At 40.2% G+C, this 72,089-nt stretch overlaps 2 protein-coding genes across 7 annotated transcripts in view; one reads left to right on the forward strand and one right to left on the reverse strand.

Moving 5' to 3' along the window:
- The first annotated feature begins 2,056 nt into the window (after window positions 1-2,056).
- mpdz (multiple PDZ domain crumbs cell polarity complex component) lies at window positions 2,057-51,660 on the forward strand. 6 transcript variants are annotated; one of them, XM_028606176.1, is made up of 48 exons: window positions 2,057-2,253; window positions 4,993-5,078; window positions 6,747-6,913; window positions 10,416-10,577; window positions 10,958-11,097; window positions 11,645-11,858; window positions 13,161-13,283; window positions 13,568-13,765; window positions 14,368-14,470; window positions 14,935-15,023; window positions 15,622-15,856; window positions 18,197-18,286; window positions 18,618-18,697; window positions 18,900-19,046; window positions 19,947-20,117; window positions 20,815-21,000; window positions 21,321-21,530; window positions 22,633-22,791; window positions 23,110-23,262; window positions 27,257-27,601; window positions 27,909-28,023; window positions 28,879-29,077; window positions 30,009-30,050; window positions 31,377-31,478; window positions 32,264-32,344; window positions 32,608-32,785; window positions 33,025-33,135; window positions 37,049-37,111; window positions 37,346-37,414; window positions 38,211-38,376; window positions 39,391-39,587; window positions 39,784-39,875; window positions 40,481-40,559; window positions 40,757-40,825; window positions 41,864-41,959; window positions 42,042-42,116; window positions 42,295-42,490; window positions 42,578-42,723; window positions 43,438-43,521; window positions 44,699-44,892; window positions 47,468-47,615; window positions 47,724-47,810; window positions 47,914-48,010; window positions 48,112-48,275; window positions 49,116-49,220; window positions 49,592-49,686; window positions 49,871-49,994; window positions 50,084-51,660. In XM_028606176.1, exons 2-48 carry the CDS (start codon window positions 5,063-5,065, stop codon window positions 50,330-50,332), a joined length of 6,411 nt encoding a protein of 2,136 aa, XP_028461977.1. In that variant the 5' UTR covers window positions 2,057-2,253; window positions 4,993-5,062; the 3' UTR covers window positions 50,333-51,660. The 6 variants fall into 6 exon arrangements, with proteins under 6 accessions (XP_028461977.1, XP_028461981.1, XP_028461978.1 ...); XM_028606180.1 differs by having other exon boundaries at window positions 42,382-42,490; XM_028606177.1 differs by having other exon boundaries at window positions 18,200-18,286.
- Window positions 51,661-70,375: 18,715 nt separating this feature from the next.
- The window catches only part of lurap1l (leucine rich adaptor protein 1 like), a 5,503-nt gene continuing 3,789 nt past the window's right edge, over window positions 70,376-72,089 (reverse strand). The window contains exon 2 of the mRNA XM_028564207.1: window positions 70,376-71,104. Coding sequence (XP_028420008.1) covers window positions 70,715-71,104 — 390 coding nt within the window. The 3' untranslated portion in view covers window positions 70,376-70,714. The remainder of the gene's footprint in view (window positions 71,105-72,089) is intronic.

Genomic DNA, 72,089 nt, shown 5'->3' on the forward strand with positions numbered 1-72,089 from the left:
ACTGGCACAAAGTACTGTATCTCAGCTATCTACAGACCATTCATTTTGACCTATCAAACACAGGCGTTTCTAATAGCATTAATCATGGCAGCATGCCATTTATGTGTGCTATACTTGTCTAATTGGGGCAGTGCCTTCGATAATGTTATTAGTTACACCTGTAGTCATGGACAACAGTGCACACTGGCCCCCACGTAAAACAAATGAAATGAACGTCTGGCTCTGAAGTAGGAGCAAAGTTGAGATAAAAACACTGGAGATATGAATCCAGTTACCACAGATTTGGAGTCTCAAACAATGTCTACTGCTGAGAGCCCATAATAGGCAGGTATAAAAAATACAAACTGCTGAAGCTGCCTAGCACCGAGCTGAGATTTTTTTTCTTCCACTCTTTCTTGTTTCAATCTCTTGTCTTTTTCAGCATTTGGCTGAGTCAGACCTCCCACATAAAAGTGGCTTATTGTCAAAGTAAGAGGGGAGTTATAGGGTGGATAAGAGGGAGGTAGAATTGAAAATATAAATGGTGAAGGGATTTAGTCAGTATCAGCTCTCTGAAAGCAGCTCCCTTTCACCCCTGTTGAAATGACTTCTTCTTACACAGTGATCTTGCTCCTTTCTGCTCTCCTCTGGGGTCGTGATTCATGAAAACTAAAAGTTCTGAAGTTAGGGTCATAGGGCAAATCAACAGCTTGGTGGCATCTACCTGAACAGCCAGTACCTAAGACACAGTCCTTCTCTTTCCCTTGCAATTAAGGGGAAAACGATGCAAATATAATCAGAGCGTTGCTATTTTGGTGCTGTTAGATCGGAGTCATGAGTTAATAGGCAACAGCTTCTAACCCAGTGGGTATTTGATGCATTTCATTTTGAGTAACTGCTTAATATGAAATTTGATAAGCATGGCACATTGCCACCTGAAAAGATGAGTGCATAATCCTGTAAACACAGAATTTCTGGTTTTATCAGCAGGCTGTGTCCTTTTCCAAGGTGCCTCCTGGGCCTAAGAATATTTTACTTTCTACTTGTAATCAAAATCACACCAGTTGATTGATTACACTGGAATTCTTAGTAGTCTAAAACATGTAGCTTTTACATGTACTTGTGTGGGAGTATTATTGATATCTTACTTGTTCAGTATTACACTATGTCTGCATGTGGCTGACAGATAAACTAAATGTGTATTGGAGTTGGCTCGCTCATGTTTTATTAAAAGAATGAACCACACAATTCTTGAATTAACAATGTGAATGATTGACCAAAAATGGTCAAGAATCATTACAAACATTTGTGTCAATTCTGCCAAGAATATTTCCCTTGAAGCAATGTTGGTAATAGGCCTACATTAGGAATTCAGGTCTGCTTTCTTACTTATTTGCCCTACAATTACTCCAATATGTCTAAAAAAGAATGACAGCATTATTTCTCCGTATGAATGTTAGATACGGAGCTCGGCATTTTGCTCAAGGGCATGTAAACAGTGCACTGCTGCATCTGTGACCCGTATGGGTCACTCAGGCCAGGTACTCTCATATGTTATCATTTTAAGGAATTAACTCAGCGGCTTTAGACTAAACAGCATGATGCTAAGAAGTTATCCTTCAAAGTATCTCTAATGTAATTCACAATTGTTGCCCTTTAAAAACTGTATGAGTGGTTTTCTAGGGCTGAAATATTCCGTGATAAGAAGGGTTGATTAACAAAATATGGGGGCCCTCAGCAAAAATAACATGTTAGGCCCCTGTTGACCCTGCTATCTGTGCATTGTGTACAAGCTTGACTCTAAATACCCCTTAGGTGCACACTGCTGACTACAGCATTTCATCTACAGACACACTAAACTAGGGGCCCTGGGTGTCTGGGACAGTTACCCAGTTGGTAAACCATCAGTCTTAGTGAGTATTAGTGATAGTATAAAAGTTAGAGGTAGCCTACATGTCTTAGTTTTCTCCTTCAATGTATCAAGTGGACCTCTAATTCTAGAGATTTTATTTAATTTTTTATATATTTGACAACAGCCCTGACCCTGGAGCTGGGAGTCAGGCCTGACGTCTCAGGCCTAGGTGGAAGGGCAACCAGCAAGCGGCGCTTCAGCCCCAGCTCAGCTCTCGGTGCCGCTGTCGCTGAAAATGTCCATAGAGGATCGAGTTACACTACGCCCCATCTTTAAGCCCCAGTCAGTGCGCCGTTAGCCGCAGGACAACAGAGGATAGGATAGGATACTGGCCGCCGGGAAAGCAAAGGCTCCACACCCATGTAAGTGATTATTTTTGACAGGTTTCGTCTGAGGACTTATTACTGAAGATTTGGGAAAATATTACCAACTTTCGCTTTTGCGAGACGTGCCTTTGTTAGCTACATTGTCGCTAATGAGAGGAAAATATCTGAGACGCCTGTTGTCGCGGTGGGTCACTCAGCAAGAAAGGCGGGATTTAAATTGCTTTTAGTGTCTCTTTTCAAGTATAAAGTATTATCTTTGTACTGTAAGTAGCCCCCGGGTGGCGTTTTCTGACCCAAACTAGCGACACTATCTAACTTCTTTACAGTCTCTCTTTCGGAAGCCTGTTGCTTTCTTGCTCCATGGATGAGATGGTGGAGGAGGAGGAGGAGTTGAGAAAAGCGGATTGTCCCAAGTGCCTTGGCGACTTTATTCAAAATACTAGCAAACCTGACTGGATTTACAAACAATACGCATACTTCTATTGTAGCAAACGCTTTAATAAGATAAGAAAGTGTTAAATGGGGACGTACTCGACCGACATTTGCCAATTATTTTGGCGAAGAACTGCACGATGAAACGACAACCCGTTATCATTAGCTATTTGTGGTCACGGCAAAGCTCACACATGACTTCAACTGTTATTTTCGGAGGTAAATGCCACCTTAAAGCTCCCGTGTTTTGGGTTGAAGTCCACTGTGTCACAGTAGCTAATGAATTCCTTAAGCCTCCTGTGAATCATTCCAAGCAACTGGATGTGCTACTTAAATAGTGAATCACTTCTGCTCTTGCTTAAGAATATGTAAGAATATGAACCATAATACATGCTTTACATTTAAACGGGCACTCTGCTATACGTCCCTGAAAGCAACACGAAGGCTATATTATTTATGTTAATATAGCCATATTATTGTAATAGCATCAGATTTTTTTTTTTTTGTATTACACCACTACTGGGCAGCCTACAGAGACAAACCAACTGCTAAAGCCCAAGGCCATATTGGAATATAATATACATATGTATTTGTTAAGTCTTATTCTTAGTCTAGTATTAGTTTGTGTAGGCTATATTCTTCTCTGGAACTGGGTGCCACTAAGTCATTTTAATCATTGTTTGAGGGGTCATACAGGATCAGTAGCAATAATAAAGTAGTAAAGATAATCAGATTTATGCTGCACTAATATATTTTCCTGCAGCAATGTATTATGTAGCCTATACTAGTACAGATAACACCAATCAAAACTAAAATAAACCCAATAATATACAAGTCTAAGATGAAGAAAACGGCCACATACAGTATTTAGGAAGCTCAGTCAGGTGGCAAGTTATTAGCATTTGATAACTCAAATGATATGGACATAAACAAACCAGTGCTGTGGTGATCCTGTTGCCACATGTACTGTAGCTATTCTAAGCGTCTGTGTAGGGCTTTTAACGGTCTTACCAATCTCCTTTAATCGTGTAATGTCTCCCTGTGTCATGCCATGCTTCCAAAGTCAAGTGTGATATTCCTAAGATGGGAGTTGACAGCCATGACACCATTGATAACAGCATTAGTCAAATCTAAAACACATAACTACCTATTTATGTTATTTCAAGCATGTGACATATACATGTATGTAATTTAATGGCAACATGTTTATGTTTTACTGGAGTCAAATTCCTTGTTTGTTTGCGCAAACCTGGCCAATTAAGCTGATTCTGATGTAGTCTACTTACTGTCAATCATATAAATCAGATGTATAAAGAGCTATGGTGGGCTGGGAAAGAATGACCTTCAATATACCTTAATATATATTTTCATCCAAAGAAGCACAACAAATAACAGTATATGCAACCTTTGATTTGAAGAAAAAAAGCAAAAATCTACATTACAACTGGCTAGTGAAATTATGACTTAGAGCTGCAACGATTCAAGGATTAGTCAATCGACAAAATGAATCTGCAACTATCTAACTGAGGATTTTTTCTTTTCTTTGTCATATGTGATAGTAAACTGAATTTCTTTGGGTTTTGGACTGTTAAATAAAATATTGCAATAGATCACCTTGGGCTGTGAAAAATTCTGATGGCCATTTTCACTATTTTCTGACATTTTAAATACAACAATTAGTAGATTAATTGAGAAAATAATTTGCAGATTAATATATGATAAAAATAATTGTTGTAGCCCTATTATGATGCAAGCAGGGTCTTACACTAGTTTTAAAATAACTGATAAGACTGTTTACCTGAATATGATTATTAATCATCAGAATGTTGTTTCAGGAAGAAATATGGCTATATTTATCTGATAGGATTAAAATGGATAATCATATTTAATGCGGGCTGCAGACATGTCTGGCCTATTACAAAACTACTGCCAAAGTGCTCTGAATGAAGTCCCAGGAATCTGAATTGCCAGGTGTTAATCCATCAATCAGAGCATTAGTCAAATATAAGGGAACTAACAACCTACAGTGGATGTGTGCTCAGACAGACACGCAGCACCATTGCGCTGGGGACTCAGTAAATAGCCTACAGTTCTTCAGTACAATGGTTACTCTGTGATGTTAAGCATGTGAAGCATTCTTAAGAGATAAATATGGCCCGACGGAATTGAAATATATCCATTTTCTCTTTCATGTTGACCTTTCGAATAGAGAAGAATGAGCCTTTCCAAGCTCTTATTTCCTGTTTGCATCCAGTGTGCTGTGGAAGTTAAAAAATATCAGCTGATATTCAGTTCTCTGATTGTTGAGAAAAATACATAACACCAATGTGTTGTTCTTTGCAGCCCTTGAAAAAGGAAAGAGTTTGAAATTGCTGTTAATGGGGAGAAATCACATTCACATGGAGTTCTAAAAATGATAGAAACAATGGGTAAGTCATCTTTTATTTTTATTTTATTGTTTTATGGCAGCCAGAGACACCTAATTGAGTCAGTGTGTTATTTATTATGATTACATATATACATGTTAGGGAAATGATAGTTACTTGTGCATATGGCTACAGTATGTATTCATTGTATCTATCAAATGTTATTTTCTCTCGTTCCTCTATCGCTAATTTAGCAGGCCCAAGCTTTAATGTCTCTAATAGTTAACATTCAATTCTATCATGATAAGACAAAACATGAAATATTGTCTCCATCTCCATCCAATCTCCATATCTAAAATGAGCGTTTTTTGCAGAGGGGTTCGGTCTAGTCAGTTGGGTGTCCGTCTTTGCTGGCTCTGCAGCCGTATTTGGCTCCTGCCGTGAGTTTTTCTCAACCAGTGTAAGAGGCACTGGATTCAGTTCAAGGCGTGTGGGCTGCCAATGTTGTCATATCTGAAAATGTTGCCATATACTTGATTGTTTGTTTGTCCCCATAGAGGTTTATTTGTCCAACTGTCAAGAACGGAGCCAAATTGGGGCTGCCAGCTTCTTTCTTTAAAGCCGCAATCTGTGGTCACTGTCAAGACTGGCATGTTGACCATGTACTTATGTACTATCAACCGCGTCTTGGTAGCATGAGAATTGAGGCTTAAATCATTTCAATTTATGTTTTACCTCATACTTAGAGAAACTGTATTCATATTGTATTTATTTTTTGAATGGATCAAACTAGGCCTGCAATTTTGACAATTTTAATAGTATCATCCTGATGCTATGCTCCAGAGCCCATCTTTTGGAACACACCCAAATGCAAACAGAGCGACGCACACGTACATGCCACACTCTGGTGGGTTATGCTCACTGAGGCAGGGCCAATGAAAATGATCCAGTTACCTGCACAGGACCAGTGGCGAACAGAAAAGAACCTGCTGAGACCCCAATGTCATTGGCTTGTTTACAACCTCTGTTCCAACAACAAAGCTTGTAAGTGCAAAATGTGCTTTTGGACATTGTGCACGCCCTATTAGGTGTTAGTCACAGTTGGTGAGCTTCGGAAATTGCTTCATTTTTGTCCAGATGACGTTGGGCCGGCCCATCCTTACTAACAAGCCACTCTGGAGTTTGACTGTGGAGCTTATGCAGGGTCCAGCAAGCAAACTGTGGAGGGCCTGGTTCCTTTATCCCACCTGATACCCATTCAATGCTCCTGCGCCACCCACCATTAGCCCTAAAGGCAAAAAAGGAACCATTGCAATTTTGAAAACATACAGAGCATGTTTTCTTTCCTCTAATACAAAACCTGATGCTACGTGATTTCAATATATTGTTAGGTCTGTTGAGAACCAGTCAGCGTAAGGCTATGAGATGTGTGGCTCTCTCCAACATTCCTCAATGCTTATTTACATGCCATTGTAGACATAAAGAAATAAGTTAAAGGCAGTCTGGAATACTGTATATTTAACAGGAAGCGTATTATTAAAAGTAAAATGAAATAAGGATACTCAAATGAAAAAATTAAGCCATGTCTAAACACCCTTCCCTGTCTCACTATCCCTGCCCATGCACTGATAAAGCCTCTGTCCTCATCACCTTTCTCCACCTCTATCTCTCCCACGCCTGCTCTCCTTCACTCTGGCCAACGCTGTCACTGAAATATGCGGCGGCTTGCAGATACGCAGCGTGCCTTGCAGGCTGTGGAGCGTCTCCAGGCCAAGCTGAAGGAGCGGGGGGAGGTGCCCACTGAAGAGAAGCTCAGCCTGCTCAAATCAGTGCTCCAGAGCCCCCTCTTCCACCAGATCCTCGCCTTGCAGAAGTCTGTCCAGCATGTCAGAGATCAGGTAAACTCAAAATTATTTCATGGTGTCCACTTTTTGTCCCTGTACCTTGTAGGCCCAGGTATCCATAATAATGCAATACACATAACTACAGTATAGGACGTTTTTATCTATTAAAAGTTGTTTTTATTTACATGTAAACAATGCAGTATTGATTATTGTAAGCCTACCTGGGCCTGCGAGACTGTAAACATGTTAGATTAGAATGACAATGCTGAATACAAACGAGTGATGCTTGGTTCCCAGGCTGTGAAAGCTCCATGGAAGGGCATCAAAAGGTTATGGTTATTTAGAGCTCTGCATTATTAGTGTATGACTATAAAATGCCAAAATGCCAGATGGCAGCGCCACACTTTGTTAGCACAGAAGTAATATAAACAGAAGTAGTCATTAAGTGGGGTGGTGGGGGCTACTCCCATGGCTTAGTTATGGTGACATTTTGATGTTAATACATTAACCCTTGTGTTGTCCTTCGGGTCACCAGGACCCGTCCAGTTTATTTGACGTTTTGTATTGGCCTGGCGTTGAGCTTCGGGGTCCCCCCCCCACCTTCCCCTCCTCCCCCCGGTGACCCTCGTATACTACGTGATGTCATTTCACATGAACCCCGAAGCTCAACGCCAGGCCAATACAAAACGTCAAATAAACGTATAGTTAACCCTTCTGTTGTCCTTTGGGTCATGGTGACCCAAAGGACAACAAGGGCTATCTAGCCTTTAGGCCCAAGCATTATTCCAACCACAATGCATTTTCCTAGGTTACAATGGATTCGGAAGAATAGGTTCACTTTTTTCATCTTAATAATGAATGCCAGGCCACGTACATTGAAAGAGTTCCCATCCTGAAGCAAAATCAATGTAGGTGATGGGGGACAAAAACCTTGGTCGTCTTGTGCACAAATGCATTCTACAATTCAGCTGAAGCAAATATGGGGGGTGGCAGTTGTTCAGTCTGTAGGGAGTTGGGTTGGGAACCGGAGGCTCGCTGGTTCAAGTCCCCATACGGACCAAAGTATCGTGGTGGAGTGGTAGCTGGAGAGGTGCCAGTTCACCTTCTAGGCACTGCCAAGGTGCCCTTGAGCAAGGCACCGGACCCCCAATTGCTTGGAGCACCTTTCCATTAGTGCATGTATAGGTACTGAGCATGTTTGTGTAATTCAGACATGTGTGTAATAACAACAGAGTGAAAACATTGGAATTTCCCCTTGCGGCATTAATAAAGTATACATTATTATTATGAGGCTGCCAAATTAGTTGTTGGTCTTTCAAAGTCTTGCCTTTTAGTTTTTTTTCACGAACAGTTAACTGTGGAGGAACAGATAACACATTATCAGACACAAGATCCCCACAAACTAAAGTGACTGTGACCTTGGGAGGATATCCACTTAATCAGACTAACTCAGACAGTTAAAGCCTTATATTAACTTTAGAATGGAGTTTTGCACAGAAAGAGGACTGTGGAATCACATTAGGAAGGCTCTTAACAGCTGCTAAGGACAAGAGAAACAACTGCAGCGGCTACAATGTTTTTGATATACATATGGGCATGTAAGTACTGGTTTAAGACTGACATGAAGTCTTATGTCAATGGTTACATGTTAAACATAACATCACCAAGAAGAAGGTCAAATTGAAACTCCTTCGTTACCCGTATCACACATTAAGGTTAGAATATTTTCCATATCCATATTCCCCACAATTGCTACTGCCTTTATCTTTCCTGTTTCCTGGGCGACCTAACTGATTCTGTTTTTGGATCACACACTCCCCCACCCCTTTAAATCCCCATCCCCAATAGTGTTGCTGCTATGGCCAAATTGCTGTCAGGGTTCACAAGAGCCAGACATAATATGGGTACATGAGCAGAGATAGTTGGTCTAAGTCAGGAACTCTTTTTCAAGCTGATTCTCTCCATTGAGAATAGAACATTTGAGTGGAAGGAAAGAGCTCTTAAGTCGCTGTGGAAAGGGGCCAGGGTAAGCATTTGAGAAATAGAGATGAAAATATGTGAGCTATGCAGTGGGAGGCAGGGATGCTAGAGTTTTTTTTACTTTTTACCCCTTGTGGAATTTAGATTATAAAAGCCCTGCTGGCATTTTTGTGTGCAGGAGAGTTTGCTTATTTCAAAAGAGCTACATTCCTACTGCGTGTGTTCATGTATGTGTTTGTTTTACTGAGCAAAATTTATCAAGCAGCCATTCATCATAAATTCCCCTCTGGATCTTGAAATGGATCCATTCTACGTTGTAAACACTGTAAAGAGACGTATATCAGAAACTGCAACAAGTCGTAGTTATGTTTTTATAGAGCTTCCAAACAACTGCCTTTGTTTGTCCCGCTTAAGCAGAATCAATTTGGAGAGAGGGTGTGTTTTGTGTTTTTTTTTTGTGAGACAAGAGCCAGACACATAAACACACACACTGTCCATCTTTTGGCTCTGCTAGTTAGGCCTTGCTCAGGCCATGTCGCTATAGCGACAAGGCCCTACTCGCCAATGAGAATGAGGCCGCCGTGTGAAGTGGGGCAGAAATAATTTCTTAAATGTGCAAGAACCAAACTGGAACTTTAATCCTCTTAGCCAGGCCCCAGCTAACAAAGCTCATGCATGAGGACAGCAACTTAGCAGCATGCTATGCTAAGTTAGCCCGGCCCATAGGGTTTTGTTTGCAGTGTGCAGCACTGTCCGATTGAGTTTTGTTTCTCAAGACTAATCTGGGACTATATTTATTAAAGGAGGCATCATTTACAGTACACATTTCCTAAACTGAAAGTTGTGCAGTCAACTTTCAAGTTCAAGTTCAGGTTCACAAGGCCATCTTTAGCAATGCCATATGCCGAATGGAGTGTTTATGAAAATACTGCTGTGTATTATGCCCATCCTTTTGAATCCAATTCAGATGGTCATAAACATTATGCCCTTTGGCTAATGAAATTGGAAAAACACCATTTTATGTAGTTGTCTCATTCATGTAATTCATCTGTCACACAAGTAAAGTCATTGCACTAATTAAAACCCAAGCATATTAAGGCATCCAGATGGCCAGTGATGCTTCCCCCCCCACCATGATAGAAATATTGTATTTGGAGCATAGTCATTGTTAGAACATCAGCTAAGAGCCATTATACCCTGAAGGATTAGGCTGCCATAGATCCAGCTAATCATGGTGGGATAACAAACTGTCTGGCATCCCAATGGTTTCAGACTTTGGGGTTTTGGTGTCTAAAATTAAACTTGCTTAATGTTTACGTTCACAGTAGGAATGAGTCATGTTTCTTGTTTGAACTTTTAATTGTCTTTGGTTGGATTGTCGCTAGTAACTACTGCAGGATCATGTTGCAGAAAGTCAAATCTGTTATCTAGCTGCAAACTGGAAACCTATCAGACAATATCACATTTACAGTAAATTTAGGTATTTAGTTGAAAATGCATATCAGATTAATTCTTCAGTGTAACATCTGTGGTTTTCCACATCACTCACTCCATGTGTATTTCTTTATTTTTCCAGGGGAGTGTCCCAGCGTCACGTGGGAGTGACCTTAGCGATCACGTAGCAGAAGTCAAGCCCAATGGCGGCCATGTTTCCTACTCAGACATATCAGCTTCTACACTCATCAATGGCAAGACAGCATCTGGAGAATTTGAACACCTTATTCACACCATGGCACAGGTATAGACAACTGTAAAGCCAAATCAATCATTGTACTGTGTGTACACTACTTTTGAGTTTAATGTCAGTGTAATAACTTAAGCTTATATGTGACATTCTGCTGTTGGCCTGTCTGATTTATCACCACATTATTTTATGTTTTGGTCATTTTAACACAAGCACAAAAATCAGCACCTCATCTGTAAACAGGTAGATTACCTTGATTATGTCTTTCATAACTCCAACCAAATACCCAAAGACAATCAAAGACGAGAGCTACAGGCTGCTCACTGCGTTCTTTTCTCTTGAGACACTTCAAATAGACTTCTAAAGATTGCCTGCAGCTTTGATGCTATAGTGAATCAGCCTTGAGCCAAATTGCATATGTGTGTATAACCCAGGGGCGCTACGTGACACATGTGGACCTGCAGAAGCCAGAGTCAGGAGGTCTTGGCTTCAGCGTGGTGGGCCTAAAGACCGAGAACCGTGGAGAGCTCGGCATCTTCATCCAGGAAATTCAACCAGGAAGTGTGGCTGACTGGTATGTAAGAATCAGCATGGCATGCAATGACTGATAAAACATATCTTTGAACGAAGTCCACTTTCCAGAAAGTGTTTCAATATTTGGTGAAGAATGAAGGAGTTAGAGAAGTCCTTTTCAGACAGTCACGGACGTTCAGGGAGATTTTGTGGAATCTTACAAATTGGGCCTTTTAGAAATAAGTTTTTACAACTGGTTTCAAATATTTTTTTTGCCTAGACTGTGGCTTTAGATGTTTTCTTCAAATTAAAACTATACATTTAGTGCCTTCATACAAAACAAAAACAGGAACTAAATGTGTACAATTATTACCTGTCAATTTCTGTCAGAGAGACATTTGACATAAATTGTAAGAACAAATGACACAGTAACACTGTCAGTGAGTAGACAGTGAATATCCTATATCTGAAATGAGGAAACAGATGAAGAATAATTACTTGATCAGAGGCAGATTTAGTTCAAATATCAGAGGCTCTGACACCATTTACTGCATTATTTCCCCCTCTCTCCCTCTCACTATGACACTCCATGCTTCTTTCCCCTACAGTGATGGGAAGCTCAAAGAAGCTGACCAGATCTTAGCCATCAATGGCCAGCTCCTGGACCAGACAGTGACCCACCAGCAGGCTATAGGCATCCTGCAGAGTGCTTCAGAGAGGGTGCAGCTCACGGTGGCTCGAGGACCAATACCTCAACTGACCAGTCCCGCGGTGTCCCGCACGCCCTCTGCTGCCAGTACACTGTCAGCCAACTCCAGCGCGGTATAGATACATTCTCATTCATGTCACACATGAAAACTTAAAGGGGAACTATGCAGTTTTTTTTTTTTTTTTTTTTTAGCTTAATTCACCTTAACTGAACGGCTTCGGAGTCATTCGGTTATTTGACTTTTTTCGGGTTGAATGGTGGTCGTCTCGCTCCCCCCTAGCGCCTGTGAGCAGAAAAAACACCCTTGCAACTTTCGGCCGGCTAGCCGCCGGCCACAGTGTCAGGAAATATCGCGTGATATCAGGTCTCGCGATGTAACGAATTGCTTCACGGCACTGCACACATAAACGCTGCTACTTTCTTCACTGTCTATGACCGCTACACACCCCCATCCAGGAACCAGCTAGCTATAAGAACAAGGTAGTGATGGAGTTTTTCACATTATCATCATGGCTGAGCCGGCAAAAAAGAAGCAGAAAGCTAGGAAAGCATTGTCTGAGGAACAGAGAAAGAGGAAACGGCAGGCTGACCTAGCGAGGAGTCAGACACGAGTAAATATCGGACCTGCGTTTTCAGAATGGCGAGAACTGAGACAAACACAGGCCTGCAAATCCGATGCTGCACTTGTAAGTATCTTTGATCAGAAACTTTATCTGCCACAGAGTTTCTTGTCAGCTTGATGTTGGCAAACAGCGTTTGACGGCTTTCTGAGGCCATTGTAGGAAAAAAGAATAATGTTACGGACCCGGGAGAGAAGGGTAATATTTCGAGAAAAACCTCAGTGGACATGGCTCCATGCGTTCGCCGGCTTCATTGAAAACAAATGCACATGACCAGAGGGAGAAGATGGGAGGGGGGAGAGTTACCAACGAGTTTTTACAACATCGTTGCCAAATATCTATTCTAAAGCTTTAGGTGGAGCTCTATAGAGAAACCTGCGAGCAAAAAGCGAAATTGCCAAAACTGCATAGCACCCCTTTAAACTTGCACGCCCACTTGCTAATTTTGGAACAAGTATTGTGCAAACTGATCTGACATGATACAAAAACCTACACACACGCTTGCCTTGACATAAGAGTGTAACACACATGCAACACAGTTACACACTGACATGTATACACAATTGAGTCAACATCAATCCAACATGGCAGTAAAATGTGACAACGGCAGACACAATTTCTTATAGGAAAAAATAAAACTTTGCTACAACTACTGATTAAAAGTTATTCTTATATGACAATGGAGAACACTATATTTTCGGTGAAAACACCAATGTTTATGGTTGATTAAAGAAAGTTTTTTGTTCAAAAGTACATTTAGTAGCTTTATTGTTTCTTGTCTTTTACAATGCCTAGTGGCAGCACGTGGAAACAATTGAGCTGGTCAACGACGGCACCGGTCTTGGCTTCGGTATTGTGGGAGGAAAGACCACTGGGGTTATCGTCAAAACCATCCTTCCTGGAGGCATAGCTGATCAGGTGATTGCAATAATGCATCCCTACTTTATTTGGGAATTTGCTTTAGCATTGTTAATAGTTGTTTATACAGTGTTTACCATGAAAAGGCAATTTGTTTGTATTTTATGACACTTTCAATGTTCTAAAGAGATGGCTCTTTTCAGTTAGGTATAATGAGAATTGCAAGCAAGCACATAATTAACTGTCACTCTTGTCTTTTGTTTGGTACCGATAGTGTCATTATGGGTTTGAATTCTACTGAAGCTACACAGACTTAGTCAGAAAACCTACTTTTTCTACCTCAGGATGGCCGCCTGCGCAGTGGGGACCACATCCTGAGAATCGGAGACACTGACCTGTACGGCATGGGCAGCGAACAGGTAGCCCAGGTGCTCAGGCAGTGTGGCAACACGGTGAAGCTGGTGGTTACCAGGGGTCCTGTGGAGGAGAATCCCTCCGTCTCTGCTGTCATGCCTGTGGTGCTCCCCACTGTCAATGAACAGGTAAGAGGGGCTGTTTCACTCAGAAATGTGATACACATTCTTACAATATGAAAATGTGTCACATTCAAATGGATTTCATTATTTGGAGTGTCAGTATAGCAAAGCAGTTTCTCTATAATAATTGATTGAGATGATGATTGATGACCATACACGGCACACTCTTAAGAGTCGTACACTTATATCAGAAACACTTCAGACTTAAAGTTCAGGTCTTTAATCTCCAGTTTTATCAGTTCTAACTCTTTAAATAAACACAATTTATAGAAAAGAGCAGGTTACATTTCCTGTGACTCACTTTTTAGAGAGCAAATGTTCCTTAACTACTCTCAGAAACAGCACTTAAAACAGCAATTTCATGACTATTATCAACACTCATTCGTATTTAAACATGAATGAAATGCAGTGACTCACTATGTGACATCATATCCTTTTGAATGCAAACATTAGCTGTGTTTTTATAGCTACGAGGTATTTTGGTGCCCATGTGGTTCAGTCGGATGACTGAAGTGCCATGACTTGCTTTTCTGCTGTTGTCAAATGAATCATCTTATACTTTTATTTTGTTATCAGTGGATGTTGACCTGCCATTCATCTTTTCACAGGGCTATGAGGAAGAAGAGGATGAAGCATTTGATGTGAGCCTTACCAAGAACACGCAGGGACTGGGCATTACTATTGCTGGCTATGTTGGAGATAAAAATGCAGGTGAGAAATGGCAGAATAGATGACCATTTAATTTAAAGTGTCATATTGATGCTTAATTACTTCCGTGCTTCCCTAAATGCACATTTAATCTGCAGTGATTAATATTTTTCTATCGTATGAACAATAAATTAAATGTGTAATGTGAAAGGGGTTGCTCATATTGATTACCGGTATTAACATCCAACTCTACAGAGTGTTTTAGCATCTTTTAGCTTATTGTTTTGGATGTACTGTATGTTAGACTTACAGTCGTAATATTGAATGGCCTTGGCATAAAAGTCTTTATTTTTCAAGGCTAGCATAAGTGCATCTTGTTCGTGACTTATACAATATTGAAACATGCTCACTAAACCTGACTTTTAACATCAAACTAAAACATCTGTTTGCTTTTCTCCTTGGGTCCTATTTAATGTCACGATTCATGGCTGTTCCTCATCTCTTACATTTTTTGTACTTGTCCTCAGAGCCCTCTGGCATTTTTGTTAAGAGCATAACAAAAGGCAGCGCCGTAGATCAAGATGGCCGAATTCTCGTTGGAGACCAGATAATAGCTGTAAGTAGCCCAATTATGCTCTTTGTAGCTATTACTATTTTCTCTGTCTTCAGTGGCATGATGTAAAATATGCAGTGCATGTTTAATATAATCTAATATAGTGATCACATTTAGTCAATGCAAGGCCATTTTGAGATAATGAATAATTCACAATGAACTGATAGTTCATAAAGTGTTTTTTTTCTTTAGCACACTGAGCAATTAAGTTAATGTTGCCTTGTGTTTTATACAGTTCTTACAAAATCATTTGTTCTGGTGTATTGGTGTGAATGTGTGCTTGATTAAGTTTTTGTTCTTAACGCATAAATGGTGACATGTTTTGGGGCCCAACTTAAAAACTTAGTAAAACACTTAATTGTCTGATTTTTTTCAACTTGAAATGATCCAAATAAATAAAGTGAATGGCTATAAATAGATGGGAATAGTTATGTGCAACACTCTCTATGTCTGCTGGTATTTATAACCACTGTAATTCATGTTTCAATCTCACCTCTATCAAACAATAATGTAGATGGCAATTTAGCACACTCACAATGTCAGCACAAGCTGTTCTGGCCCTCGTCTAATCAATGGGCTCACAAATGATGGCCCTCTGCAGGTTGACGGTGTAAACATCCAGGGATACACCAATCAGCAGGCAGTGGAAGTGCTCAGACACACGAGCCAGACAGTCCACCTTAAGCTGATCCGGCGGGACTTCAGGCCTGATGAGATCCCCCTTGCTGTGGCCCCTGGTGTCAGCGCCTTGTCCCCTTGCACCGCCATCCCCACCACCACCGCTGTCATGATGGAGCTGGAGCTAGAGAGAAAGAAGGCTGAGGAGGCTGCTGAAGGTACGAAGGATGAAGCGTGGGAAATTTAATGAGGATAGACAAAAACACATTCCTTATCACCCTGTCAAAAAAATGTGTCATTTGATGTGTAAATGTGGCGCAGAGAGAAGCTATCACGATGTAGTAATGAGTGACTCCAAATGGAAATTTCTGTCACTTTTATCAATATAGTTAAAATACAGAACCAGGACTTTCTCCAGCCGCAAATAAAAACACTTACATGAGTTATACTCCAATAATACAGTCCAAATTGATGTCAACATTGTGATTTATTATAGAATGAGAATGGTGGCCCTCTATTTAATATGTAGCAGGTGTCTTTATTCTGCTACTTAAGGATTTATTTGTTAATAGTTTGAGTATATTATACACCATTTAACACTTTGCTTAATGCTGAAAAATTAATTACATTTTCCTCTCAGAGGGTTCCTCCTAATACCAGCAATAAAATGAGTACGCCCACGTTACTGGCCATTTTCACCTAAAAAGAGAGAAATGCACATTAATAATCACTGACAGAGGCCAATAGGACACAGCTATTTTCTCAGACATGAAAAACACATGGAAAAGACATGTAAACACTTCTGTCAAGTCCTACCCTTCTCATTCATTACTGTATTGCACTGGCAGAATAATGCACTGCATGGACTGACCCAACAACCACAATTCTAAAGCAATAACCCACAACCCTTCCTACCATGTTGTTTAGACCCTAATATATCCAGTAATGAATCAGCATATGACGCCCAACATCATCTAAGACAGAGATCTTCAACAGGGGGTCCGGGAACCCTAGGGGGTCCTCAGAGTCATTGCAGGGGGGCCTCCAAATTATCTTAAAAAAAAATTGAAATGCCTTAACATAATTCCAACATATTATTAGCAAATATAAATTCCCACTGATGATAGGCTTACTGGTCTATAGGTAAGGTAGTCACTAAGATATCAGCTCACAGATATAGTTAATCCTAGATTCACTGTGCCACATGTGTAACATTAAAATATGATTTATAAAATCATGCCAACAATTAATATTTTAATAGCTTATGCAAAAAGGGTATGTAAGAAGGAAGTTATTGTAGGCACAGTTTAATATGCAACTTAATTTGATACAATATGTAGTAGGGGGTCCCTGCTACATCTCACTTTCAGTTAAGGGGTCTTTGGCTTAAAAAACGTTGAAGAACCCTGATCTAAGACATTGACAGTTGGGTTACAGCTGAGGTCTGTATGTGTGTGCAAGTACCTATAATAATTTTGTAATTACTTTTTGCATTTTTAAAATGTTAACATCAAAACAAGATAGACAGAGAGTAAACAGAAAGATTCTTGTCCCCAGCTGTTCCGACAGGACCTCCAGGCTAATACAGAAGCAAGAGAAGCAACTTGCAAAAGTTGTCAATAGTGATAGATGGAGCTTGAAAGTGATTCGATCTGGCAACAGGAAGTTCTAGCCCAAAACACCTGCAGGAAAACTAGCAGCAGGCAGTCAACAGACAGGCTCTTGGCTGCTTTGCAACCTGTTAGAAAAAATAGAGTTTGCACAGTATTTACAGATAATAAAAAAGGACTACATCAGTGCATCCCCATATTATATGAGGTTATGTCCCTAGAGCTCCCTTGATAAAAACACGCGTTTGCAGAGTAAGAATATATTTTAGCTAACTTACTGGGCATGAGCTCATAGGTCTGATTTACAGAGTTGTAATAGGCCATTAAAAGGTTGGGATTAACAAAAGAAAATTAACAACTCACTTAAATTGTTGTCAAGTCAGTGTTAAGGTTGTCAAGCTCCTTTTCACATAGTAGACTAGCTAGTATTAATTTATGTTAGCACTTAAAAGGTGCTGATGTACAGCGTAGACCCATGGCTTGCCTGTGCGCATGGGTAGTAATTTCATGGGTGACTTCAGTGCCCTGTGGAACTCCAAAGACATAAACAGTGGTATTAAGTCGTAAAAAAGTACCAGGGTCATTAAACAGATATTTGAAGTCCTGGAATGTTTAAGTCTGTCATTATGGATAACATCATCAAGGGTATGTATATCCGTTTTCGGGCTAATAAAGAAATGAGATAGGTGGGTCCTTCTTCTAAAGTAAGCGTCATTATTAAAGAGTAGGAAATGCTCAAACTATTTTTGAAGAGTGAAGTAGTAGTGTGTCAAATAAAAAAGACACTATTTCAAATAAATTCAGCATTGGTATAGGTTTGTGTTTTTTTGTCTGTTGGTGTGCTGTTAGTGGAAAGTAAATGACTTTTTCCAGTGGCTGTGTGCCTACACTGTCATGTGTCTGTGCCGCTGCCTGCTTTGGTCTGTCTCACTCTTCATTGTGTGTTAGCAGTCACCACAGATGAAAAGCCACTCCAGACAAAGAGTGGAGGATCTGATGTCAGCCCAGCAACGGATCAGCTAACAAAAGACACACATGGTACGAGGCTGGGATTCTTCTCTAAGTGCACCAGCAGAGATAATGGCCACACATCTGACAGATAAGGGGTTATTGTTGTCAGTAACACACTGACTAGCGACACACACGCTGAGGAAATACTGAGATGGGTGTTGGGTAGTTTTTTTAATAAGCAAAGATAAAGATATATATATATTTTTTTTAAGAGGGTCTTATCTCTGATCTTAAAGAAAACATTAGTACTTTGCAAATAGTTAGAAACGTATGTTGCATTCCTGGCTGTGAATGATTTATAACAATTTTCCTTAAATGTTTTCTTGTATATTAATATTGTTGTATTGTGTTTATCAAGGGATAAAGCTAACACCCGTTGAAGAGGAAGATCTAATGAAGAAGTGGCTCGAGATTCTGGGTCCAAGTAATGAAGTTGTAGTAAGTTTCTTTCATGCATCAAATTGTATTTACCAGAACTTTCTTCCTGCTTGAATTGACTTATAATGGTAAATAACTCAAAACTGGTACCTTAAAAGGAAGAATGACCTTAGTTGGCAAACACAAGGGACTGAGTCACTAATAGATTTAAAGTGAATTACTACCATGCTAACTGAGATGTGATTTCTTGTTTCCGTAACAGGTGGCTCAGGTGGAGAAGTTTAGTGAGAACAGCGGCCTGGGCATCAGTTTAGAAGCCAACAGTGGGCATCATTACATCCGCTCTGTCCTACCTGAGGGACCCGTAGGTCGCTGTGGCAAGCTGTTCAGTGGAGATGAACTGCTTGAGGTGTGTGGGCTGTTAATATTTGCAGAGGCTTAACGGTAACACTTTACTTGATGGTATCGACATAATCGTGACATGACACTGTCATAACTATGACATGATGACAATGTCATGAACGTGTCATAAACATTATAAACAAGTCAAACGTTTATGACTTCTGTCATTAAGTGTCATTCGGTTTTTGTCATGACAAGTTGGCCATTGTTTGGGTTGTCTTGATTATGTCAACTTGACATTAATCAAAGTGACATTACCAGAAGTTGTCTTGGTCATTACATTTGTTTGGGATGTCTTTGTAATGACAACTTGACATTAACCAGAATGACATTACCAGAAGATGTCTTTGTCATGACAACTTGACATAATGTCATCCTGTTTAATGTTAAGTTGTCTAAATAAGGACACTCCAAAGAAATTGAATGTCAACTTGTCGTGACAAAAACTGAATGACACTTAATGACAGAAGTCAAACGTTTATGACTTGTTTGTAACGTTTGACACGTTCATGACAGTGTCAAGTCATAGTTATGACAGTGTCATGTCACGATTATGTCGATACCTTCAAGTAAAGTGTTACCGGCTTAACTACCTACATGTATTTAAAGCTAGTTTGTTTATGGAGCAGTAATGAACAAGTTATTTTGATATACAGTATACTGTATACACATACCAGAGCTAAAAGGTGGCCAGAGACATGAGTCCACTTGAATGCTAATGTTGCTCTGTGTCTGCTGGATGTGTGAATAGGAAACTGTTTCCACATGTTTGCCACAACAAGTTGAAATTTGTTCTGCTGCCCTCAAATCACCCAACAAAAGAAAACACAATCAAATAATGCTGCTTTAAATCTTAGCTACTGCATTTAGTTTTGAATGAAGCTAATGCTGACCTCTCTTTTCTTAGGTCAATGGTATATCCCTGATTGGTGAAACCCACAAGGAAGTAGTCAGGATCTTGAAGGAGCTTCCACTCTGTGTATACATGACATGCTGTAGGCCCGCCCCTTACCTGCAGACTGTTATGGATGCTGTCCAACCAGAATCAGAGACTTTGTCCAAAACGTCTATATTAAAGGTACTGTGTGAACCATCACAAATTTACTCATATGTATTGTTTTTAAAATGTACATTTTTCAACTTTCATAACTCCTCGATATTTGTCAAGTATTGTTATGTTTAGGAGTAAAAAAACGTGTACAAAGTGATGGAATCTTTGCTTGCTCAAGGCTAAAAACACGCAGCTTTTTGAAGCGGCCGATGCATATACGAGATGGAAACTCCCTGCATCACCTCGACATGCAGCAATGCATCATGAAAAATATTCCCCTCCCTCTGCATATGAGCAAGGAGATATGATTGGAGAGAAATACTCCTAAAGTTCTCCTCCTCCTTTAACCCATCAACTGTTATTAGTTTAGCTCAAGCTGCCAATTGCTCCATTGGCTTCCCACATTGTCAACCATGACAGATTAAGACTAAGCAATAAGCAGGGGAGGCTGAAAGTTTATTAAGACCAATTCTAGTAATACCTCAGCAGCAGCCAACAACAACAACATTTGTTAGAGATATGAGACATCAAAAGCAGCTTCCCTTTGGGGAAGGGCTTTTCATCTCTTCAGCTTTATCTGTGATAATGTACTAAGGCCCTAGCATCCCAAAGATATTTCCCTTTTATCTGCTGCCAGAAACAGGACTAGAGGGTAGCAGCCTATGGGGTTGGGAGTAAAAGTGAGGAAGCTGTTACATAGAGATTTGGGGCTTTTCCTCTGCAGAAACAAATAGACCTTAGCAGCGTTCTGGTTGCTGAAGACTCAGAGGTGAATGCAGCAGCAGCGGCAGAGGATAATGTGACACAGGAGGCGATAGGATCTCCTTTGGCTATGTGGGAGTTGGAGATCCAGAATATCGAGCTTGAAAAGGCCAAAGGGGGATTAGGATTCAGCATTCTGGACTACCAGGTGGGAAATCTTCCTGGGACTTATAGGTTTTTATCAAAAAAATTGGGTTATTGTTATTATTTTAGACCATATTTGTACTTTTATAGATGTTGTATTTTTCTATCATATATGTGTGGAGCAGTAGGATGAAATGTTTGATAGTCTTTTTTTCATCCACATTGAATTGCTTCATACAAGTATTTCCACTGGAAAAAAGGACACAATGCACAATGCTAACGAAATACATTAATTTTCCTGTGATTTCCATGTAAGTTTAAGGCTGTGATAGTTTACCTGTTGACCTCTTGTCACTGAACTTTTCTGGGCTGGCTCCGCCACAGGACCCACTGGACCCCGCCAAGACGGTGATCGTGATTCGCTCTCTGGTTCCTTGCGGTGTGGCCGAGCAGGATGGCAGACTGTTGCCAGGAGACCGACTCATGTATGTTAACACCACCAACTTGGAGAACGCCAGTCTGGAGGATGCTGTCCTGGCCCTGAAGGGAGCCGGACTTGGAAAGGTCCAGATAGGAGTTGCTAAACCACTGCCTGTAAGCATTAGAATTAGTATTGTTTCGTTTTTCTTTGCTTTAAACATGTCTGAAAATTGAAGGTAAAATATGACTTGTGTGTCGGGGGATAAAGGGACAAGTGTATCCATATCTGTTGGGGTTAGAGTTTTTAAACATATTGCTTTTTGTCAAATTTGTTCAGCATGTCAGGGGATTTATCACTGCGTGTGTGTGTGAGGTTGTGAGTCCGGTTGTCTTTATATCATATATCTTTGTATCCATTCATGAGGGTTCAGCTTACAAGGGCTTGAATATTTCATGCAGGAAATAGAGAGGAAGTTGGCCGCAAGGTTTAGCATTCCACCCACTGTTTCATTCAGAGGAGGCAACCAGCTTAAAATGGCCTGCGCCCTTTGTGTCATGTATTATGTTATTGAATTTTCCAAAAGCACAGACCGTCTTGTACATTTAAACACATAGAGGCACCTGTCAAAATATTGGGTCCGTCCAACGGCATGTTCGTCGTACCAGGCAACCGTACTCTTTGTACGGGATGGTTCTCTCTGCGAAACCACTTGCATTCTTTCTGCCTCAGTGCTGCATTTCTCTTGTATTGAATCTGCCGTTAGATTACACAGTGAGACCTCTGAGTGGCCAAGGTTAGCTGGATTACAGAGCTGTAGGAAGCCTTTGTGGAGTTGTCCAACTCTCCTGCAAGACGTGGAATGTACTTCTGTGGGGTATTTTGTTGTATTGCCTCTCAAAATTGAGTCTGACAAGTGTAATCCTCCAGTATGCCTTCGTGGTTTTCTTCTATCTGTCTAGGCTGCATGCAACAACAAAATATCAATATCAAGAGCTATTACGAAAGAATACATCTGAAATGTTCTTGAGCTTTTCTGTTCAAATAATTCAAAGAGAGTCATGAATGTGCAGTTTTGAGCAATTTCTCTGCTTGAACGCTTGTGCACCAAGATCAATATTTAACTCTTTAATTAGCATTGGAAAAATCTTAACTTCTAACATCTTTTTTGATTCCATACTAATTTATTTGTACTTGATTTGGTCACATAAAAAAAAAAATAATCAAATCAAATTACATGAAACTGGAGACACTGAAAGAATTTCTCCACTTTCCTAGGGAATATGTGGATATTCCCACTCTCCACACCCATATGGTGAGCAGGAAATTACTTCATCATCCATCATCCATTCATTTGACTTCAACAATATTTTGGTTGAAGAAGGAGAGGAAGAAGGACTGACTGAGGGCATCGTTTACCGAGCAGAGCCTGCATTGGTTAGTTAGCTTTTGGGAAAAACTGATAAATTAATCAGAACATCCTGAAAAATGGAAAACAAATTGTACTAAACATGTGATATTTGCTTCAGCCTAATGTTTTACCAAGAGAGGTGTGTTTGTTTGTAATAGTGCATACAGTTAGCCTATATAATGTATTATTCTGACAAATAGATGCCATTAATTAAGGGATACATATATGTTGTCTCAACAGTATTTTTTTTGTAGTTCAATGTGATTGGATAGTTCACCAAATTGATTATTACTAAAGGCCAGTTTTGTGTCAGTTGGTTACACTTCTTCCATTCCTTATCACAGATCGACACCAGCGAAGCAGACCTGTCTGATGAAAAGGTGTTAGATCACACTTACTCTGGGATGGAGGACGACACTTTCCAGGCGTCCATGATTGCTCTTCATGGTAGCAGCTGTAGCGCAGACCTGGATTACCTGCACGCATCTACGCCCAAGGTAAGCGTCCATTAGACAGCACGACCGAGGAAATCCACTACTGAAACCAAAAGCACAACTTGAAATTATTCCCTTATTTCATTAGATGTTACTGCAATAGTAGTCTATATCCACGACGCTCCACTTCCGCGGTTGCTACGTTGCCGCCGGAAATTCCGCTGGATTTCACTCTCTTCGGCTGGATGCCTGTTACCTCACGCTTTCTTTGTGTTGGAATTTTAAACTCTGGTTGATTTAGGACTATGGTTAACTGCTCCTCAGATCTCTGAAGGGTAAATCCAGACAGCTAGCTAGACTATCTGTCCAATCTGAGTTTTCTCTTGCACGACTAAAACAACCTTTGAACGTACACGTTCTGCCCGGTGCCCATGACAATTGTGATTGGTTTAAAGAAATGCCAATAAACCAGAGCACATTTTTCTGGAATGCTGTGTGGACTAGCCAGACCCCCCTCGGCAGCATATGGAGGAAGGTCTGGCAGACTACTGCAATAGTTACGGTCCTTTGTTACAATGAGCTATGCAGCATGTAGTCATTATTCTTGGTTTGTTTTTTTTTTGCTATGAAGAGCCAAAATATCATGAGAGATGTTTTATTGTTTTGTTTGTTAAGGCAGTAACAACATTATTGACTTTTTTTGTTATGTGAGGGCTGTAGCTGTGGCTGCTCCTGTTGCTCTGGGTGCACAAGAGCAGCAAGTCCCCAAATGGATATTCAATTATAAGGAAAATAAACAAAGAAGAGCAAGGGGTACACAAACTGTTTCCCCAAAGGTCACAGCTGAACTTATTTGTAGGCCTTCCACAGAAATGTACCCTATAACAGGGGAGCCTAGAGGGACAGCTATGGGCCAGGACAACATGGGGAATTTTATATTACTGGGGGATTTCACAAAACAGATTTCAAATGTTTGTATGAGGTCAGACAGCTCAGTCTTCTTGTGATGATGAAATGTTTTTTTCCCTAAAGTTTGAGAGAGAGGCAACAAGTCTGTTGATAAAGCTCAGATCTTCTTCAGTAACAGTAAATGGTGGACCAGCTTTTTTCACACTTGCTGACACTATCTAAGGTGATATTCTTTTAGGAATATAAATGTTTTTTTTCTTTCTGGCCCATACATGTGAAGGTCAACTGGGCGTGAAAGATCAGATGAGTGAGTCCACAAAGTCAGCCTCCAAACCACTGTCAATAAAACAGTGACAGCTCTTTTCCTCATGAGTGCATTGATAGATTGCAACTGTACTTCTTGCTTTTCTGGTATCTAGCTTTGAAGAGTCATTCATGTCCACATGCATTAGTTGTTCTGTCCAAGACCATAGAAAAATATACTTAGTATAAGTATTCTAGTCTTTTCTCTTCCTATATTTAAAATAATGCAGCCAATTTGAATAATTTAACAGACCAAACCAATATTATTTCTTGCTATGAAATAGATTAATTTTAAAAAGTTATGTAAAAAATGATGAGTATTGGCATCCTCAGCTTTATCTGGGTACGCCAGAGGGCTATTTCACAAAACCAAGATAAGGGATTAAGCCGGGATTTCCCAGTTGTCCTGGATGACTAGCCTTGACTCGGTTTCACAAAAGCAGAGGCACCTAAATTACCACGGAGAGTTATTCTGTGCAGCTAGCCTGCTCCCGACCAGGCTAACAGCCAGGATTTATTAATCCTCAGCAGTGGTTTTAACTTATTATCAGCCTGCATTAAAATACAACATGCATATTGCTGTTCATTTAAGTACTGTTATTATTTAAAGTTGTAATTATTCATGTGACAGTCATTGTTACTGTCATATGTATGAAGACTGCTGTTCATATGGTTAGAAGTTTGATTAATATATTATGGCAGTTGTTAAAATAATTAGAAAAGGCTGATCAAGTTGTGTTTTAAATGAAGTCAGTTACTAAACGAAATATATAAAGTTCTGTACATGTGTGTTTCTATAGTGGACCAATGCACCTTAAATTATTTTAGTAGATTTTTTTTTTTGTATTCTTTAACAATAAAGGATTCAATAAACTGGCATTCTTATCACACAATTTGTGTTGTGATAGTACTAGGACTATAATTTGGGAGGATTGCACAATTATAAAAACTATCCTAATTGTCCAATCCTCCTTAATTATAGTCTTAGTTCACTGAACCTGTAACTATATAGTGTAGACTACTGTACATTCATGTAACAACAGGGAGACGACACCTCAGTGGTTTTTGAACTTATATTTTGGTGGGGGGAAATAACTGATGAATATACTCTGTTCCATTCATGTTTAGGCCTACAGTGTGCATGGCATTTATCACTTAATTATCTTTATAGTTTCTAGATTTTAGAGACCAATTTCTTCAGTGTCTTTCTTTTCTATGTCCACATATACGAGGGAGCAAAGCATATACTGTAATATGTAAAGAAGGAAACTCGTCCACTATGATAAAAAAAAAAAGGAACAAATATCGTGGCAGATAATAGCGGACCGACTGAATGATAGGCTAGTCTAAAAATATGCATTTACGAACTACTGCTCTTAACTGAAACCATTCAATGAGCCACTTGTCATTTGCAAATATGAACAGTTGTACACTTTGCATTAAAAGCGAGCAGTGGAAGTTAATATGACTTAGGAAATTTATATTTTAGCCCATTAGAGAGAGAGGGAGAAACCGAGTGAGAGAGATATTTATGCATCATATTCTAGCATTGTAGAAAATGGAGATTTATGGTAAATTTCCTGAGTAACTATCTTCTGCTTACTTTTAAGGCAAAGAGTAGGTACGGTTAACGGTTAATTTGTGCAAATGTTTAGTAGCCTAATTCTTGAATGGTATGATTATGACGGTTTCAATTCAGAGCAGTGATCAGTTAATGTATATATTTAGGCTACTTACGCATTCAGTCGGGCCGCGATCGTCTGCCAGGCTTTCTCTCGCTGTTTCACTACAGCGCCCGTGTTTCTTTTTTTTATTTTATTTTTTCTGCTGCTGCTCACTCTGTATGAAGTATGAACAATGCGTATTCTCCATTTTGGCATCAGTAAATCTGTGATCGACCTCGCGGTCTGTTAAGGAAAGCCGTGAACACTCATCTATCTGAATTACTTCAGCCCGGCTCGACCTAGTCGCTCCTCGTCAGCCTGGCTCGGCCTTCGTGAAACGCACCAAACCAGGCTGCACAGATTATACTAGGTCAAGTCTCGCTTTATCAGTTATCCTGGATTTATAAATTCTACTTTTGTGAAACAGCCCCCTGGAGCATGACAGTCAAAGTTTGATGTTTTAATTGTTTTTATAATGATACATTTTTAGAGATGTCTGACTTATTCTGCCCTTAGATATTTGCAAAAATGTCTATGTATCACCCTCCTCTCTGGTAATCTCTGCATACCATTAATCGACCCATTACATGTAAAGATGGACACTTTTTAATGGTGTGAATTTACTATAGACATACCATATACTATATACACTATATTATAATACAGCAATTCCAAAAACGTTTGGCTAAAAACTATACATTTTTCACTGATGCCTGTAAATGTCTTTTCTATTTTTATAATTGCAGTATAGGAATACTTATACAGCCCAGTTCACCCCAAATTTATAGCACTACCATATTAAAATGAAACCTATTTCTTGTTCTCATGTCTGCTTATTGAGCCCCACTTGTAATACATATTTGCATATTTCATCTTTTTTCTAAAGATTTATACTTCTGTTCTGGCTCCCTGAGAGAAGTGCTTATTGAGAGTCATCACTACTTAGTCTGGTTCTAATAAAGTCTTAAATGCTGTTACAATAAAACTAAATTTTTTTTGCACGGCAAGCTCAAGATCACCAGTAGTTCCTGTTGCTCTCTATTGGCCACTGATGGCTTTTCTATGGCTCATTACAAGGAGGGTGGGATAGCGACTGAGCAAGACAAATTCCCCCTGTTGGGCAAGTGTCTAACTATCAGAGTGGAACGTTCATTCTGCTGCTATACTTTGTTTTACCCTAGCTGACAGCTCGCCTGGACTTGTTGGATGAGCATCCCTGCTTTGCAACACCATCCGGCCTTGCAGACAACACTCAAGCGTTCTCCCCGGAGAAGTCCGCCTCTTTCTCTCCTCCGAGTTTGAGAGGTCATGTCCCAAATTTTAATGCCATACTAAGCAGTTCTGATCAGTTTCTGGCACAGCACTCGACCAAAGAAGAACCTGTGGAGTGCTCAAAGTCATACAGCCCGTTTGCTGAAATAGGGACCAGATCATCAGTCCCAGATGAACCTGTGGAGTCTCTTCCCTATCAGAAGGAGCTGCCCATGGCTTTTGAAGACATTAAAGATATAAAGATGTTCATTAAGGTAAATTAATCTAATTACAAACTATAGATTTGGAGGATTTACCGTATAATAAGTTTGTAGGAAAAAATAAGATGAACAATGAATATTCTGTTTGATGAATGAGTATTAGTGATTGGCATGTCGTGAACATCACAGATATGTCGAGGTGCATTATAAAAAGTAAATAGAAGTTATACGTATTTTTTTTACCTTCACTTCATTCTTACAGCCAATTGGCTGCACATATCTCGTCTCTTAAGACCCCTGTTTTGTATGGCCTGATATTTTCATTTACTTTCACGAAGTGTGTTGAATTATCACCCTCAAGGACGAGGAGGCTGGTGTGAAAGAATTAGCAGAAGACGGTGACGAAGAAGAAGTACTGACCACAGGGAGCAATTTTGAAAGGACTATCACAGTCGTCAAGGGCAACTCCAGCCTTGGTTTGTGTAATTTTTTTTTTTACATTCTTTTATTTGTTTTTTTTTTTTATTTTCTCCTTATTCTTCACATAAGTGTAAATGAGGTTGCAGGACTGAAAGTATTGGTCTTTTACTTTTGTGGCATTTTTCATGAATGCCAGATTTGAAGCAAAATGATTGAAAAGATTTTTTGTCAGTCTGAAAGGGTAATTTCTTTGCTATACGGGGTATTTGCATTTCAAAACCTACCCACGGGGCTGCTACTGGCTCAGAGAATACTAAGTCTCAGCTTCTAAAACAAATAGGTGTTATGAAGACACTGTTTATCCTCAGTGCCTCATTGAAAACAGTACCTCGTTTTGCTTTTTAGTACTCTTAAATTGTTTCTATTTCATGCTCAATCCAAAATGTTTTACAAAATACATTTGGGTTTTGTATTTTTTATCTGTTTCCCACATTGAATATGAAACCGAAATCCACTCCTAAATAGAACATACTGATGTTATTTTTATGATCTTTGCAGAAGAACTCTTGTACACTGCGCTAAAAGTAAAGAGTTTAAAAGTTTAAGATAGACTCGTCTCCAAATCCACACTCTGAAGTAACTCCGTTGAGAATGAACAAACCAAGTGTGTGAATACTCTGACAGTTTCTAGGATACATTGCTGGGAGTTTTTCTATTTTTCAGACCTGATACCGCTGCCATGAATCCGATTTATTTTGAGTAAAAATGCTCAATGAAACTATATAGTTTTCTATATTAGGGGACTTTTTCATTTAAAATGGAGTTAGTCCTGACTATTAAACTATTTGTTATCAATTCAGATCAACGTGCAAACTTATGGTTTTAAAAGTTTCTTCTAATCTACCTCAAAGGGATGACCGTGAGCGCCTTGAAAGATGGTTTGGGAATGCTGATCCGCAGTATTATCAACGGTGGATCCATTAGCAGAGACGGGCGGCTGGGCGTTGGCGATCTCATCCTCGCCATAAACGGGGAGCTTACAGCCAACCTGACTAACGCTCAGGCTCGCGCCATGCTCAGACGACACTCTCTCATTGGACCAGACATGGGGTAAGAGTATGATTAGACAGCGGTGGCCACACATGTTTACACATATTGAAACTCTGCAAAGGAAGTAGTTGATTGTGCCACAAATGCAATTGTTGAAATTGTTCAATACAAGTACCAATATGTTGGTAAGTTTTAGAACCAATAGCAAACATTTTTTAACTACTTTGCTTGGTAAAATATAACAAACTTGTTTTGGGCTAAATGAATAGTGGGAGGGCACAACATAGACACAATTGTGATTTAAATAAGGAAATATCCAAAATGTTTGAAACTTATCAGTCAGTAACTGATCCCTCAACTCTGCTGACCTGGCATTTGTTCATTGTTTTCTGATTCACAGTAAATTACATAATGGATTCCTCTTCACAGTGCAGTTGTTTAACACACTTGTAAGGATACAATGTGGTTGGCCATTTACATACTGTACCAGTTTGCAAAGCGATTACAAATTTGAAAAGAAAATCTTAAGCATTCTGTGCCAACTTTTAGTGCCTGTTAATTCTCTGTGCAAATGCAAGCCTTACAAACAATATATGTTGATGTAATTAATGTGCAAAATAAATATATAAACATATTTACTTTTTAAGCATTTAATATTTGTACTTGATTATGCACATCATTGTTATTTGTTTCTATAAACTGGGTGATGTAAAAGAGGTATTTTTAAGTTGCAACTTAAGTCAACTTTGAAAGCTTTTCCATATATTGCTGGGAATGCAGTCAAAAGTGGTATTCAGTGATTCTAAAAGCAAAATAAGAAAAAGTAAATCCTCTTACATAACTGGACTTTGCTGTTCCTGCAAAAGCCATATGTTGCATTAAAGGAGTTACCGTTCCACAAGAAAATTGGTTGTGGTGTTTCACAAGTTCTGCTAAAAAACTTGGCAGTTTGTCAGCTCCGGTGCATAAAAGCCAACTCTTCACATTCTAGATCTGCTTGTGCACCTGAGGAAGATCTGTGCCCATTTTATGTGTGAGTATGACTAACTTCCACGCTGGTGGCGTTTCGGCAAGAAGCTACCATTTTTGGTTTCCTTCCTCTCATTCACTCCATCTGCTGTCAGGCTTCATTGCGGTCTGTTAAAAAGCTTTATCCAGACACAGAAATAGAATAGTTTCATTTAGCGGAGTGTCAAGAACAATGAAAACAACAAACTATAATGGTTAAATGTTTTGGAATCTACTTGGTGAAGATGCTGTTTTTAATTCATATTTTAATTATGCTGAGACACTGCACTGTGTATTAACTAACATTTGACATTTGTCTCAACAAAACATAAATAGTGTCAGCGCACACATTGTCAAAACACTATCTGGATAAATCTTAATTGACTGCATCACTTACTTACTGCATAAACTCCTTTTCTTTCGTTTCTTTCAGATATTACCGCTATCTGCTCTGGGTATTTTTGTACCATTTTATTAACCCACTTCTTTTTAACTCCCTGTTTTTTTTTTTATTAACCATTGGTATTTAAGCTCCACGTCGTCTCTCACTGCATGCTGTGATGCTCTCAAATGACTCATCCATTTCATTATTTTACTAGAATTCATTTCCCAATCTGTCAGCATGCCATCATGTTTAAAAACCTAATCAACCCGTCTGTTGAAGATCTTTCAGCTTCACTTAAATGTGTTAATGTGCCCTTCGGAATCAACTTCACTCTGAATTGTTTGGAAATGGGACTTTTGAGTGGGTGTCAGATTTTGTCAGCTAGCATTTGGTTCATTTCTTAACATAAATTAGTAACCTGCTCATGAATTATTGATGGATACGCCCTGGAGATTTGTCACACAGTAGGTGATAGAAGACAATTTGCTCAAACATTTATAAAAGGTATCTGTTTTGAACAGTCAGATGTCATGGGCCTATATAGAAGTCATTGCATCTCACGTTGGGCTGCTTATAGAGAGAATGCTTTTAAAGAAATAGACAGTTCAGTGTTACTGCTCTTTTTGCTTACAGGTATATTTGCTGGAGTTGAGAAAAAAAAAGTTTCTGAATGTAAAAATGCAGATTTGAAAGAAGATCCTCTGTTTAGTTAAAAAATGGGCAGTTTTAGTGCTTTCATACCTGATTGCGCTTGAATGCCAGCTCTTCTCTATTTTTCGTTAAATTACTATGTGAGTTCATAGTGAACAGAGGCATAATTGCCACTAAGGAGGTAATGGAGTGTCTAAAAGTGGGGGATGCCAAGTTGTTTGCTGCAAGAAATGTTTGACTCATTTGCGTGCATGTGTTTGTCTGTGCTTATGCGTGCGTGTGTGTGTGTGTGTGTGTGTGTGTGTGTGTTTTCAGCATTACATATGTTCCAGCAGAGTATCTGGAGGAGTACAAGACCAGCCTAGCGCAGGCTAAAGATGATCTCTTTTCTGAACCAGCTCCAGTCCCAGATCCAAAGTATGTTCTCATTCTCTACCCCAGTAACATGTGTCTTATGATTACACTTAGAAACAGGTACTTAAAATGTGCTCTGTTGAAAAACGAAGTTGGCTTGCATAGAAGTCTATAGGAAAATGTTCTACTTCTCACTTGATTTATTACCTGCTAGATTCAAGTCTTCTTCACTACAGCATGATGTTCATTTTGTAAATTATGGTCCTATTGTTTTTGTAAATAAATAGTTTACCCGCCGGTAAATCTCTGCCGGTTGAAAATTGCCAACTTTGCCTCTTTAGCCATCGAAACCATAATCAAGACTGGTTTGGCCGCGTTCTCCTCCCCAGCTCCACCCTCTTGTCCTAAAATTGTCACGTCTAGTTTCAAGAAACCGAGATGGCAACTGCCAAAATGCCAAACTCAAGGATTTAAAACGGTAGTACAAAAACCAATGGGTGACATCACTGCTGTTACGACCTTTTTTTTCTTTTTTCTTTTTACAGTCTATGGTGTGAATCCATGAGATCTAACAAACATGTTTCATCTTTTTCCTTTATTCAAAAAACATATTTTTTATGTATGTTTGCTAGCCAGCAGTCTTATTTAGCACATTGATACACTTCAAAAACAAAACCGGGACCCACTCGTGAAAAATTGCTTCATAGCACTACTAGTGGTCACAAACTCCACAGGTTATATAACAAAACAGAGTTTTTTTGTTTTTTTGTCCCTAGAGCTTCAATGGACTTCTGATAATAGGTTTCTGAATTTTACCAAATTATTTCCTTCCACTTTTCTCTATTCAGAGATATTCCTAACCTCCCTGAACGGGAAGATGGAGAGGGAGAGGAGAGTGCCTCTTACAGCAACTGGAACCAACCTAGAAAGTGAGTACACACTGTATTTACGCATCTAATCTGATTTTGTGAACATGACCATGACAGATATGGTTTGGATAACTTGTACAACAGAATGATGGCACAAGCTTGAAGCATTGAAACACAAAGACACACTTTGGAAAAAGAAGATTTCCGAGATAAAAATCTTTTTTTCTGTCTAGCATACAATTAAGGTTACTGTATCAAATCAGTAACACAGTCGCAGCTTTGAAGGGATAAATGTTAAAATCTAGCATGCGTACCTTCATCAGGGTGGAGCTCTTTCGAGCACCAGGCAAATCCCTGGGTATCAGTATCGTCGGGGGCCGAGGGATGGGCAGCCGGCTGAACAATGGTGAGGTGATGAGAGGCATTTTTATCAAGCACATCCTGGAGGACAGTCCTGCTGGACAGAATGGGACCCTAAAGACTGGAGACAGAATCGTGGAGGTAAAGAAATATTTCAGGTCACAGGCTAAATAAAGGTTGTTTTTGACCTTTTTTTTTTTTTGTTGAAGATTTTAATCAATCAAAATGCTTGTTTTGGACTTATTACGTCATCCAGTGTTATTTTATTTAGGTGCAGTAATTCGAGAGAACCAAAAAACCCTTAGGAGAGTTTGAAATCCTCATGTGGAGCGGAGATTGTGGGTACCTGACAGAGTCATTACCCTGATATTTTTTGTCAGGTGGATGGAGCAGATCTAAGAGATGCCAGTCACGAGGAGGCAGTGGAGGCCATTCGCAGGGCAGGCAACACGGTCTCTTTCTTGGTGCAGAGTATTATCCACAGGCCCAGGGTAAGTCTGTATAATAGTGTCAAACCAATTGCTAGTAACTACCTCATAATCTATAAAGGTCACAATTTCCTTTTCCATTTTCATGGACATTCTCATGTCAGGGCACTTTCAAAAACTACAACATACAATATACAACTCCTGAAGTATCAGGTTTGCTTTTGATTGTTGAAAGAAAGCCAAGATGAAATCTTTTCTGAGAGCAACAACAAACCCTGTGTGGCATATTAAATAGTTTAGCAAGTTTTAACCTTTAACTGCGACGCTCATTGAAAATCACCATATCAACAACATTGTGTGTTGTTCGAAAGTGCCCTCAGGCTTCTAAAGCATGACTAAGTAGTTTCCTGCTGGGACTGCAACTGGTTTGGCTCCAGTGTCAGATCTCTCATAGTCAATCACTTTGAGTGTCATCTATGAGATATTCCCACTTGCTTTCCTAAACATTCTGGTTACCCATTGCCTTGTAGCAACTCATAATGTGCTGTGGCACACATAGAGGGATCAATAATTAATGTTAATGGAGAATCATACTCAACTTTAGTGACTTGAAAAAAAGATCTTAAAGCAGCTATAATGAATATTGTTTAATAACAATAGAGGGTGTTACTCTGTTAACATTCTTTTGGGACCTAGCAGCCAGCGGTTTTGAGTGGAAAATGCCCTAAAACCCACTGTATGCTAAATGCCCAGCACCAAACAGCAGACAGACAATGTTAGCAACCAGCTGGTAACAACAATGGAGTATTTAGCAGCTAGCTTAACTTAGCAGTCAGATATTTCCCTCAGGAGAGTGAATATTGGACTTGCATTTGCCAGGTGACAGAAAAAAATTAATGCTAATGTTGCTATGTGTCGATGTGTATAAAAGAAAAAGTCAGTGGTATGTTTACAGCTTTTTTCCACTCTCCCAAGTGGACCAATAACTAGATAATGCAATCGTTATAACAATCTATAGTACAGGAGAATAGCTTCATATCTTACCCTTGAAGCAATAGTTCAAGATTTTGGCAAAATATACTTAGTCACTTTTTTGCTGGAAGTTGGATGAGAAGATTGACACCACTCTCATCTGTCTGCTAGCTAAACATGCAGACGCTTAGCACAAAGACTGGAAAAGGGTAAACAGCAAGCTGGGAGGCAAAATTGGCCTACCAGCACCTCTAAAGATAACTAATTTACACAACTTTTGGACAGAGCCAGGCTAAAATTAGCCATTTCCCCCTGTTTCCAGTCTTTATGATAAGTTAAGCTAACTGTCTGCTGGCTGTATCTTCATATTTAGCATACCGACATGAGAATGGCATCTCGTGTAATTCGCAGCAAGAAAGCAGATAACTATATTTCCCAAAATGTCAAACAATTCCTTTAAAGGTTAATGTTAATACCTTGATTTTAAGTGTTTATCCTTCATTTTTAACCTTGCTACATTATGAGTTGCCTCAAATCTGCATGTTACTCCGCACTGCTTTCTCAGCCTGAGTCAATATATAAGCCAGCTCCATCGCCTGCTGTAGAGAAACACACCACCTCTTTGACATGCATGCCACACCGCACATGTCAGGTAATCTGTCTCTCTCATTTATGTTGCATCAGCTATCCATCACAGTTCATCTTTGTTGCATTCTCTCTCCTGCCTCTTTCTTTCCGTCTCGCACACTGTTAGCAGAGTCTTTCTTTTTACTGCATCTTTGACTTTGATATACACATAACGTGTATTGATGGAAATAAAGACAAACTAGAATTGGAGGTTTCTTCTGGGAGAAAAAAAGAAACAGGGTTTTATTTGAATATGCAGACATCCTATTCTATTTTTTAATCACAAAGTGATCTGACCATAAACAAATGACCCACAATTATGTTTTTAATCAAAAGGTTGAGCAAATGGTAAATCTATTTTGTCACTGGCAATAGTATTTTAGTAAAACTTCTGTGCTGAAGGTGTGTGATGCTGACATTCAGTACACATTCAGACTAGATTCTTAATGCAGTTTCAGCATGGGGGTTATTGAAATTGCATTGCTATATATTATAAAGGAACTCATCAAGTAAACAATAGAAAAGCAAAAAAGGAAATCATTCATACCTGTGTGGCTAGGCGGCTGTCAAAACATGCTTCGACCCAACAAATTCAAGAAAAAGACATTTTTCAATTTACTATAAAGTCACTGATATTGAGTTACTGAAATTCTCAACAATGGACTGAACAGTTTGAAATATATTATTTTGATTGGATGATAGGCTACCTGTAGGCAGATATTGCTGTAGGCAGGTCAGTAAAGCCGTTTTTAAATGCAGCCACTGGGATCCACCTAGAGAGTATAATAGAATATCCATGCTGTCTCCCTTTAACTTTCAAATCCTTCTCTTGTAAGCAGTGAATAATCTCAAGGTAGCCTGGAGGAATCTTTGAAACATTTTGTTAAAGTATTTCAGAGAAAGAGGCATAGCTCTGATTTTCTTTTTTGATGTAGAAGAATGGCTGTCCTCAAGGAAGCCGCAAACTTTAATGGTTACTCATTTAAATAAAACCTGAGGTGCCTCTGTCTTCCACACACTCCCGTTTTTTTTTTCTCCCGGATGGCCTCTGATTAAATTTTGTCAGGAAGGCTTGGCCGTCATAATACATATTTGTCATGTTGTCAGCTTGTCGGCCCTGTGTGTTGCTTTTAGAGGCCGCCGCTGCCCTTTCTGCAGCTTAATAGCCACCGCGGGTCGAGCCTTTGCTGCACTAATCAAACCTACTTAGCACCTGCCCTCCCTCAGGTTAGAAAGCTACCCCATGTCTGTGTCTGCCTGCTTTTGTATTGGTGTGTCTTTAACTTGACATGTACTGCTTTGACTTGTGATAATTGTGTTAACAATTGCATGGTATGAGTAGAAGAAAGAAAAAAGAAGAAAATGAAAGAAAGACTGCAAGTGTTTGTGTGGAGTCATGCGATAAACATTAGAAATTATTTGGTTTCAGTCTGCAAGTTTACCACATAATTTAATTTAGTGTCAAGATAGCCATTCAAATTTGTATTGTTCGGAAAAAACAAACTTTTATTTTCCTTTACGGGGAACCTCTGCTGACAGACATGAAAATGATTATCCTAAAACTTTTTTTTCCTACTTCTGCTTCTGTATATACATGTGTGTATGCCTATTTTGAATCTATATTTTTTCTCTCATCTGTTAGCATATGTTGCCTTATTTATAGCTCTCCTTCAGTGCTTTGCTGCGTCTGTCTGTTGCATCAAACACAATCATAGAGGCTTTTGCTATAAGTGCATTTTATTTTCCTCCTGTCCCCAGCTTTGGAGGCTAAATTTCTCCCACTTATCCCTCAAACGTTGTGCCAAGCGTCTCGGTGCCACTGTAAAGACGACAACTTGATAATTCAGTCGGCACTCGACACAAATACTATTACGTGAAGAACTGTAAACCGCAATATCTTTTTTTCAAAATGTCGGACTTTCTGGATAAAACCTTTTAAGCTCAGTCATTGAGGAGAAATGGTCAAGCTTGGATCGACATGCAGTGCTGGAAAAGCTTTCATCAGTGTTTTGGCGTAACGAGAGTCTGGTTTTGCCAAGCTTCAAGATCGCTGAAGAAAACAAGTGAAAGTTTTTCTTTATTTAATAGATGTGGATTTTTCTTCAGTAGTGCCATTTCTAAACAGATGGCTTTTCATGATACAGCATATGGTCCTGGTATCAGTCGTTCAGAACACTTATGACTTTATATATGAACGTTATTAATATTTATGGGATTACAATATGAGTCAGTATCTTGTACTGTATGGTCCCACTGAAGCGAATATAATGAATTTGCTCTCCATACGTGGCGGGGCAAATTCATTTAAAATTCCTTATTGTGAGTGTCTGATGTAGAGTAGAGTGATTTACCTTCATGTCTGTCTTATACGCCGCAGACATCCGTAACAGACTCCAGTGAGGAGAGAGCTGCAGCTATGACAAGGGACAACAAGGACAAGGTTGGTGTTTCCAATTACCCTCCTCTGACAACTTGTATCAGTGTTTTGCGTTTGTCGTCATTCCACAGTCCACAGAACCAAATCTGAAATATAAGAAGTAGTTGTGTTCAACTTTTCACCATGCACTCAATATGTTGTCAAACGCAACACTGGCATATGTCTGTCAATAGATGTAGGTATCTGTCAGCGATGTGTCGTCATCTAAAGTTGTTGCCCTTTGTCTCTTCTCCGTAGGAGGGTTACAGTCACAGTAGACTTTTCCGCCTCTCCCCAATTAACCCTTTCACTCCTACCCCGTTTAAGGTTTGTGGGTCTCTGTGTTGTGCTTTCCTCTTTCCCTCTCTGTGTATGCTCGTACAGATATGTTGATACACCACATTACAGTTCGTGTACTGAATATACTCGTGCTGTACATGCATACACTCGTATGTGTCCTAACCTCTCCTCCATCTGTCTGACTTCCTTTGTACATTTTTGTGGAATCAGAACATGTTATGTCCTTTTTGTTTAGTCTTTTGCTTTTGGTTAATTTTTATTTTTTTTATCTTGAGCTGTACTTCAGTGGATGACATAAGCAAATTTTAGATTGTTTGGCATGATATCTTCTTTGTACTCAGCTTTTGTATTTAAACAACCATTAAGTAATCAAAAGTGTGATTTGTTGCTCTTGGTTTTCAGGTAAGTGCACACATGATGGTTGAATGTGTAATTGTAATTACCGATTTAATGATAAGCAATTACATCAGTAATAATTAAGCAATTAAATGTCTCATTTATGACTCCGTAAGCATAATGTTATTAAAAATTGAGCTATTTCTTATTAACCTCATTCTGATTTGAGCCTCTGACATCTATATGGAATAATCACATCATTATTCCTCAGGCTAAAACTAACCTATCCTGCTAAAACTGATGAAGCTGTTAATGTGAACCAGGCACATGGCTACTGTCGATTACATCAACAGCGCTCACGTGTTTTCCTATCTCTGTAAACCTCATATCAAGTTAATTCAAACTTAAGTACAAAGATAAAACATTCCTCCTTTTCTTTACCTATCACTAAATAAACTATTTTCAAACTCCATCTGTGGCGTGACAGCTGGCGAAGCGTGAAGCGGCGAAGACATCTCCCACCAGCACTGTCCTCCTGCCAGTGGTGCCCCATGTGGGAGAGACCGATACAGACACGCTGACAGAGATTCCTGGCAGACCTGCTGAGACAGAGGAGGAGGAGGTGGTGGAGGATGAGTTTGGATACAGCTGGAGTGAGTTCACTTTATCTTTTTCTAAGGGTGCAATGATATATTCTGTTAGAACCAGCAGTAAAAAGGTGTAATTTGTTCCATTGTTTTTCATTGGTTTATTTCCTTTCACACTGGCCTATCATAAGTAAATTCTGTGTGAATGTGACTCGTGAGGATGGTGTGGGTCTAGAGACTTGCATCATATACTCCTGGAAGTTTCAGCTAAAAAGAATAACTTAAAGGAGACAGACAGTATATTGATTTACTAGCTGTAGCATGCTTTATCACCTATCTGCCACTAGAGGTCCTCAAAGGTACATTTAGTTTCCCACCTGCTCATAAAGCCATCCAGAGTCTGCAATAAAAAGAGCAGTGATTCACATGCTTGAGGTGGCTGTACTTTAGCAAAACCTAAAAGGACTCAATGTCCCAATTAAACTGTTAGCATCCTGCAGACGCTCTAATGTAGGATGCACTCACCGCTTCAAGGAGAACGGGTCACAGTCAGCCACAGTCAACTCAGGCAACCAGCATAAAGGACAGACTTCCAGCCTCCAAACACTTGGGACAGTTGTGAATGTGTGTGTGCAGGAGTGTGTTCCCATCCTGCGGGGATAAGATTGATGAGGTTAGGGCCCGGGGAGGTGAGTTGTGGAGATTAGTACAGGACTGATGGTCCAACAGTGGCAGGGAGCCCAGAACAACAGGAGCCCATTGGTCTGAACAGTGGCTATCTAACACACCAGAGACAGCAGAGGTGGAGGGAGAAAGAGAGGAGACTGGAGTAAGAAAGGAAAGGATAACAATGGACACAACATTGAGACAAAGAGATAGAAACCCAGCACTCTGACATTTAAAACTGTTACCATTTTTACTTTTGGTGCCTATGCATCTCATCCAATCCAAACACCTTGCCCGTTTTTGAGCAACATGACATAAACTGGTATGGAAACCCAGATTCAAGACAAATCTGGCCCTATTCAGCAGTACTGTCAGCTTACATCTGTCTGTAACGACTTTACCTGCTTCTTTCAGAGAACATAATCCAGCGCTATGGCAGCCTCCCCGGTGTCATACACATGATCGAGCTGGAGAAAGGCAAGGCAGGCCTGGGCCTCAGCCTGGCGGGGAACAGGGACCGCTCTCGCATGAGTGTGTTTGTGGTGGGAATAGACCCCAACGGGGCAGCCGGCCTGGACAAACGTATGGTAGTGGGGGATGAGCTGCTGGAGGTAAGATGTGTATTGATGTGGTTCTCAACTCTCGTGGGTTTGAAAACAGTTGGCCGGATATGTGACTCCTTATTATCTTTTATCTAGAATTTAAGCATGCTTTTCTGTGCATGTCATTTGGCGTCACTGTTTTGCATTACACATTTACTCTTGGAGAAAAGGTGTGTTTAATTCTATATTTTTTGTATCCTGTCAGATCAATGGGCAAGTCCTTTATGGCCACAGTCACCAGAATGCATCCTCCATAATAAAGAGCTCTCCATCCAAAGTCAAAATCATCTTTGTCAGGTAAAAGACAACATTTTTCTTCCTATTATAAAGCCTCGATGAATACATTTCCATGGCAACAGCAACTGCATTTCATTCTTAGACTGCTTATGATGAAAACAGACCTGAAAAAGTTCAAGTCTATTGTAATGTTATTCAAAATTCAATAGAGGGAGCTATTGTAATTCAACAGAAGGATGCGCTTGAAGGTGAAGTGATCCACATTCAGTGGTGACTAACAGATTCTCTCTCATGCACTTCAAAAAAGAAGAAGCATATTTATTAGCTAGCATAAAACAGTGAACTGTCATTTCTTATACACTAACTACAAAAAACAATATACTATAAAGATTAGTATGTAGTATAAACTGTATACAGTTAGTATGCAGTATGTAATTGGGACATACTGTAGCAGCTGACATATCAGCACAGAGTCAGACACGTTTGATCCTTGACCCTTGCCTCAAACAGTCCTTGCCAAAATCACACTACTTAACCTTCTACTTAACTCGTATCCCTTTTCTGAACCCTGGAAGAGACACTGTGATCAGCCCGCGTAAATCATGGCTCCGCTGTCACAAAGCAGAGGAGCGATGATTTACGTGAATTATGACTCTTTGGAACAGGAACACGGAGGCGCTGAACCAGATGGCTGTGGGACCTGTGAGAGAACACGAAGGAGACAAAGTGGAGCCCCACACTGAGGTATAACTCACACACACACACACACACACACGATGTGTGGTCCTGGAGTTCCTAACCTCCCAAGCCTGTGTGTAACTCCCAAGACAACCAAAAACCACAAACGCAATAAGTACTGTCTTCCCACTAGCCAACAGACACGAACACAAGTTTCAGTTATTTACTTCATACTGTATCAACTACTGCCCGTTTCCTCACAGCTAGAAACAACTGCTGCTAACGGTGATGCCCATACTTCAAAATATGAGCATCACGTCATAAAGCTGAAGGTGAGATACACTGGACCCCCCCCCCCTACACATCACACACAGGACAACCCTGTTCTTTTGAAATCCTAAAATAAAGACAATAATAGATAGGACTTCCTATTTCTCTCTTGGAAGCAAATATGCTATAATGAGGGAGGTTTACACAAAAAAAAGTCAATGGGGTATGATAGAGAAAGAGAGAGGGAGCACACTGGAGCAGTCAAGTCTGACAAGCTGCCAGGAAAGAGAAAAGAGACAGACAATTGTCAAACAAAAGGGTGAATAAACAAAACACGTCAATGGGAGAAGAGCCGTTCCACAAGGGACATAAAGGCTCAGTTCACCCAAATAATAAAAAGAGGAACAGATTTTTGCCCCTTTGTGGTGTCTTCTTTCTAGCAATGCAGGTATTTTCAGTTTTATTTGCCAAGATGTCAGACATTAAAAAAATATCTCATTTCAAAAACTCACAGCGACATGTCATTTCCAGAAAATAGTTCCCACAGAAAACTGCTCACAGTGAGGTCTGTGGATTATTTTGTCATTCTTTGAAACTTCGAACCAATAACGCCATCCATTTAGCTCCATCATATCAAAGAAGTCTCACCAGGTGTTATCTCAAACTCTTACCCATTAAACTAGAAACATCTGCATGGCTACATACAACAAGAGGTCCTGTGAACTAACCAAATAAAAATAAATGAGTGAAAAAGAGACTTTGATGGTAGCCCCCGTTTGGGACTATCCAAATGGGATGTAAGGCGACAGGGGATGCCATTGTAAACGCAGCAGCATCTGGGCAGCTCATTGATATGAACACGCAAGCACAAGTTCCCTGCTGGGAACAAAAGATTAGAAGTGTGAAGGATGGAAGGTGAAGCTGTGACTAATTATCCTTCTGGAGATAATTGTCATCAGTTATGCTTGTTTTCGGCAGCTGGTGCAGCTACGTTACTTAGCTCATGTTACAGCTATGTGTCAGTCTGCAGGCTATGTTTAGACTGTACTAAATTATATAAATTTTACACCTTTTTATGCAATCATGTTGTTCTCCAATAGGAGGACGGAGGACTTGGCATCACCTTCGTGGAGGGAAACACTGATAGTGGAGTTGAGATTCAGAGTATATCTGAAGGGAAAGGGCACACAGGCATAGTATGTATTACACAATGCAGCTTATGGTTTGTGTACATTCTACAGTTGATTTCTAATCAAAACTGTGATCTACTCTACGTAGGAGGGCTGCATGAAACCAGGGGACAAGCTCTTAGCTGTGAATGGTGAATCTGTGCTAGGCTACACTGTGGAAGAGGTACAGCATCATTGGAAATGAACTGTAATCATCATATTGTATTTCCTGTAAAGGCAAGGATTTACTTAAGTTTCCAAATGTAATGAACATGAACCTTTGTTGTTTTCATAAGAATTACTTAGAAAACAACAACAGTCACGATGTAAAGAGTCTGATTAGTAATTCTACTGTGTTTTAGGTCAATTCTCTACTGAGAAAAGCCAAAGGTCCAGTGAAGGTAGCCTTCTCTACAAATGAGACCCCCCCCTCCTTGTCCTCTCTCCAGTCAACCTGCCTGGACGGTGATTGCTCGCCTGACGTCCTTGCCAGCCTACCCAGCATGCTTAGTGCCGCCACGACTAGCCTGAGTCAACAGGAGGCGGAAGCAGTCACTAGTGAGTCCCCCTTTAAGAAGTTTGATTTCTTATTCAGGAAGCTAATTTGAGGATCAATCAGGTTACCATATGTCTCCTCTATTTTAGGTCTGAGTCGCTCTTCCACTCCTTCCACTCTGGCCTGTGACCCGGCGACCTGTCCCATCATCCCCGGCTGTGAGACCACCATCGACATCTCTAAGGGCCGCACAGGCCTGGGCCTTAGCATCGTGGGAGGCTGTGACACCCTGCTGGTAGGAAACAAAATTATGAATTACAATCTGTTAATAAGGGTATATCCATTCACTAAAATAATACAAAAAAACACTACACAAATAAGGTCAATACATATTTGTACTGTTTCCAATCTACAATCCTTTTTGTTGAAATATACTGTCAATTTGTAATGACTTTAAAAAGTTACATGACTGTATTTTTAAGTTACCACCCACCATGCCACCCACTTAGAATCTTTAGTGGTGGTATAACCCAGGTTCCAAATAGCCATGGTGGCTCAGGAATGTAGGAAATTATGTTGTCACAGGCTCCCTCCTCCTTCCGTCGTCCTCTCCTCAGCCCATCCATTCTGTCTGCTCAGTCAGGCTTGGGGGAGCAGCTCTTTGTCTGGCCTCGGCCGCAGCACACAATATCCAGCCCTGGAATGTAACCTCTGAACCCCAAATGACACTCACACTGGAACGCAGAGAAAACACACTAGAAGTCAGGAACATACACACTCAGAATGAGAATCCAAAATAATGTCTGAAATAATGTCTGTCTGCTGTCAAATGCTAAATGTAGTATTATCTTCAACATGTCCCCCCATCCACCGACTATTTACTATATTATTACTGCTCTTACTTTACATTAAATAAAGCTGACTTGAAATACTTCATCTCCTACAAATCTTGTTCACCTTCTTCTGCTATTCTGTTCTTATTTGATCAATTTTTTTCCTCTCACTCCAGGGGGCCATCATTATCCATGAAGTTTATGAAGAAGGGGCAGCCTCCAAAGATGGCAGGCTTTGGGCAGGAGACCAAATCCTAGAGGTGCGAGGCTGCAGCGGTATAATGAGCGTTACATATGACCTATATTTAAAAAGAGGCTGAACACATTTCAATAACTGAGACGTGGCTGCATGAGGAGCTTTAACATGAAAGCTTGGGTTCCCAAGTTCATTCAAGGATCACATGCGATACATTCGTTAATATACATCTCAAATATATCTAAATGATGATATCAATTTTTGGCAACAAAAAAATCTAACCCAAACAACTTAGTGAGACAAGTACTGAAGAAAGAAATGAGTAAATGGTATGAATCCTGCATGCATTATATGGAGAGACGGGTTAAGTATCAGCTCAACTTGGATTTGCCCTGCATCTGACCTTATGCTTTGTCACAGAGGGAGGGCAGGGGTGGAGCGCAAGACTTCTGTTAAGGCAGCTCAATCAGTGGACCTGAATTGAAAGGCACACATGCATGCATGCACGCACACATACACACCCTTATGACTTAATTGCCCTCTACTATTCATTTCTGTCCTTAAGCCAAGCTGCTGTGTTTAGAGAATAGGCTCAGAGAGGGAAAAGCGAAAAAAAAAGCGGTTTCCCAGTCCACAGCAATGCCATTAGCTGTGATGGGAAAAATCCTTTGCATGTCCATGGCGATAGCTAATGGGCTATTTCCCCTCTTTAATGTGGTAAAAGAAGCAGGACATCAATCCTTACACTGACCACTCACGCTCCTCGCAGACTTTACTGGGAAGTCTGCTTTCCTTAAGTAGAAACTAAGCATTGTAAAATTTTTAATATTATGATCCAGTGTTCAAAAAGCTCAGCAGTTTGGGTTTCTGAAGAAGAAATGTGACCTCAGCAGTTAAAAGGAAAAATCAGTTTTGGCATTAAATTAGGCTGTTGGCACTTTTTATAGCCCTCTGCTGCATTCACTTTATCTTAGGAATAGAAAAAAAGGGCTTTGCTACTTTGCAGAATGCCTAAAAATGGAAATTAGCCTAACAGTTTTTTATTTAAGGTAAAGTAAAGCAGATATGTCTAGTTTTTAATAAGTACAGTTCAGTCATTTTTTGTAAATATGAACAATGGTAAGTATTATTAAGACATTAGGCTGTCTGTTATTATATTTTTCTCTTAGCCAATGGTTGCTACAGTAGAACACCATATTACTGGAGCACACAAATACTAACCCCCTTTTCTCTGGTCACAGGTGAACGGCATCGACCTGCGTGCAGCCAGTCATGATGAAGCCATCAATGTGCTGAGGCAGACCCCGCAGAGAGTCCGGCTGGTGGTCTACAGGGACGAGGCCCAGTACAAGGAGGAAGACCTGTGGGACTCCTTCACTGTGGAGCTCCACAAGAGGCCTGGCCAGGGCCTGGGCCTAAGCATCGTAGGGAGGAGGTGAGAATAACAGATTTATTATTGTACTTCTGCTTAATACTATGCAGTTATTAAGTTGCTTTTTATGGTCACAAAAAGAGTGAGCATACAAGGAATCTTCCACATAGTTGGACAGCAGTAACTTTATGTATTTTTCTTTATTTAATGCAGATCACGGGACGAGAGGTAATCATTGTTAAAAGACCTGTATATTTAGATATACACTCACCTACAGGATTATTAGGAACATCTGTAAGATTTCTCGTTAATGCAATTATGTAATCAACCAATCACATGGCAGCTGCTTCACTGCATTTAGGAGTGTCGTCTATCGTCGAAAGAAAGGTGATCTAAGCAACTTTGAGCGTGGCATGGTTGTTGGTGCCAGACGGGCTGGCTGTCCCAATCTGCTCAGTTACTGGGATTTTCACGCACAACCATTTCTAGGGTTTACAAAGAATGGTCTGAAAAAGGAAAAACATCCAGTATGCTGCAGTCCTGTGGGGTAAAAATGCCTTGTTGATGCTAGAGGTCAGAGGAGAATGGGCCGACTGATACCAGCTGGTAGTAGATCAACTTTGACTCAAATAACCAGTTGTTACAACCGAGGTATGCAGCAAATGCATTTGTGAAGCCACAACACGCACAACCTTGAGGCGGATGGGCTACACTAGCAGAAGACTCCACCAGGTACCACTCATCTCCACTAAAAATAGGAAAATGAGGCTACAATTTGCACGAGCTCACCAAAATTGGACAGTTGAAGACTGTAAAAATGCCTGGTCTGATGAGTCTTGATTTCTGTTGAGACATTCAGATGGTAGTCAGAATTTGGCATAAACCGAATGAGAACATGGATCCGTCATGCCTTGTTACCACTGTGCAGGCTGGTGGTGGTGGTGTAATGGTGGGGGTGGGGGGGATGTTTTCTTGGCACACTTTAGGCCCCTTAGTACCAATTGGGCATCGTTTAAAAAGGGAGTCAAACACGGTATTAGTAGGGTGTTCCTAATAATCCTTTTGGTGAGTGTAGATAGTGTGTAGTGTATAGAGAGTTAGAGAAATATATAGCTTATATCTGTAAACTTTTTTTACTTTCCTTCCCATTAGAGCTGTGGAGGAAGATTTACACAAGTCTTACTAGGATTGGCAAACTGTAGACTGTCTTACACATAAACTCAGCTCCGACTTCGATTCCCGCAGTAGCATTTATTGGTTAAGGGCACATTTGGGAAAAGGCCTGCAGGTCCATAGGTGTGTGTAGTGTGGTGATTGATCTCACCTCTGGGATAACTCTCAGGAATGGCTTACACAGACCACAAATGCATATGCTCAGCTGATTATGTGTGTGAATAACCGTTTTTATAACTCTGGATTTGTCCAAGTGTGTTAATGTGGGTGCATACAATTTTTGGTTCCATGTTGAAATCAATTTGTCAAAAACACACAAAACAAAGTAAGACAACTGCAGGTTTGTCAGGTTAGGGTCGTGGGTTGCACAGCTTAGACAGCAGTAGGCAGTTCAACTTTAAATGTAATTGTAAATCTTTGCCTCTGTCAAAGTGGTTTTGCTACACAAGTGGAAAAAACAACAACTGAAACGCTCCATAGGATGGAAAAGGCTGCGACATAACAGACAACCTTAAACCCTGGGCTAAAATGGAAATGCAAGCTAGCAATTAGTGGTGAGGAGCTGTGACAGCCAAGCATCTCTGGCACTGGGGATTTTATGATCAAGTTGCCTCTCTTCACAGCTTCTGCTTGTGTTTGTTTAATCTACGTGGAGATTTGCACTTCAGATATGGAAAGTCAACAGTAGAGATGTGCTTTTGGAAGACAGACGCAGGTCTCTGCTGTTAACTTAATTCCCCAAAGGTCAGTACTCAGAGCAAGCACATGTGTGACTCTGATGACCTTTGGCTTTAGACGAAGAAGGTCTAATTGTATTTTCCTGTGACAAAACCAACTGGTTTGTTAAACACTCACTGCTTATTTGGCAGATATAGAGCCTCAAAACCCAAATATGAGCAAAGGGGCAAAAGCCTGGGAGGTGCTGAGGTGGGACAAGCAGGTGACATCACCACAGCTGACTTTGGTAGAGGTGTAGACACGTCAATCAAGTAAACAATCCGCGAGAAATGCTTCTCAAATGCTTAATATCTCCTTAACATGAAGGATTCTTAGAACTGCCACCAATACACTTATTAGAGGAAAGGAACTGACTAAGTTTGTTGAAGTCAGTATTGTGCAGTAATATGCTCAATAATACATGATAGCTTCTCACTTTTTGGGTTTGAATGTTCACAGTAAGCATATGCAGGATTTGAGATGGAAAACATTTATTGAGGTCACAGTTGCTATTAAATATTCCATCTTATGAGCCGTCTGCCGCTTCCCAGTAACGTAAGCCACAATTGTGCAGACGTCCATTGGAAAAATGTGAAAATAGCTGGATCAATAGCGTACTATCAATTACATATTCACGTCAGCAGTACGATACGGTTAGGGTCAACTAGTAGAGACAATTACAGTATGACTTATAGTAATAATAAATGATATTGCACTGTCACAACTTTCTTTCAACCTTTCCTACCAGGAATGACACAGGAGTGTTTGTGTCCGACATCGTGAAAGGAGGTTTGGTGGACACTGACGGCCGACTGATGCAGGGCGACCAGATCCTGTCGGTCAACGGGGAGGATGTCAGGTCGACCACTCAGGAGGCCGTAGCTGCACTACTCAAGGTACATCTATTGCTCTGGCCCTCAGAAGGAAGCATAGTTAGTGAATGACACATCTGCCTTAAACTGTGCTGGATAACTGTATTCAAAATAATGTGCCATGTGTTGTAGTGCTGCGTGGGGCCTATAATAATGGAAGTAGGGCGGTTTAAGGCCGGCCCTTTCCACTCAGAAAGACGGCTGTCTCAATGTAGTCAGGTACTGTAATCTTTGAAGGATAACATTTTAATGTTGAATAGAAATTGTTCTGACAGAACAACAAAACAAAGGAAGTAACAGCTCTGATTGTCTTTTGTTTCAGATGAGTGAAACAGGCAGCACCAAGGTGGCCTCACAGTCATGTTCAGACTCTGGGAACGTGCCCAGTGACTGTGACAAACTAAGCAGGAATCCAGATTGTAGGTATCTTCAGAAGGGATTATAATTTGAGGCGATCATAGGAAAAATTACCGCCTGTGTACAAGGCATCCTAACATTTTGCACGTTTGCTTCCTTGCAGCTCCAGAGCATCAGGACACCAGAACAGTTGAGTTCACTAAAGGTCCCAGTGATTCTCTGGGTATCAGTATAGCAGGGGGCGTGGGCAGCCCTCTGGGTGATATTCCCATTTTTATCGCCATGATAAATCCTGTCGGCCTGGCTGCTCAGACCCAGAAGCTCAAGGTACGAGATTTACACCTCCCTCTCAGTAAGCTTTATTCAGCTTCCAGCGGAATACAAGACTAAGAATTTGCATGTCAGTAATTCTTGTGTAGGATTTAATGTGAATCTTAATTATGGACAGCGATGTCATTCCCACTCACTTTTCTCCGTGTGACTCCCAAAGGTCAAGAGCCTACAGCCTTAAGCAGTGACCTCAGCTGTTAAATGACAGAGAAAATGACAATTGTAGCTCTGTGTGACACAGACTGGAAGAGAACAAAAGCCATTGCTAACTCGGATAATAAATCTCCCACTCCTGCATTCAGATCATTAAGCCTACAGAAGGGCTCATTGAAATAAATGTGGGGGGTGATCTTGAATAGTTTATTCATGCTGCTTTATCTTTTTCTGTGGGAATGAGAAATGAGATAACGCTACATAATGTAATTACTCAGCCAAACACAAGCATAGTTTTGCTTTTGTATGGCTTGGAGAATTACATTTTCAAATAGTATTAGCCACATCCTGTTATTATGCAGCGTTATCCAGACCTTTGTGAAGTAACATCATAGAAATCACATAACGGCACTTCTGCACGCTTTGAAAAGTGGTGACACATATTCATACCGGTTTTAGGGATTAAGAAAACATTTGAGTGTTTATTATATAAAATTATATACTATATATAAAGCTAACTTGTCTTACATTTCCAATTGTTGTTACCATTGTTTCCAACCCAAACACTGACGTGTCAGAAACATGGAGAAGCCAGCTTCGCAGCTGAACGTGCCGAGTTGGTTTTCTCTCATGTAGCCTTTTAATTGTATTTTATGTATTTTAATTTAACTCTCACTTGTCTAGATTGGGGACCGCATCGTCAGTATCTGTGGAACCTCTGCTGAAGGCATGACCCACTCACAGGCTGTCACTCTGCTCAAGAACGCCACAGGCACCATACAGCTGCAGGTCTCTCTCACACACACACACACACACACACACACACACACACACACACACACACACACACACACACACACACACACTTTGTGTTCTAATTAGATTACAGCTGCAGGTCACACACAAAACACACACCCTTTGTGTTCTAATTAGATTAACATGCAGACAATTAAATAATCTACAGTTGAGCAGTCTATTCTTTACTTTATCTGCGTACAAAGGTTTTACCTGAAAAGAAAAGTCGAAGGCTACCAGCGGCAGGCTTTGAAGTACCATAAAACTTGTCTCCCTCATCCAGCACAACCACAATGCTATCAGTCTTTATCTTGCAAGTCTTAAATACCATAAAAATGTGTGTGTGTGTGTGTGTGTGTGTGTAGGTGGTAGCCGGTGGTGACACCACCGTGACGGGTCCCTCTCAGGAGCAGGCAGCTGCAGGTCTCACACCCAGCTGCATCTTCCAGGATGACCTCGGGTATGAAGTGGTTATTACACAGAAAGAACATTTAGCTGTGTCTCAGCATCCATCTTACCCCTTACGTCAGTCTAAGTACTGTATGAAAATGATTAGTGGGGGGGGGGGGGGGGTTGCCTTCTTTTTGCTGAAGCGAATGTAGTCCGTATACAGTAGTCCCTAACTGTCTTTGTCTTCCCATCAGCCCACCTCAGTATAAGACCATCAATCTTGAAAGAGGACCAGACGGACTGGGTTTCAGTATAGTGGGAGGGTATGGCAGCCCCCATGGAGACTTGCCGATCTATGTTAAAACTGTTTTTGGAAAGGTACGTAGCACATTTCTCCGTTTTTTAATTTGCACAATTGACAAACAGCGTGTTATTGAACAACTCTATTTGCATGGGTGTGTGCTTAGGGGGCAGCAGCGGAGGACGGCCGCCTGAAGCGAGGAGACCAGATAATGGCCGTTAACGGGCAGACTCTGGAGGGCGTCACTCATGAAGAAGCCGTCGGCATCCTGAAAAGGACCAAAGGAACAGTCACGCTCACAGTGCTGTCAGAGACACACACACACACACACACACACACACACACACACACACACACACTCTTCAGTTATTTTCCTACACTTGTTATCACACCCACAATTATTCCACATCTATAAAGACTGAAACTTTAAAATAGCAACACAGCTTGCAGGTGTGATGTCACGTCTAACAGTAGGAGAACTCAAACCAGCATTATTTCACGACTAGACGATTGTGTTAAAATCACCAGCTGTTCATCTGTGAAAATATGCACACTGAAATAGGAACAACCATACACTGATAATTATGAAGGAGCCTATTGCTCAACGTAGCTTTGAACACTGTGAGCCACGTAAGCCTACAGCAAGTAGACTTATGTACTGTATAGTCATGATAAAAGAGCTTTTATCACTGAAACAGTCTTGTAAAGTAGATATATGAATTCATAAATAGTTAGCCATACAGTTTTAATTAAGTTGTTATATGTATCTTAAAGAGGCCGTAAATAGTATTAGAACTCCCTTACATTCCATGGCTCTGGGTTGAAGTATTCACTGAACATTGTGGCTCAAGTTTTTTTTTTTTTTTTTTTTTTTGCCGTTTCCTGCTTGATATAAATGCATTGGGAGATCATTATTTTCAGGAGTATTTCACAACAGAGAGCACCCTTGAGCAATATCAGAATATTTCTTCAGAGGAGAGGCCTATTCTTCAAGGTTTTTAACAGTCTGGGGTCTATTATAGAGATGACCTCCCACTAAATTCAGAGCATGAAGCAGCATGAAAACGGCCTTGAGGCAGTTAACAGATTAGCAGAATTAAGCTAATGTCTGTATTAGCTGATAACAGCATTATTTGTCTTTGGCATTGCACTGCTGTTGGCCACTAAGCATGCTGATTATCCTGAAAGGCCGATGCTGCTCGAACTGGTGTTAATCAACTTATCATAAAAGTGTTTTAGCAAAAATGGCCAATAGAGCAATTTTTAAGTGCTGATGGCTAGAAGTCTCATATTGTAAATACACAAAGATGTGAAATCCTTAAACTAAGAAGCGTGGTTTGAGTGCACATTTGGCTAGATGATGAATTGTGAGTGCGTGTGTATGACCTACACACTGAAATATAGTGCTGCTAAAGCCGATATATATATAAGGTATTATGTCAGTATTTGGATTTTTTTTTAAGTATTAAGTAATCACTTCATGGAAGTACACAGAAAAGCACCTGCTATTTGCTAAATAAATATATAATGGACCTGAGCTCATTCTGACCTTATTGTTTACCCAAAACAAAGTCATCTAGTGTGTACTTCCTAAAATCATTAGGCATGTGTTGTGTGGTCTAGTCTATGAGAAATGTGTCTGTTCTCTGTCTTATCACTTTAAATATGTGTCTCTAGCACTGTCAATGTGACAGTATTAAAGTTATTCACACTGAATTAAATAAAAGTGACCTTTGGATTCAATGTGTTCCACTTTTGCTTTTTGTTGTGCTTTTTATGCCTGAAAAAGACAGCATTCTTATTTCAGCATCCTCTTTTGTACAATAATTGAAAACACATAATTGAATCCACTGAGAAAAGTAGGTAGTTAAACCTCAGTAGAGTGACTATAAACTCAAATATGAAAATATAATGTTCTTAAATGAATAATAGTTAAGCATCGTGAAATGCAGGGCAACCTTCCAAGTGCACCAGCTGTTACTCTATCAAACTGCTCCTTACTTTGGATTATTGCACAGTATACATCTGCCATACATCACATAAATACATTTTCTATCCAGCAATTTATTGTTGCAGGAGGTCAGAAGCTAAAACGCGCTGAAATTAAATGCACATGAATAAAAATTTATAGATATGGGATAATACGGCCATGTGGAACAGCACGTGTGGACTTGCTTGAATAGACTCTATTGTCACTTGAGACTTAATAAAGCGTGGATAGAGAGAGACAGAGCTCTCCCTTAAAATATGGCATCCCATCTGTCTTTGCGCTGACAAGCACAGCTGCTTCACAGCCTGCTGCGTGGTTTGTGTGGAGTCCTATGCATAAAGTCCATTTCTTAAGCCAGTTTACAGCAAACATGGGGGCTGCCAGTTAATCACACCAGTCACGCAAGACCTTTGAAGCCCTTTGTCTAATGAGGTCTGGGGTGCGTTCAGATTCAGTGGGCTGTTGGAAGAAGTACATATGCTCAACTGTTGGGCGACTCCTTCACCCTGAGGTCAAGACCCAACAGTTACCTGCAGCTGCTGCGAGCGAAACCGCAAGCTGGCTAGCCACCGCCTGCACTCGACAGCTGAGCTTTCCTCAAGCACCTGTTGTGTTAATGGCCCCAGTGGGTTTTAGAGGTTACCCAGCCTCCCTCCAGGTTCAGGAGATGCTGGTTGGTTTACACAAGACTTGTCTGCACAAGCCTTTCAGATGTGAGATCAGATGTTGCCACTGCGCCACGCTTGGCTTGAATGCGGGCAAATGGTGTAAAGTTACCACCTCGATGGCGCCAAAGGTAAATCACTTCAAAAGACTGCATTATCAAGATGTCAATCAGGCCTCTTTGTACATTTTCATGGGTTTCTACCGAGAAAAAGACTTCTTTCTTGACCCTAATAACCCCGAGTTATAACAAGCACACCTTTTCTGTCCCGTTCCACGCATGTCAACTCTATAACTAAAGCGTTTGCCCCCGTAGTTTTAGATGCAGCCTGTGTGATAAGTTTGTCGGCCGCCCGTTGAAACATTTCAGAGCTCAGTATCATCATGACTCATGCTAGCTGCACACTGGCTAGCAAGAAGTTAAGCAAACAGAAACCTATGGTTGATGACTGGGCCATAATGACTCAGCAAACATACCAAATGGGACCCCATCATGCTGGTTAAACCGCTCCAAAGTAGTTTTGCTCATTTGTTTTGATTATCAGAGGGCAAATATGGAGTAGGTGGTGGAGAAAATTTGAATCACGACAATGTCAAAGCGGGTTTTGTTCAGGCTTGAAGGCAGTGGATTTCTTTGAACTGACGAATGTATCATTTATCATCTGAGAAATGTCAAACGTGCCAAACATGAAATGCATCAAAGAGATGCTTAAATTGGGTTTTCATCAACCGTTACGTGTAATTGTGTCAGCAAACATGGTGTAACTAAGACTTTGATAAAGGTTCAAATGTATCATCAACACAAGTCACACTTGAGTGTCATCAGATGTTTCTAATTCGCTTCAGAATCACTGGCTCATTCACATTCCCTCCATCACCCCAACCTCCTCCTCATGTGGCATTTCGTTTTGTTGATTCGACTGAGATTAATGTTCATGTGTATTTGTTAGTGGACTGTAGTTTTGATCCTGTCACTCCACGACAAACAATAAGTCAACTATAATTTGTGAAATATCTCTGCGTCTACTGGACGGATTGGTGCACAATTTTGAACAGATGTTCATGGTCCCCAGAGGGTGAAGCCTAATGACCTGAGTACCCAGGGCCCTCGTGTGAAGATGCTAGAATGAAGAGCTGTGGATGCGGGGAGGGGCCCATAGAAAATGCCTTTCTACAGGGCCCAGAATTTGAGCATTGTCACTGTGAGCTTGTTGGCATGCTATCATTAGCATTGAGCTGTGCCTATACAGACACAGAACCGCCAACATGGCTGTAGACTAGTCTTTTTCAAAACTGGCAGCTTCTATTACAAGTCTCACAGTGGCACGCCCTCACATGACAGTATGAGGAAAGTAAGTATTTGTACAACAGCCAGTATTTGTTTTTCTTACCAGTGTCAAAATCATCTTTCCATTCTCAAACCTGCCGACATATCAAACCGTCACAAGGAACACACGAAGCTTTGAGCAGACACGCTTGGTTAAACAACATAATTCATCTCCCGACTACCTGATCCGCCTTGTGGACTCTTGATCCTCTTGATGATGAAAAAGAGTCCGACATAATCAGACATCTCCTTTTACACGCTGAGTGACTTTTTGTCTTGGAAATCAGAGGGTCTTAAAAGGTCACCTTCCAATCCCCTGCCTGCCCTTGCATACACAAACTAGCAGCCATAATTAAATTTCCACTGTGGCAGGGGTGTAAAATTGCTGCTTGATGAACACACCGCTCTAGAGGAAGACAATACTTTCCCTTCACCAGCTTTGCAGGGAAGAGCTAATCATAAAAAGGTTTCTGAGGCAATCGTTTGGCCTTGCTGCACGGTGCACTCTGTTGCCTCAAGTCTTTACTTGGCTGTCAAACTGATTAGCACATCACAGGCACACACAATCCTCGGCATTGTTTGAGTCAGCTTACGCTAGTTGCTCTTTAACAGTCCTTTCCTCTCAACGCGGTGGTGGAACCGCAGGCAAATTTGGGTAGAGATTGTGAATCTATCCACTCGAGACAAACACGTCACATGAACATTTCTATCTTAAACTGATGTATTGCAAATCCGTATAATTAAAGGGCTAATAAACATTGGAATGTGAGGAAGCAACTCATCATGCTGTCGAGTGCATCCGTAAGACTGATAAACAAGTCCAACAACTCAAACTGGGAACGTGGAATTATTGCTAGTATAATGAATAGGGAGTGAGACAATTTTATTTTTGCATGACAAATTTTATTCAGCCCTGCTTATTTGGCGTTTTAATTTGTTTACTCTAGTTTTACATATCTTGCCCTGGCGTCTTGTTTCCAGAGCAAACAAAAACATAACTATCCTCCTTTTTTTTAGATGCTAACAATTATGTTTTTCTGAGTGCAAGACACAAACAAACACATACTTTGCTTCTTCTCCATAAACCCAAATTATGCCAGAGTCATACTTTGCAAGCAGGAAGCTGGATGCTATCATGATTTACAGTCCCAAGGATAGCTACAGCTCGGCACACACTCTTGCGTTCTTGTTAAAAAAAAAAAAAAAAGACTGGGAGTTAACCAAAGCAGCGATGACATCATGCAAGATCCGATTTCCTCACCTTTGGCGTGTTTGCACAAAGTGGAGTGTGAGGGCTGAGGCGCGTGTTTACACAGACAACAGAGCACATGTTCAGTGAGGGAACACCAAACAATGACATTAAATGTTTGGTGTTCAACCCTTAACTCCAGTTATTACACGTTGGCAATACAAACAGTCTACTCAGCTTAGACTCTGACAACACAACAGACGAGACCGTTTTTAATGACCCATCCCATACAGTAAACCAAACTATCTCTGAAAACAGGAAGCTGCTTCCCCATAAGGCCCCCGCCTGTCTCAAACACACCTTGCGTGTTTCTCTTGGTATGTTTGCATTTCAGTTACAGCTCCCAATTACATCACCGTGGCTGAGGCCTGATAAGGCAGAGTGTGTAATCATCGTTTTATGAGCTGTGCGTGAAGTAATGCGGTGACACAGCCGCTGGGACATTTTTGCAGAACTGAGGGTGCAACAATCACCTGTGTTTGCCCGTGAGAGGTGCACATGTCTGACCGTGTGTGGAAGGACGCGGCTGCAAGGCTGTGGCACCCACATTCATAGACAGAAAACAGACATAGACCAAGGACATGACATCAAATGATGCATGCCAAGGCTAAAGTTGAATGTGGCCTTACTTTAGCATATTAGCATGCTAACATTTGCTATTAGCATTAAACACAAAGTACAACTGATGCTGATGTCATCAGCATTTGGTCATAAACCAAAGTTTTAGAGAAATGAAAAATTTGACCTGCTGGTGGAACTAGAGGAAAAGCCCGGGGATCACCAAAGTTATAACAATTCTCTCTGTATGGAACATAAATGTATGTACGAAAATGTTATGGTAATCCATACAATATTTTAACTTTTATGGCGATATGTCAGATAGTTGTCGAGCTATATCGGTGAAGTGGTGGGAAAACCCACAAGCTGACTAGAGCCAACACACAGTACTGTAACATGCAAAGGTCTAGCACACTGCAATGTGCTTGTTCCACATGTGTTAATGGTCTGTGTTATTGACTGCCGTCTCTCTACATTGCTGGTGTTAAAACAAAAGGCATCCTATTGATTTTAAGGCAGGATGGAAAAATTAGCTAGTAATGAAAGCCCATTCATGCCTCTGGCCTTCGCTGCCATTTGCGCCCATTTCCTTCTTCCCTCTGCAAATCTGCCTGTGAAATTACATTGCAACGCATGTCAAATTAAATGATCTTCCATAAATAACCTTTTGCTCAGGCTTCGACTTGAATGTTTTTCATGCCAAGCTCCCTTCATTATTCTGAGGATGACATGTTCAGAGACCCCCATTATCAATCCACTTAATCTGGAGCTGTAAACCCTTAAAAACAATTCATATTCAAACCTGTTTCCCCAGAGAGCTTTCTGTCGTCTTTCTGGCATCTTACCAAGTCATTACTTGCATGATGCAACCGTTAACTCACCTTAACCTATAATTGGCGTTATACTGTAACAAAGGCTTGATAAAGTCATAAAATTCAGCCTGTGTGAAAGTTATTTAGCAACTTCTTGCTTCAAAGCCTGCAAGGTTTTTTGCGCTACTCTATTATTATCATCTTATCTGCTGAGTAGCGCTCCAGTGATGACTTGAAGAAGCCAAACAATACTGGTGAGGTATGAGGTTGGGATTTTGAGGGCATTCTTGCAAGGTTGCATTCTCAGACAGACTTATAAAGAGTTTTTGAAAAAAGGCTCTGGAATAAACATTTAAGTTCCCACAGTTGAATTCAGTTTTGTTTCATTGGTATGTTAGCACAGTTTGGTTTTAAACAACATGCACATTTTACATTTCAGGAGAAACTGCATTACCCATTTTATAAAATATATTAGTTATGGAGCACAAAAAAACATCTAAAGTCTAAATTCCTTGACTTTCAACAATATGTTTGCCTTTGTATCCAACAGTAGCAGTGTGTAAAGCTGTTCTGTGGCCACTGCAAACCATGACACTGCTGTGTCAGTACTTAAGGTGCTGCACTTTAACTCCTGCTCTGCTGCTCCTCTGCTTGATTTATGAGGACTTCCAGTTGCCTCTGAACGAGACCACGACATGCTGAACGCAGAGCTCAGCAGTGCTTTAAAACAGGTTTACATGCCGCTGACCAGGTGAATTTATCCCTGCGGTAAATGTCTGTTTGTGCTGTTAAAGTGTTTGCTTTCACTGCCCTTTTTCCTCAAGATCACTGATGCTAGATAGTTCTGTTGGAGTTATATTTCCTGAGTGGATTCCAAGCTTTAAACAGGTGTAATCATGTCTTCTAGTCATTGTAAAGTCAGGCAAAGAGGGAACACAAACTTGTTTCCCCTGCACAGGCTTTCATACTCTGCTGCCATTTAGACATTGCAAATAAAAAGACGACAGCCAGAGAAGCACCCAAGGGCGTCATAGACTGGATTTCATTGATGGTTATCTATCTGACATGTGTCTGGTTGAAGGTCACACTAGTGATAAAAGAAAGAAACGTCACTTGGTGACGATGTTTCATGTCCTTAAAAGATAAAAACGCATGCTTGAGCCTGACTTATTTTGCAAATGCATCTGAGAGGAAAATATTTTAGAGAGCTCTTCAAAAGGAATCCTTTAATGCATGTGGAGATCAGCAATGACTGGAATTGTAAAATGAACAACTGTCAATCCTACTCAAAGTCAAACAATGTAAAACATTTAGCAGTGTGTGTATACAGGACCATATATTGGAGGAAATACATATGCAGTTATTTAGCAACGCCATAAGATGCAACTACAAAATAGCTGCATATGGCCAAAAGGCCAAAAGAAAATCCGTTCTCAACAATAAATGCCCTTTAGCTACGTATGCAGCACTCTACATTGTTTGATTAAGAGCACATTTACTCAGGTCCCGCATGAGAAAATGTCAAAAGCAAAAGAGAGCACACAAGTGTCAGCAGCCTACAAAGCACCCATCACACCAAAGCTGTGGGGTATTTAGGGAGACACTTTCCATCAGACCTGCATGAACCTGTTATTTGCAAGGAGCCAAACTGACTTAAGCACTCCTGATATGTTGCTATGTTCATCTAGGCTTCACCATCCAATGACTTTGGGCTAAATTGTTACTTTGCTTGAAGGATTTCTTTAATGACTTCTAAAAGCAGACATTGGCCCAGTCAGCGCTGTTGTTTTGTGAAAGTTATCAAGTCAGCAGCACATTCGTGTTTTGTTGAAAAGCACAGAGAGTGAGCAGCCAACAGACATGGCTGCAGGGTCTTACTAAGACATGACATCATTAGTGGACACTTTCACATGACTTGACAGGTTTCATTTTCCCGGGGCCAGATCATCGACACACATTTCTTGAAAGTTTATATGCTGTTGTGTTTGCCGATATAATGAACTGTCACAGATATCCTGCTATTCTCTTTGAAGATCAGTGCACCAATATCTCCAGAATGCATCACATTTTAAAGAAAAAGAAACAAGATGAATCAGATCACATCAGAAGAGTAACCACCCTGCTGCAAATGTATGCCAAGAATTGGGTATTCCTTAGTAAGGACTTGTTTTAATTTACATAATGGCTTGTATTCAGTGTTGCGTTAAGCTCATCTTTTTCCATGTAAATGCTAACACGCCCTTTGTATTTCAAACCATTTAACTACAATTTAATCAGCATTCAGACCATGCCTTTTATTCAGCTCCTTTGAATGTTGAGGTAGACACTTTGCAAAAACTTAACAAATGCATGCACGTAGTAAACTAAATGTGAAGAAGGAGTTGGTAAACTAAATTAAGCTCATTTCACACAGGCAATATCAGATTTAAAAACTCCATTGTATAAACGCAGAAGTGTCCTCCACATACAAATAACCCTTTGCAAACATTTATAGTTCTAAAAAATGCTATGCCACCTAAAGATGGACTGTCAGCATCCCCCAAACAAAAGAGAACGCTTTTTGCGAAGCCTTGCAGCCATCCATCCATCCTCCCACTGTTTTCAGAAGAGGGCTGTAGTGAAATCCCCGCTATGCTGCATTGCTTGCCAAGATCCAGAGATGCCCCATCAATTTCCTTTTCGAAACACTTTGTAAAGAAAGAGCTTGTAATTGCAATTTCAATTTTCATGTTACATACACAACTTCTGAAGGAAATTTAGCACTTAAATAACGCAGCAAATGCTTTGTCAGCTTCAAGTAAATCCAAAAAGGAAAATACAGAAAAAGGCTTTTATTTTGTAGAATTGTCTTCGCTATATTCCTCTGAGGTTGAACCCCTCCAGAATAAAATTAAATATGGACTGAATAGTGCTTTAAGATATGATGGAGTGCAAAATTGGAGCTTGAGTATGCAGCTTCATTCTTGATCTCCTCGAAACAAAACATAACTCAACGTTCACTTACTAGTTTTTCCAGGGACTATGACTGTGCCTCACAGGTTTCCCTATTTAGATTTCGGGCTGGGGACCTTTATTGCAGTGTTTCCTTTAGGATTTTTTTTAGCAGTGGGGGCAGGTCTGCACCCCATGAAAACCCATGAAACAGAACTGACACTTCGCTGCAACACAAACTAATATATTTATTCAACTCTATTCACACACACAATGAGGCATATTTTCTGTTGTGATTGAACTGTAGTTTTTGAGTTACTATATAGGCCAACTTTGATCTTGACATATAGGCTAAGCATTATGTAGCAAATAATAAACCCACTATTAATTACATTATCTTAATGCAGTTTAAGTACTTCAGCATGTAAATAATGCACCTACAATACAAACGTGGGAGAGGGCATTCAGCACTCACTAATTGAATCAACAGCCATGTGCAATTTAGCTCGCAGGTGAAGAATACAAACAACAAAAATCACCAGTTAACTTAATTTAAATTTGCAAGACCAGGCTTCAATGAACTGACAACATACACTAAGTTATACGACTACCAGTTCTCAAGGACGTACACACACGATCTCAACTGGCTAGTTATCCTTGTGTTTCCGTGCTATTCTCCGACATGCACTCTAACAATGCAGCCCTATTTCTGATCCCGTGGGGGGCAGAAATGTTGCTGTGGGGGGCCGCCACGGTCAAATCAACATAGAGGAAGCACTGTTTATTGTATCATTATCTCTCCTCCTCATTTTTTGACCTCATGGAGCCGACTGATCAGTCCTTTTCTGCAGACTGTCAGCAGTCGGGTTGGTGTGTCAGAGCCTTAAGACGGCTGGGAAATACAGTAAAAGGTTCCAGAACAAGCTAGTAAGGGAACTTCAAGTTTAGAATTTCTCTTTTTTTTTATTACGGAAAGATCAAGCAGTGGCCTTTGCAAAAATGGGACTTATGGTAGTCCAATATCTAAATAATTTCTCCTTGATGTCATCAGTATTTGCTGAATCTCTCTAAGGTTAAAATAGGGTAAAAGGTTTAAAACTTCATCTATCCAAGTGTAAATGGATGAGGAAATGTTCCCTGAAAGCCAGCAGCAGAGTTATTCACAACTGAATGCATTCGCCACTTTAAAGGAAATCTACCTTGCTCTTCCAGCACTTTTTACCCTATCCGCAATCTGCACAATCATTTGTCTTCATTAGTCTCTTAGCAAGTACAACATCCTCACCCATGTAGTCGCAGCACTCAAGAGAAGGTGGGGGCAGAACTTCCAGCCATCTGACTACATGGGCAGACAGGCTGTCAGCGAGTACCGCACCAGTGATTCAAATGATGATCCCTACAGGGGCAATCACTAACGCAAACTGCCAGCGGCCCGAACACGGTTAGGTCCGTTATCAGTCTCTGCAGATTTCCCATGTGTTTTGGAGCTAGTGTCACCTTAGCTGGGCTGTACTGTACTATTGGCCCTGCAATTTAAGACTTTCCCAAAACCCACTAAATACTGATAATACTGATACTCACTGTATCATGAAAAACATCAATACCATTGGTAACAGTAGCTGAATGACGTCACTGTAATACACTGCTGTAACCCCTCCCCGACAGCAGCAGTCTCCTGAGTCCTATCAGTAACAGCCTGCTAAGAGGCTTTACTCCCCCCAGCACAAAGAGCTGTCTGTTAGGGCAGCGAGGCATCCCAGGAGTCGGCTGAGACAGGTGGCTATCCCCACAGGGTATGTATGTGGGGGCTGGGAGGCTGAACGCTGGAGTAATCAGAGACAAGTCAAGACAAAAGCATGGTGTTATTTCAGCGGTGTGGATATCCAACTGTTGAATGTCTGGGTTAAATGTTTTGGTGGAGAGGAACACCACAGCAAAGGAAGAAAAATAAGAACACTATTTTTTTGTCCATCTCGAATGTCTATACCTGCTGCCTGGACACATGAAAATAAAAACATTCTACTGAACTCCTTTCGATTAGGGACTGTACAAAAATGATTTGTGGGGTGGGGTTGAGTATATATTTTTTTATTTCAGCCTCCCCTTGCAAGATTTAATGCAAGAAAAAAAGATTTAAATACTACGGTACAAATCAAAGGTGGCTTTAGTGTGCACGGTGGGTCATAGCTTGTAGGGTCGTTTCTACCTTCACAAAAAGTTTAAATTCAGGCATAACGTTAAGCCCCTCCACCACCCCAATTATTTCCGTACAGTCCCTAACATAGATGCTTTTAGGAACCTTACAAATTAATGCATTTGATTGTCTTTGCATCCATTAAGGTGATGACAAATGTCGATTTGTCAATAAGATTAAAAATCTAATATCATATGGTTCATAAATCGACATGAGGAATCTCCATCCAACTGTTTCTGCACATTTACACCCTGACTGTAAATCTACTTTTGCATGCTAACTTTCAGGTGGATGGGGCCTGCCGGTAATTTAAACCTTCCAAAATTACACTTCCGCGGTGGAGACCGTCCAAATCCTACTCAAGTAGAAATGATCTTGTGTTTTTATTGAAGCTCTGGGTTTGAATGAGGGAGCTTTAAGAGGGTGCCAAAGGAAACCATGCCAGTTTTGCATCCTAATCCCATGAGATATTAGAAGTCCTTTACCTCTTAAACTAAAGCACTTTAGCAAAATCTTCTAGGTCTTGTTACACCAGTTTTGACATGCAGATGAGCGTTTTAGTGGCAAGTTGGATGACCCTGGGAACTTTCTTTTCCCCAATCAGTGCTACCAGGAAGAAAAAGAGGGTTTTATTTTCAATCAGGATCAAGCTGAACAGTTAATCCTAATTTGTGCCACATTTTAGCATATCAGGGATGAAGGGACTGACAACAACTACTTTGTCTGTCAGTGTGGAATCAAACTCGGCTAGCTGAAACAATATCAAGTTGATCAGAAGACTGAGAATGAGCGGAAATTACTCTATCACACAATAAACGGACGAAAGCTAAGTCTTGATAAGCCAAAAAAGGATTATAAAACAAATGTGGAACTGGTACAAAAATGGTTGTATGTGATAAATAACCAAGCTGTATGTTGTTATTTTTATCAGGAGGTTAGAAAACTAATTTCACAACAGCTCTCCAGACTACAGCATTGACCATGAGAGGGGATTTTGCCTTGCATGCAAGTTTTGGGGGAGTGCACCATTTGTTCTTTCCCAAGAGGATCATATCTCTTTCCCAGGAAAAATGACAGTTTATGAGAGAGTGCAGACAGAACAATTGGGTAAATGGAATCCCATTCTGACAAGAATAGCTGTGATACTCTTGTGTACAGTAATGAAGATAGAGGAGCAAATTCAAAGAAAGGTCCACAACTCACTTGGGCAGAAAATGACGAATTGAAGGAAGGACTCAAAGAGCTTGAGAAAACAGTAACTGTAATATGAAATTTCTCAGAAGTATTCTTTATGAGCCTTGAAATACTGTAAATAGAAAAATACAAACATGATCTATGACGGCTGTTTTTCCTACTGGCAGTCATTCACTTTAAATCGTATGAGTCTCTTATGCGGACAAATGCAAATGTGCACCAGTTAGGATAGTTAAAGTATACCATCCCGAAAAAAAACTCCATGCAGCAGAACAAAACCATGAGCTTATGTCTAGCAGATTGGTAGAATATGCCAACTACTCAACTACAAAGTCATCAGATCGACGTTTCTCTCTGGGTCAATCAATTGTGTTGACCCCAAACTGCCCTCGTGTGACCTGAATGAGTGTCCAGGGAATTACACAGCAGTCATCCACAGGGAAGCATTTTACTCAACCATGTTCATCTGCTCCTCTAACGACACAGGGTCATCTTGTTGCCAGGACACACTTGAAAAAACTTGTGACCTTTTGGCTTCATGTTGCCTGTTGCTGCGATGGTTTCTCAGAGGAAATAATCAATGTGAGACTATCCTAATAGGCTGTTTGTGTCCATTTCTGATTGCATGTCTGTCTTGTTTCACATAAGTCAAGTGCATGGACACGGCTATCCCAAAGACAGATTTGCAATAGGGCTGAAATAATCATACACACTGCAACTTCCATAAGCTTCAAAGCAACCATGATAACATGTATTTCTCTTCCATGACTCACAACTTGGCTGTCAAAGAGCAAAGCAAAAAGTTCAAAAGCTGTGGCAGGGTCATTGCCTTCTGTGGGAGTCCCTTTGATTCCTAATATAGTCACGGAAAGGTTTCCTGGCCCGGATAGAAAGAGAAAGAAGGGGGGATCAAATGGGATAGAGGTTTGTTTTGTTCTCTCCTCTCTGTCTGTTGAAGGTTCCTGGCTGATGTAGCCTGCTGTTTAATCTCAGCTGGCTCAACGGCTTGGCTCGACAGAGTGTGGTCAGGAAAAAGGCACCCAATCCAGAGAGCCATCAAGCGCAGCCAGGGTGTCACAGGGTGACTCAACAGATACAAAGGTAAAAAGAGCAATGAATAGAAGATATTAGAGGCTAAGAGAATACTGGAGGGACTGAACTGTGTCTGAACTATGTCTATTTTGTGAATCAGGATAGCTTATATGTCATATTAAACATACTTTTATGACTGAACCTACTGCAAAACTGCTCATGAATTATATTCAGTTTATACATTCAGCGTGACACCCTTTATCAGCACTGTGCAGGTTATACAAAATGTGATGTGTTAAATTCTGCTGGCTCTAAGTAGAGTAAAGGTGAACTTCACTGATCTTCAGCATTACGGTTACACTCCTTTGGTGACTAATGATGACTACTACTAATTTGGCCAATCCTTAGTTCCTAGCATAAATGCAAATTCATAATACTAGTTGGGAAATATGTTGACATTAGAGGTGGTCACAGTGCATTACTAGTTCCACCAGTTTGTGCTTACAATAGAAAATGATTTCACAAGCAGCCGCTGATGGTGTCTGCATGGAGCTTTTAAATGTTAAAATACATTTTTGATTCTTCAAGGCCAAGAAGGGTTTGTCACATTGTGTAAATGAGTTGCTAACTTCTGTAGTGCCACCCAATCAGAAGCAATCAACTAGAGCATGTAAACAGGAAGTCATAACAGCCAAAATAATAGTTTTTGTATGGGGGCAAACAAAATGTAGTTTGTATCGACTTTGTTTTATTGACATTTGCATACATAGAGATAAATGTGTTTCAGAGTTAATATTGTTTATTCAGTTTAGAAGGAGTGGGAAATATCTGACTATGCTAACCTTACTTGCACTAACTGGTCATTTAGGCCATAGCTCATTTTGTTATTGCCATGTTTCATAATTTGAGCTATACCATGATATTTTTATGAAATGTGGTTTAAAATCTTCACAGCTCACATGTAGGGCTACTCGATTATGGGAAAAAATATAATCACGATTATTTCAGTCAATATTGAAATCACGATTTAACACAATTACTCGTTGACTTCTGGAAAGATGTTGCAATTATTGAACTTAAAAAACAAGAGAAATCAAGAAATCAACAGTAAAAAAAACACATACAACTGTGAACTTTGCTTTAATGTGCTCATATTATGCTTTTTGGCTTTTTTATTGTGTTATATATCTTTTTTTGTGCACGTTATAGGTTTACAAAGTGAAAAAGTCCACCCCAAAGGGACTTACCATCTTCCAGAGAAAACACTGTTCACAAACTGCTCCAAACAGCTCTATTGTAGTCCAGCCTTTACTTCTGTGACGAACGCGCGTCACTTTGTAACACACGTTATAATGCTCGCCTAGCTGCTAGCATGACACTCCCTCATACTCTGCAACTCACAAGCTAGCAGTACTTACTGCACATGTGTGACTCCCAACAAAGATGGTACAGAAGGGAGATTTCTCACTCTGTAGCTAAACCAGAGAGCTCAACACACAGGGTGAAAAGAGGAGCTGCAGCAATGTGCAGAACAATAAATATATGGTGTTTTCTGAAAATTAAATCACATAAACCTATTCTGGTACCTTTAAATACAATTATGAACCTAAAAATGAGCATAATGAGCACTTTAATACTTTTCCTATTGAAACTTAATTTTTTCCATTTACTTAAACGTAATGGCGGCAAAACATAATGAGCTAAATAATTGTTTTTCTCGATTATTCTGTTTTTGTGATCATTGGGAGCCGAAATCAATTACATTTCGATTAATTGCACAGCCCTACTCACATAATTATTTGATAGCATTTTGAGTAAGTGTTGGGTCAGATGTTTTTACCATCCCATTTTGCTCTTCATTTAAACATTAATTTGGTCTGTTAGTTCAGTTAGCTATACAACAGTTAGTCAGCACTTGGCACTCACTGGTTGGAAATACTTTGAGATAAATAATCTATGTAAAAAAACTAGATTGTGTGGTGCAGCCCGTTTTATTTTAGTGATGCATAAATCTCCACTTAGTAAACACTTGAATTATAACTTTATTAAGTTTGAAGTTGTGAACAGGGTTTGTTCTCTTTTTCTCTGTTTGGTTTTTGAGAAAGATGCTCTCACATAGCATAGCATCATCCCAAATACTGATGTAGCCAATAATGTCTGATATATTTTCATAAAAGTTACAGTACACGTTTAAGAGTGGAGCTGAACCATAGACAAACCTATGATTTACGAAGGCAGTACAACACTAAAGACTGTAGTGGTTCAGATGTAATTTGTCATATCCCATAAGATTCCTAAATACTAGAGGCAAAATGGCTCAGAAGATAGATCTCATGGGGTGATTTATAATCTTAAAAGCTGTAAATACATTGATAAATAATCAAGCACTCCTTGTGTATATGGTGATTAAAAATAACCCCATGAATTATGAATGGAATGCAGCCTGACCAGCCTGGACGAGTAATGTGTTCTCAGGCCGGACACTTTCTGTATTTGACTTTCTCAGATGGTTTCTGTGTAGTGTTTACAGAAGCTTCTGAAGGGTGTTCTTTCTAAATCTCAGTTGAGCTAATTTATGAGTAGCAGTGGTGGCCATTGTTAATGTTTAATATTTGCGCTGACGTAAACAGAGTCACGTCTCCTATGCTGTGTTTGGTAACAGTGGTTGCCAGAAGCACAGAAGTTTAACAAGACTCCCAAGAAGTGATTCACAGATCCACAGCTTGGCAGAAGGCCCTCTTGATTTCCATAAAACAAATGTAGATAAAATATAAGTTAGACAAGACATATATGACTCCCACATATGTAATAATCTAATCAGAATGAGGTATTTGCTTGGTTTGAAGTTGAATGCTACCATCGCATTGACAGTGTGGAAAATCTCATATGAAGCACAACATTAAGTTGTGGCTAACCTTGACATTCATTAAGTATTTTTCCTAGACGAAACAAGATATTCATGCTATGGGACAGGCCTTATTGAGTTTTCCACAGCTTCATAAATCTTCCAACATGGAGCTCCTCGTGTCTGGGAATGTAATAAGGCAGACATAGTGGATATAATGTGCTACATCCATCACAAGCATTAGCATGACTGCATAGCACCCAGAGCCATCACAAACAGTCATTCTTAAAAGGGATAATTTGGATATTTTGAAGCGGGGTTGTATGAGGTACCCAGTTTGGAGAAGCAGACCGGAGTTCCCGCACGGAAGTTAAGCAAGGTACCGCTGTGAACAGAGCCACACCTAAAAAAAAAAATCTGTTGAAGTGTATGCTATATTTAGAATATTTTCACTGCTTTACCTTGCCGATGGGGAGAGCCGTCACCTATGCTCTCTTCAAAGCCACCAGACTCTTTTTACAAACCACGCAGAACACTGAAGTTGCTGGTCTACCGCTGCCTCGATCGGTTAGTGTGTGTAATTGTGTGACTTTTGTGTTAAAATGGTTAAGGACTAAAAACCCAAACAAACCAAACATTCGAGGCAGCAGTAGACCAGCAACTCTCTTTAAGTCCACCGTGTTATGCACAAGACTCGCACTCTCTTTAATATAACAGTGGTGTTTACAGAAAATCTATTTAAACTTATTGGAACACTAACAGAACTGTGAAACAAACCCGAGATCCAAAGAGAGAAAACCTAATTAAATCAAAATAAAGTTACTTGACAACTGTGTATATTTACTTGGTATCTGCGGCTTTCTGTCTAAGGGCTCCACTGTCTCTCTGGCTCTTTTGATCCCTCCCCCCCTAAAACCTACTCAGTAACCCATATCCTGTATCCTCATTTGGTAGCATGGTGACAGTTTCCCAGATACCACACGGTATGGGTTTCCCTTCATCTTGCGGCACAGGCCCAACCCCTGTGTCTAATTTGCTAATGGATCCCTGCTGGAAGCTGCCGTCTCGACTGTACGACAGTGTAATTACTTGTGCTCAAGTGAAGTAACTGAGGACTAACTAAGAGAATGAATAAATCATTGTTTTGCACTCTGCTCCCAAACTCAAGGGGACAGCAGCTGATTTCCCCTTTTGTTTGCTTTCCACAAGCCTTGGTGTCATTCACCCTCAGAACAGCGGTACTATAAATGCAGACAGAAGAATTTGACAAACTTTGAGTAACTTCACTTGACTGTAATGTAAACTGATAGTGGGTTCTCTCTCACTTCTATAAAGGGGACAATTATTTGGTAATATGTATTAAGTTTTTGCTTAAAGTTTTTGCTTGGAATGAGGAAAGATTTAAGCTTGCACCTTGAGGAAAAAAAATCATTTTCTGGAATGTGATTGGATGATTTGGTGAAAGACAACACTTGTCTTCACCACAAAGGCTGTGTCAACTGCTTCTCCCTTTCATGTAGGAAATGTACACTTATAAGAACGGGGGAAGGCCAAAAAAAGCAACGTTTGTTTATGTGTAGTGTACCATGTAGCTCTTAGGAATTCTGACTCAGACCTATTACAACATAAACTTGCAGAACCTGTTCCGTGTGTCCAATTATTTCAAGGCCACTAGCTCTAGTCTCCACATTTTCCCCCGAAGGGAAATTAGCTATCAGTCAGTCATGACATGGTTACAGTTGTTAAGACCTGAAATTTAGGGAAGTTTAGAGAACTTTGTGTTTTTAATTGAATTGCTGACAAGGAGGTCGTGCTGCCATTCACAAAGCTCTTTGGTTTAGTGGCCTCAGCGCGGTTCAGCTTGACAGGGAGCTTAAGCTTGCCAAAGCCTCTGGGAGGTAGAGATAAGGAAAGGCAGCATAAAACCAAATAAAGCAGCTTTGCACTTGGAGTGAGACAAAGTTACAAGTCTGCTTAATGTGACTGGATAAAGTGATTATATCTGTCTGGAACTAATGTAACACTAAAAGTGTCCTTTGTGTCCAATCTGGCTATTTTGTGCATTCCATGTTATGCAAGACCACTGCCGCGTATTGAGAAAACATCCACCCAATCCTCCATCCGGGTTTTCATGATAGCTAGTTTCAAAGAAGATGAGATCCTAACATGAGACAGCTCTATGGACAACGTGAATAAATGAAGACTTTTCCAACACAGCAGCATTTCCAAAGCCATGTCCTGATGTCAGATCACAGTCTGAGAACTACTGAAGTACTGTGCCCCATGGCCAGTGGCCACTCATACAATTGCAAGCCCAAGAGCCCAAGGTTCTCATCTTTCCTATAATGACTTTCCCTATATACTCTGTCTGGAACTTTAATTATCACATGAAAGATAAGAAGCTATTAAGATGCACAACACTTAAAATAACATAGCAGACCATCAAATATTCTGCATGGCTGGCATTTCACTTCTGTCTCACTTTTGGTTGGTGTTATTTTCAAATGATATCGAGCAAAGCATTGCACTCATGATAGAACTTTGGGTAACATGATTCCTCATCTATGAGAATACTTGGTATGCCATTCTAAATAGCATCCTAAGTGGCATTCCTCTGCTAATAGCTTGGGAATTTTTAAAGGGCAACAATTTTTCCACATTTAGAATTATCTTCTTGATTTTGTGTTTTATCAAAGGAAAGTGACATGGAGTGAGAAAGTGACTTAATGCGGGGATTTGTCATGCCACATTGCACAGGACACCACAAAGTATGACTTCATTATCAAGAGACTATTCTTAACTTAAATTTACCAAAAAAGGAAACCACCATAATGTTCACTTTCCATCTCATTAAGATTCTGGGTCAGTGACCTGTTTTTTTGTTTCTAAAAAAGAATTACACAAGAGTTACTGTAGTTCTTTGCATTAAAGACATACGCAATGTGAGCAGGAGGAAAATCACAATATATTATTTCATTTCCACAACAAAATGAACAGAAATCAAAAAAAAAAAAAAAAAACATGGTTTTCTTTCAAAAGGAGGCAGCATCAAATACAAATGTCAAACAAATCAACACAAAGAGTTTAAAGCTAAAACGACAGTTATGTACAGCAATGTATAGCTCTCGTTAAACCTTTTTTTTGACAACCGAGGATTAAAATGTGCCTACAAAGCAAACGTGTTTCCCATATGTCCACCACCAACAAATCTCCCATCTGCTGTTAACAGAATTTGCCTTAGGCCAAAATTATTTATAAGACGATCAAATTGCTTTGGTTTTCAGTCAAGCATCCATGCTTTGAATGTGCTACTAATCTCTGGAGTGTGGTTTAGCTTAGGAACTTCCATCAGTCAAAATATTTAAGTAAAAATAATTAAAAGCTCAACATTTATAGTAGGTGGTGCTCAGAATTTGGCAAGGAAGCGAATTGCACTTGCTTTAACACTTAAACTTACCACTTTGCCACTTTAAACAGTTTTCCCACTTGAATCAGTCAACACAAACCGAACAATTTTCCAAATGGCCGGTAAATGCTAATCTACTACTGATGTTGTTATTTTTATTCACCCCATCTTCAGCAATTTTAGGCTAAGAAGTATTTTAACTGTGAAAATAAACTGCTGAGGTATTGGATAACTCCACAATAAATACAATCTTTAAATCATAATAGAGCACATTTTTTAATTTAATTGACCTGCATGATAAAATACTAAGACATAAGAGTTGTTAAGATGCTTTCACTTGCATTTGGTGTGACATTAAGGGGCAATGCTTTGTTGAGGTGTGTGTTCAATCCACAATTTAAGGAAGCTGGTGACACGGTGAAAAGTAACATTAGTCATTTGGTAATATCGCCAACACCTTGGCTGTCAGCTATTATGAGTCAAATGTAAAGCATGTAGGAAAAACCAGACAGCTGTGTTAATTATCAAAGTGGCGAAACACAATTTAAAATCTTTCTTCACAGAATATCTCAGAAGGCTCTGCATTTAGCTTATTATTATCCAAAGCAGTAGTATTCATCTGATTCCACTCTGACTTTCAGTGGCGATTTGCTGAAAGCATCCCCATCAATAACCGTTTTATCCACAAAACAGTCAAGATCCGTAGGTGAGGGGTCATCCGGGAGGTCCTCTGCTAGAGTGTCCAAGTAACTACCCACAGACAGACTATCTAGCCCGTCACTGTTACCATCATTCAAGCTGTTGAAGCTGCCGCACAGTGAGGTACCGTCCTGGCTGTCCAACAGGCTGTACAAGCTGCCCGTCAGGCTGCCCTCTTGGCTGGCCACGCCACCTCGGTCTTCTATCATCCAACGGATGGACTCAATGCCTTCGTTGATTGACATAAGCTGCTGCATCAGCTTCACGTCGATGGCTCGTAGATGTGCCTATGAGTTGGAGAAAAACATCCCGGTCAGGTAATGCTACTTAAAGATGATCCAGCATTTAAAAGAATGGTTCGATATTTTGGGAAATGTGGTTGTTCACTTTCTTGCCGAGAGTTAGATGACACGATTGATAACCCTCTCACATCTGTCCATCTGCCAGTTAGCTTAGTATAAACAGCTAGCCTGGCTCTGTCCAAAGGGAAAAAAAACATGCACCAACCAGCACCTCTTACACTCAGGAATTAACAGATGTAAAGATGAAAACATTGCTGTTCTACAGAGGTTTAGGCACCTAACTATTTCATGGCCAGAATCAGTAACTTCTTGGAGTTTTGGGGTTACCATGAGATTGCTAAGAGACTCTGAGTCACTGTGCCTTTCGAATAAATTGCTTAGCTACGCTGCAGCTGGCTGTAGCATTCTATTAAACAACTAGATATAAGAATGGCAACAATCTGCTCTGCAAGAAAGTGAATTACTGTTTTCCAAAAATGTAGAACTACTCCTTTACTACATGTCAGTACAACAGGATGCCCCCAGAGCTACAATGGAAGTCAAAATAATACAAAACCAGTACCGTAATCATTGCTAACTATTGTAAGCATTGAGGGTCAAAGTTCATTCTAGACCTCAGAAACAGCAGTTAAGAACACAATTTCGCCACATGGTCCATTTAGTAGCTATTCTGGAACTTTTGATCATATCAAGTGGTTTTCATCAGCATTCATTAACATGGTTGCAAGAGCTTAAAGTGTGCAAAAAATAAAATAATCTAATAACAATTCTATAACTGGGCAGTCCCCAACTGCTGATTAAGTTCATGTGATAAGTAAAGCTCCAGATCAGCTACTAATTAAACCTTGTGGTGAGATATTTTATCTCAACAATTATTTGCATTCTTATGTCCTCTCATGGTAGGAACACTATGTGCTATTTTGTTTAGACTATCGGGCTTTGTTGTGAACAAAGAGACTTAACTATGTGG

The sequence above is a fragment of the Perca flavescens genome, chromosome 19 (genome assembly GCF_004354835.1).
Source record: "Perca flavescens isolate YP-PL-M2 chromosome 19, PFLA_1.0, whole genome shotgun sequence".
Taxonomy (NCBI): domain Eukaryota; kingdom Metazoa; phylum Chordata; class Actinopteri; order Perciformes; family Percidae; genus Perca; species Perca flavescens.

Bases quoted from the DNA above. Each gene is read 5' to 3' on its own strand.
- mpdz (XM_028606176.1), top strand. The intron at 32,786-33,024 runs GTAAAGAAATAT...ATTTTTTGTCAG, and splicing joins CTGGAGACAGAATCGTGGAG to GTGGATGGAGCAGATCTAAG. The intron at 42,724-43,437 runs GTAGGAAACAAA...CTCTCACTCCAG, and splicing joins GAGGCTGTGACACCCTGCTG to GGGGCCATCATTATCCATGA.